Source organism: Pseudochaenichthys georgianus, chromosome 14, assembly GCF_902827115.2.
Source record: "Pseudochaenichthys georgianus chromosome 14, fPseGeo1.2, whole genome shotgun sequence".
NCBI lineage: Eukaryota > Metazoa > Chordata > Actinopteri > Perciformes > Channichthyidae > Pseudochaenichthys > Pseudochaenichthys georgianus.
The window spans coordinates 3,693,732-3,765,820 of NC_047516.1; positions in this window are offsets into that span (position 1 = coordinate 3,693,732).

A 72,089-nucleotide genomic window follows, 5' to 3' on the forward strand; every position below is an offset into this window, starting at 1 on the left:
AAAAACGATACAAAAAAACTGTGTTCTTTTGTTGGGTCTGGTTGAGCCATTATGGGCAGCTGGTATTATTGGCAATAACTTTTTCCTCTTGAATAAATACATAAAAATAAGAACCTAATTGTACTTTCATTGCCTTAAAATAGATGATTCATGCTCAACAAGTCTTCCCTGGTTTAATCTTAGTCTATCAATATTGCAAATATCGCACATTTCTGTATGTTTTAGTCATGTGTAACATGTAATGTGTTCCATATTGATCCCTTCAGTGTTTATGAGTGTCAGTAAGTTAGCCTGGTTGTCTCTCCATGATTTCTCACAGTATGCTATTAAAGCATTTAACAATACCATTAACTTAACGGGCATAAAAAGAGTTGAAGCTTGCAGTTTGCTGCAGTCTTTGTGGTGTAGTTTGAACCAAAGACTTAAGCAAGCGTTCTTCCATGTCTTCTCTGTGTTTCAGGGTCCAAACTATTTCTTATCATTTATGAACAATAATTGTTGACCTGCACAATAGTTTCTGCTTGGATGAAAGGTTACCTCTCTGACAGAACACATTGAATATTTTTCAATGTGGTGTTCCACAGGGTAGCTGCTGGGGTCCACTTTGATTTTCAATTTCTATGAAACATGTGCCCAGTCTATTCAAGTTTCAAATGACTTACTTTTGTTTAGTGCTTTGCCAACATTCATGCATCTGTGAGAGAACCTACTTGTTGAGTTGAATATCATTTCTTAATTTATTGTTAGGGTTCATTTGTGAATTAAAAAAATGTGTTGGACATTGCAAATCTGATTAAAACAGCACATTTATCACATTGGCACTTCCCATCTACTGTACCCAGAGTGTGTCGGTTGCCCTTCACTCTATTAGGAATAGCCACTATTGGAAAGCTCAGTCCAGGCAGGACACTTTTACAACCTAGTACAAACACAGTTGGAGCATTTCAATGTTGTGTTCTGACTTGTAAAACTAACCCTACACTGTTTAAGGCAGGGTTCTCAAACTCAAGGCCCGGGGGCCAAATCCGGCCCGCGACTTCATTTTATGTGGCCCCGCAAAAGAATATAATAAGTTTATTATACCGTTACAAGCCGATGTACAGAAGCAGGTTGCCCATAAACTACATGTCCCACAATGCATCTCGTTTTGTGACATGTGCACTGAATAGACTTGCAATTATTCGCCCTAGACGTAATTAATTACTAAGTTATTATCCTATCCGATAATAATCCAATTCAGAGGCAATAATGTAATATATTACATTATTTAATATATATTATATATTTATATAGTTACAACCGGCCCTTTGAGTGAGTTTGACACCCCTAGTTTAAGGAAATGCTGCATGCATTTGAGAGCAGTTGCCGATATGGAGATGATCACATCATATGTCTTCCACTATATCATCATGCAACAGATGTTTCCAGGGTAACCCAGTATAATGATGTGCCGTGTGTCGAGCTGCAGCTCCTCAGCCTCTGGGCCCTGGTTCCCGGAGAGGCCTACCTGCCAGCACAGGGCACATCGGGAGGGCCAGCACTCTCATTACAGCTACAATGAAATAATTATGAATGCCGCGCCGAGACCTCATCACAGGAATATCTATTGTATTATTTATTCAGCCAGTCCCCTGGTTCAGGGGGAGAGAACACATATAAACTTCCAGCCTCGCTCCTCTCCTCCTCACTCAAGCTCCTGCTTGCTGCTCAAAGCAGAGGTGCTCGTTTCTCACTCTCTTTCTTTCATTCTCTCTTTTTTATTCTTTTTCCTTGTTGTTTTTTCTTCCGAGATGAGGGAGCATCTATCGGGCCCTGAAGCCTCCTCACAGTCCGGCCTGCCAGCTGTGGACGCTCTGCACTTGCCCTCATCTATATTTTTGTATTTGCTCTCTTGTTTGTTTTTTCACACAACTGGAGCACCTCCATTTTACCAAAGGACTACAAACAACAACTTACTGGAATAGGTGGAATAAACCCTCAGTTTTTTTTAGACATACTTTTGCCAAGGCAAGAAGTTTACAGCATATAATATATATTTATTTTATAGTTATAAGAAAAGGCTACGTTTGGGCAATGTTGCAGGATGGCCTTGTGAAGAGAAACGTTGTTCTGCAAGCAGGGTCATGGAGGACGATGCTGCAGCAACAGCATGCTGCACAATAGGCCTCATTCAGAGGCAGCGCTGGATGTGGAGGTGGTGCAAGAGCTGATGGACAACAAAGAGAGAGAGAAAGAGAGAGAGAGAGGGAGAGAGGGAGGCTGGGATGACAGCTGCATCATGGGGATCAGGAGGAGGCGTCGCCTGGGGCACAACAGGTGAGTGATGCTGCTGCCCGGCTGACGTCCGGCTGCTGGACTGGAAGCACTGAGCGATGGCTAATTATTACTGATTGTCTCTCTTGGCTGCTTGAACAAAGCCTAGTCTGACAAATAAGTAGGTGACACAACAATACAACCGGTGACCTATCAAATTCACCAACAGGAAATTGCGTGCCATGACATTTTGTGTCATTGTTTTTTATATTGCTTTGAAATATGGCAGTGAAAGTGTTAGCTTGAGGCTAAAGCAAACTAGAAGTATTTCTTAAGTGTGTTGCTGGTTTACCGTCAGACTGGAAGACTCATGTTTCTGCATGGCCTCCAAGTGTTGTGCTTAAACAGATCTGGTTACACCAAAACACAAATGCTAGACGACTAATTTCCATAGCAGCATTTAATAAGTTATTCTAATCATAAGGACATAATGTTTCTGACAGCATGTGTGAATCACCTAAATATTGATTTATCTAGTTTGTGCTGGTAAATTCTTATAAGATTCAAATGATGCACCTTTTGTCTTTCAAAAGACATTGTCTGGAGCTTAATTCAAATATAGAAATAATGGCAAGTCTCCAAACATTAGTAATCTATAATTATGGGAGCCGTAGAGTCTTCAACTTTAGAAAACAAGTCTATCTTTGAATTGATCAGGATGCAGCGTCATCTCTTCACAAGAAGGAAAGAGACCGGACATTGCTCTCCTTTACAGTCTCCACTCTGGCTGCCAGTTTGCTTAAGAAGTTATTTGAAGTCTTACTCATTATTATTAAAGCATAGAGGACCTGGTCTCGGATTATGTGATGCTAGTCGCTCTCCCCTTATTACTCTGAATCTTCCTTTAGACACACTTTAATTAAAAAGGCTTTTATATAATTGAATTTGAACTTAATCATTTGTGCATTTGTTGCAATTACACTTTAAGCCTGCATGTGTATGTTTATGCAGGAGCATTTTTTGTGTTGTGGGTTTTTAAATATTTTATTTTTTAATACTGATTGGAATTATATAAATATTTATCTTGTGTTCTGTTTTTAAGATAGTTTTAATTGTACAATTGATTTATATTACTATTTTGGTATTTTTGGTCTGTCTTTTGAAAATCCACTTTATACACCAGTTTTAATAAAAAAATATATATTAGTATTACCTTAAACAAACTGACCTTAGGCGCTTTCACACCGCAGTACTTTTCCCACTTTAGTTCCGATAGTTCCGAAATGTTGCGTTCACACCAAAAACATCCGGAGCTAGAACTTAGTTCATGAGAACCTTTTCACCCCCTTTTCCGTCCCTGCTAGAGAGCAGGGACTTTCGTGGGAGAAAAAGGTTCCCATTTCTGATTGGCTGGGCGGATTGCAAACCACGGCCCGTAAAACTCCAAAAAGGTTTTGTGAAGCCGCCATTTTATTATCCTCGCATTATTAGCATTAGCATTATTAGCATTAGCCCAGCGCAGAAACGCAGAGAGACTAATTTATGGCAACACAAAATAAAACATGGGAGCGGTGGAGATGAGGAGGTGTCGGCGTTCTGGAGATTTACTCGGAAGGCTTCAGTAGAAGCTGCTGGGAGTCCTAGCAGCTTCTACTGAAGCCTTCCCCAACTCCGGGGACTTCCGGCAGGGGACTTCGGGTGGCAGTACATGCCGTGAAGTTGTTTGCGGCCTGCCAGTAAACCCAAAGCAGAAGAAGAAGAAGTGACGTCAGCGGCTTCATTTGCCTAATCCACCCTCAGGGACTTTTTCCGGAGTGAACGCGATCTAAAGAGGGAAAAGCACTGCGGTGTGAACGTGCCTCTTAACATGACTACGATTTTATTTGACTTATTTGCAATTATTTTACTTGTTACTTATAATGCTGAGCAGAGACGTGCACAGGTATGGGCTAATGTTGCCCGGGCAACAGCCCTTTTGCCTTTTTTGGCTGACCTGCCCCTCTGGAGAGAGTGAGATTTTTTTTTCTGTTGTGGCCGAATCAACATGATAAACCCACAATTAGTATTGTAGCATCTCGCTGCGATAAAATACACCTTGTCAGCGCTGTCATCTGCCCCCAGTCACGTGACTTTGTTTACAATCTGACAGCTGAAAGCAAAGGAAAGCCCTCTAGCCTCATATGACTATGGTGATCATACCAAATGCCTGCCACGCTTTGGTGGCCAATCCCCAGCTCAATCTGTCCCCGGAAATGTCCCTGTTTTTAAATATGCTTATATTGATTTTGAGTTTTCTCATGGCAGTTAGAGTATAGGAGACAAACCAGGGGACTTTACTTCCTCTTGACACCGTCGGTTATTCACAAAAAAAAACACCCAAATATACTTGTTATTGTGCTTCTGTCGATCTGTGTCTTTTCATCTGTAAACTCCCTCAACGGGGCCGCTCGCTCTCTTTCCTTGATCGCCCTCTCACATACGGGTGAACAGTTCAATGTCCCGCTTCATTGTATGATTTCTGCCATGTCTCTACCACTTTAGTTTGACCATCTCTGTTATTAAAGGTGGGGTAGGTAAGTTTGAGAAACCGGCTCGAGATCGCTAGAATTTGAAAATACACAACCGGAGAAAATCTGCCACTTCCTCACAGAGCCCCTCCTCCAACACACACGAACGCGCACATGACCAATGAGGGCACGAGATAAGTTTGTGCCCCGATGGAAGGCTGACAGGCAGGTAGGCCATGGTTGTACTTTTTACAGTATTACGGCTTCTACAGATGAATTTTTTGTATGGATTTTTTGTCAAAGCACTTCAGATATTCTTTGCTATCGGGATGTTAAGAGCATTCCATGGAATATAACAAAAAGTGTATCTCGAGCCGGTTTCTGAAACTTACCTACCCCACCTTTAAGTTATGGAATACTAAATAAATAAGTAATTAGATACCTTACCGTGACTGCGCTCATAAAGAATGATAATAATAAGAATAATGCGTATTGAACTGGTTTAATTAATTAGTGAGTTTATTTAAGGTAATTAGTTAGAGGCCCTATTTTATCAGTAGTCTATGTCTGCACAGCAGTTACAATGGTCAAACTACATTAAAACAGAATTGTAGATATTTTAATGAGATATGGACCGCAAAACAAAAAATGTGCCAGAATAACGAATTTAGCAGTTGGACATAAAAGTAAACTGAGACTCACTTGCAATGACAGTGTTGTGTTTTTATTTTATGAACCTTTTACATTCAAAACAAGTTAGGATTTTCAAAAGGTCTTGTGTTTTTTTCGGGGGGGGGGGGGGGGCTTTTTCCAGTTTAGAGCAATAGCCCCTCGAAATGTCTGTGCACGTCCCTGATGCTGAGTCATTCAGTAATTCAGGCGAACATTCAGAATGAGTTCCTATCCCTTAAGAAATAGTAAACTTCTGTTCCCTGTCTCCTGAACACTTCAGTTCCCTGTCTCCTGAACACTTCTGTTCCCTGTCTCCTGAACACTTCTGTTCCCTGTCTCCTGAACACTTCTGTTCCCTGTCTCCTGAACACTTCAGTTCCCTGTCTCCTGAACACATCAGTTCCCTGTCTCCTGAACACTTCAGTTCCCTGTCTCCTGAACACTTCTGTTCCCTGTCTCCTGAACACTTCAGTTCCCTGTCTCCTGAACACTTCAGTTCCCTGTCTCCTGAACACATCAGTTCCCTGTCTCCTGAACACTTCTGTTCCCTGTCTCCTGAACACTTCAGTTCCCTGTCTCCTGAACACTTCTGTTCCCTGTCTCCTGAACACTTCAGTTCCCTGTCTCCTGAACACTTCTGTTCCCTGTCTCCTGAACATTTCTGTTCCCTGTCTCCTGAACACTTCTGTTCCCTGTCTCCTGAACACTTCAGTTCCCTGTCTCCTGAACACATCAGTTCCCTGTCTCCTGAACACTTCTGTTCCCTGTCTCCTGAACACTTCAGTTCCCTGTCTCCTGAACACTTCTGTTCCCTGTCTCCTGAACACTTCAGTTCCCTGTCTCCTGAACACTTCTGTTCCCTGTCTCCTGAACATTTCTGTTCCCTGTCTCCTGAACACTTCTGTTCCCTGTCTCCTGAACACTTCAGTTCCCTGTCTCCTGAACACATCAGTTCCCTGTCTCCTGAACACATCTGTTCCCTGTCTCCTGAACACTTCTGTTCCCTGTCTCCTGAACACTTCAGTTCCCTGTCTCCTGAACACTTCAGTTCCCTGTCTCCTGAACACATCTGTTCCCTGTCTCCTGAACACTTCTGTTCCCTGTCTCCTGAACACTTCAGTTCCCTGTCTCCTGAACACTTCTGTTCCCTGTCTCCTGAACACTTCAGTTCCCTGTCTCCTGAACACTTCTGTTCCCTGTCTCCTGAACACTTCAGTTCCCTGTCTCCTGAACACATCAGTTCCCTGTCTCCTGAACACTTCTGTTCCCTGTCTCCTGAACACTTCAGTTCCCTGTCTCCTGAACACATCAGTTCCCTGTCTCCTGAACACTTCTGTTCCCTGTCTCCTGAACACTTCTGTTCCCTGTCTCCTGAACACTTCTGTTCCCTGTCTCCTGAACACTTCTGTTCCCTGTCTCCTGAACACTTCTGTTCCCTGTCTCCTGAACACTTCTGTTCCCTGTCTCCTGAACACTTCTGGATCTGACGTGTTGGACATCTGATCCTCACAGCTCTGCAGAAACCTCTCTGTTAATATTTGTCTCTTCTTTATTTCACTCTTGCTGGCTGATGCGTCTCTGTTGTGCTCTGCTGGGACAGTTTGGGTGCTGCTTGGGACGCACTGAGCGCGCTCCATCAATAATGCAGAATGTTTCCGTGGTAACTGCCTGGCAACCACGCAGCGGCTGCATCCTGCATGGGAGACAGAGAGGGGATGAATGAGAGAGAAAGATGGAGAGAACAGGCACTATCATAGCGTCTTGTTTTTAACGTGTGTGTGTGTGTGTGTGTGTGTGTGTGTGTGTGTGTGTGTGTGTGTGTGTGTGTGTGTGTGTGTGTTACCTATTGGCCACAAGTATTTAAACAACACACCGACAGCAACAAATGAGACTCAAATACATTGACATGGTGTTTGTTTTGTGATTGATCAACATCACCAAAGCACATGGTGTTGTTGTAAGATAGTGACCATGTGTTTGTTTTAGAGCGGTGTGTGTGTGTGTGTGTGTGTGTGTGTGTGTGTGTGTGTGTGTGTGTGTGTATATATCTGACAGTCGTGTGTGTGTGTGTGTGTGTGTGTGTGTGTGTGTGTGTGTGTGTGTGTGTGTGTGTGTGTGTGTGTGTGTATCTGACAGTTGTGTGTGTGTGTATCTGACAGTTGTGTGTGTGTGTGTGTGTGTGTGTGTGTGTGTGTGTGTGTGTGTGTGTGTATCTGACAGTTGTCTGTGTGTGTGTGTGTGTGTGTGTGTGTGTGTGTGTGGTGTGTGTGTGTGTGTGTGTGTGTGTGTGTATCTGACATTTGTGTGTGTGTGTGTGTTGTGTGTGTTTGTGTGTGTGTGTGTGTGTGTGTGTGTGTTGTGTGTGTGTGTGTGTGTGTGTGTGTGTGTGTGTGTCTGTATGTATGTGTGTATCTGACAGTCAGTGTGTGTGTGTGTGTGTGTGTGTGTGTGTGTGTGTGTGTGTGTGTGTGTGTGTGTGTGTGTGTGTGTGTGTGTGTGTGTGTGTGTGTGTGTGTGTGTGTGTGTGTGTGTGTGTGTGTGTGTGTGTGTGTGTGTGTGTGTGTGTGTGTGTGTGGGTGTGTCCAGCAGGTCAGCGGTCAGTTAGAGAGTCTGTGTTTAAAACATTCATCACTCACCACCTGCCCTTATTTGTTCCAGTGAATTATTAAATCCTCACCTATTTTTCAATTATTCAACTGGTATATACTGTATGTCTCTCTCTTTTTGGGTAAATCTCAGATTTTATGGCAGATCTACTATGTGTTTTATCAACATACATTTTAAGGGGATCTTATCCTCTAACTCGTTTAAATATTCTCAGTGGACGATATGAAAGTACATTTACTCAAGGACTGTATTTAAGTTAATTATTTGGTACTTTTTAATATATATATACATTAACACTACTTTATACTTCTACTCCATCACATTTTGGAAGGCAATATTGTTCCACATTTTCCAACTGTGATAAACACATTAATGCCTCAATCATTTCATGTATATGATTCTGAAATAGGCCATTAAGCATAATTTGCTTAGTATATTTTGATGCCAATACTTTAGTACTTTTTGAATGCAGGACTTTTACTCGTAACAGAGTATTCTTACAATTTGTATGACCACTTTTACTTTAAGTACTTCTTCCACCACTGGTGACAGGAGACCGGCTTTCCCATTTAGCCACAGCATTCTCTAAATTCCCCAAACACCGCCGGTGTGTATCTCTGATGGATTTGGACTCGTCTGTCTCTGGAGTGACGGAGCTCCTTCCTCCCCTTCCTCCCTCTCTAAAACACGATTAATACTTGATGCTGCGATCATAGCTATCACTTGCTTGGTGGAAGCTTGAGACTATGGGGAGATGTCACTCTTTTGTGTGTGTGTGTGTGTGTGTGTGTGTGTGTGTGTGTGTGTGTGTGTGTGTGTGTGTGTGTGTGTGTGTGTGTGTGTGTGTGTGTGTGTGTGTGTGTGTGTGTGTGTGTGTGTGTGTGTGTGTGTGTGTGTGTGTGTGTGTGTGTGTGTGTGGAGGGGTTTTTATACAACTTTGTCAGGGTGATTAAGGCCACATGTTATTGATTGGCAGACCACTTGAAGTGCAACATCATCATAAATAATTCTCCTGCCTTCCAGAATAAACTATCACCTTTGTTGGCCGCCTCAACAGCGAATGCATTTTTTATGTTTTTACTTGACCTTAATTTAAGTTGTACAAGAGCGATTTCTTATTTACGAGCTCTCGCGGAAATCAACAGATGTGCAAACCATTTAAAGCACCCAGTATATATATATATATATGTATATATGTCTGTGTTTATTCACGAGGGAATATCTCATCTATGTATGTGTGTTGTTAGCAGCCTAATAAACGACGTTTTTGCAATCCTACAATACCACTAGGACACTCAATGGAGCGCCTAAACCAGGGATGGGCAACTTGGATGGTGGTGGGGGGGCCACATCATTTAAGTACTGGCCACCAGGGGGCCGCAGATTCACTTGGAACACACACATAAACACATTCCATGTGTAATTATTAACAAATATACTACAATATAATAATATTGACATTTTACAATCTTTCAGGGAACACCCTCTAATAGGGGGGGGGGGGGGGGGCCCATTGGGATTCGTCCCGAACGGCCCGATGGCCAGTCCGCCCCTGGTGTTTCGAAACATTCACAATACACACAAACGCGTCACAGATTATTTTGCAGTATTTGGCTGCCGAACGAAATCATGTACGCAGCTCGCGACGTAACGAGGCCCCCGGGCCGCCATTCGCCCATCCCTGGGATAAATCAAATAACATTTACTTATAAGACAAGTTTATTTTGATCACTTTTGCACTTCTTCTTCAGCTTTAGGTATTTATTTTCAGGAAGGACTACATCAGGGAGGAATGCAGCAGGGCAGTATAATATGAAAAAACACTGAAACAGAAGTAATCTCACTAACGCTAAAATGTTTTGAAAAAACTGCTGCAATGCGGTTTTTTATTTTAATTTGCTGCATAAACCAATATTGACATGTTTCTTTGGATTCTATACACTGCAGAATATTTATTTTCTGACTGCATGAAGTCATGATAGACGTGTCTTTATTAAGTCATGATTCCCCAACGCTGCAGCCAAATGACAACGACTTCCCATGAGAGAGTATAAATATTTAAAGTTAATGTTGTTTTCATTCTCCTTTTACCATCTGCACAGTCAGATGTTCTGGAATGATGGGTATGTTAGGGGAGACATTTTTCTGCACCATCCTCAAAAAAAAAGTGTTATGCAAGTTGCAAATTGGATGGGATGCTTTTTAATTTGTTTTATACTTTTTTTATTGGATTGGTTAATAGTAAAATATTTCTAATATAATTAAAAGTAAATAGCTGCAGCAGTATATTCCTACAATGTAATTCAAAGGATACAAATGTTTTTTTTACATTTTATTATATGGAAAAATGTGTGTGTACATTGACTTTTTAAATATATTAATTGCTTATACTTCACACTTATTCATTAAAAAAAAATATATTCCTTTCAAAACATTTGTATTTATCTTGAACCCTTAGATGCACGAGTGACTGGACCCTACACTCTTCCATAAGTGGGTCAAAAAGTGCCGTATTAGAATAATATGTGTTTTTATGCCATTTCTGTCATTTAAATGTTTCACTATTTATAATGTTAGACATTTCTTTTATATTTTGAAAAAAAAACGAATAGAAAATGCATGCGGGTCATTTTTGACCCACTTATGGAAGCTTGGGGTAGTAATACAAAAACTACAATTTCTTAAAATGTATACATTTACAATTTGAATGGCATGATATCCAAAACAGGTTTTTTGAGGAATAGCTGGAATATGAAATGATAAAAAAATATAATTACAAAGATAATCTAAGAAAACCACCTCACCGGGTCAAAAGAGACCCACTTATGTCTAAGGGGTAGTAAACTTGTTTTAACTGTTCATGTATTATGTTAATCACAGTATATGTGTGCGATGTTCTATCCAATGCCGCTTTAATGTTTTGTACCAATAGCTCTGGGCCTCCGATATGGCTGCTGGGGCTGCATCACGTCACTTAAAAGCCCTCTGAAGCCAAACACAGACACGCACTCACATGTTCAAACAGAAGCAACCACATACTAACCGCACACAGAGGACCAGATAGAAAGAAAGAGATGGGTCGTGGAGGAGGGGGGGTTTGAGTGAGTGATAAAAGCGACCGTCTAAAAGTGTCTCTAAGCGTTTTCCTGCATGTGAAGTCGGTCCCTCGGCCTTCTGGGATCCTCTGCTGCCTGTTTGATGCCTTTGAGACGGCCTCATCCATATTGCATCGCCGTTACCATGAGAGCTCTGATCGCTCCTCATAGAGACATAAAGCAGCACTGAGAGAAGAGGGGGGGGGGGGCAAGGCTGGGAACAGGAGGGAGGAGAAGGGACACAGAGGAAGAGGGGAAATGAGGAAGAAATGAGACGATGGAAGGGAAATTAGGGAGAACAGAAGGAAAGGAGGCGAAGGGAGGAGAGTAGGATGAAGGGAGACATGTTGGATTGGGATTTTCTTTCTGGTTTATGAAGTACTAATTCTAGTTTTGCACTTCGTATTCTCTGGAACAAATATTTGACATGTAATGGCCACACAAGCGTTTAAGAGGCCGTCTCAACTTCCCAGTTTTGAGGCGTTGACTTCCCTTTCCTGTTACGTCCCGCTTCCCGTCTGCTCCCAAACTAAATCCCAAACCATTTTGAAATGTATCTCATATGTGAAATCATTCGCACACAGCTTCAGAATTTGCTTCAGAGCTAATTTGAGCTCTGAAGCAAATTGTGAAGCAGTGTGCAAAAGGAGGCACCAGCGTGTGTATTGTCTTAGGAAATCTGTCCTATTTTAACATTGACAAAACCATGATGGTCATGTTTTACCGTGCTTTATTGAGTCAATGATGTCCTTTTTCTTTAACGTCATGGTTTGGTACCCTGCCTTTGAAAGAGCAGAAACTCTCAAGTGGTCCAGCAGACTGATTGGTCAGCCACGGCTACACCTGAAGACCCTGGAGCTCAGACAGTCACAGCGGGTCTCCAGCTCTATGTTGGAGGACGACTCCCACCCTCTGCATACTGAATACATTACATTACATTACATTGCATTTAGCTGACGCTTTTATCCAAAGCGACTTACAATAAGTGCATTCGACCAGGAAGACACAACCTTGAAGAAAACAGAATCATATAAGAACATCAGGTTTCAAAGAGCCAATCGTTTCAAGTGCTGCTCAACTGGCTTTAGATAAGCCAGTCCTTTATTAGTATATAAGTGCTCTGTTAGCAGATCTTTGTTAGTCATTCTATCGCTCGAAGTGGAGTCGAAAGAGATGAGTTTTCAGTCTGCGCCGGAAGGTGTGTAAGCTTTCTGCGGTCCTGATTTCAATGGGGAGCTCATTCCACCATTTTGGAGCCAGGATAGCAAATCCACGTGTTTTTGCTGATGGGAACTTGGGTCCCCCTCGCAGCGAGGGTGCAGCGAGTCGTTTGGCTGATGCAGAGCGAAGTGCACGTGCTGGGGTGTACGGTTTAACCATGTCCTGGATGTAGGAAGGGCCAGATCCATTCGCAGCATGGTACGCAAGTACCAGTGTCTTGAAGTGGATTCTAGCAGTTACCGGAAGCCAGTGGAGGGAGCGGAGGAGCGGCGTGGTGTGGGAACATTTAGGAAGGTTGAAGACCAGACGAGCCGCTGCATTCTGGATGAGCTGCAGAGGTCGGATGGCACATGCAGGTAGACCAGCCAGGAGGGAGTTGCAGTAGTCTAGGCGTGAGGTGACGAGAGCCTGGACCAGAACCTGCGTGGCTTTCTGGGTCAGCTGGGGACGCATCCTCCTGATGTTGTAAAGCGTGTATCTGCAGCAGCGGGTTGTAGCAGCGATGTTTGCAGTGAAGGACAGGTTGTTATCTAGGGTCACCTCCAGAGTCCTTGCAGTCTGAGTCGGAGAAACAACAGAGGTGCCGATGTTGATAGTCAGGTCAAGAGAGGGACAATCTTTTCCCGGAAGGAAAAGCACTTCAGTTTTGTCAAGGTTGAGCTTGAGGTGATGAGCAGACATCCACTGAGAGATGTCAGCTAAACAAGCAGAGATGCGTGCGACGACCTGGGTCTCTGAGCGGGGAAAGGACAGAATTAGTTGGGTGTCGTCAGCGTAGCAGTGGTATGAAAAACCATGCGGGCTAATGACTGATCCGAGCGAGTTTGTGTACAGGGAGAAGAGGAGGGGACCAAGAACAGAGCCCTGAGGGACCCCTGTAGTTAATTGACAAGGGTCGGACTCGGACCCTCTCCAAGTAACCCTGTAGGTGCGGTCTTTGAGGTATGAGGTGAGGAGGGAAAGTGCAGAGCCTGAGACTCCAAGTTCTTGGAGAGTGCGAAGGAGGATCTGATGGTTCACCGTGTCGAATGCAGCAGACAGGTCCAACAGGATGAGGACAGAGGAGAGGGAGGCTGCTTTAGCAGTGTGCAGTTCCTCAGTGACAGCAAGGAGGGCAGTTTCTGTGGAGTGACCTGCCTTGAAACCAGACTGGTGCGGATCCAGAAGGTTGTTCTGATGGAGATAACAGGAGAGTTGTTTAAAGACAGCGCGTTCACGTGTTTTAGACAGGAACGGGAGGAGAGAGACAGGCCTGTAGTTTATAACGTCAGACGGGTCGAGAGTGGGTTTCTTTAGGAGAGGGTTTACTCTTGCCTCCTTGAGAGTGTGTGGAAAGTGACCAGAAGTTAGAGAAGTGTTGATGAAATGGGTGAGAAACGGTAGAATATCAGGAGCGATAGTCTGAAGGAGGTTTGAAGGGATAGGGTCCAGAGGACAGGTGGTAGGGCGGGCAGAGGTAATGAGGGTAAGAACCTCACTTGGAGAGAGAGGGGAAAAGGAGGTTAGTGTGCCGGTTGAAGGTGGCTCAGGTGATCCGGCGGTGAGTAGGGGTGAGTCAGAAAAAGAAGAGCGAATATCGTCAACCTTTTTTTCAAAGTGGTTAACAAAGTCGCTTGACAGAAGGGAGGAGGGGGAAGGGGCCTTGGGAGGATCCAAGAGGGTGGAGAAGATGGAAAATAGTTTTTTAGGATTGGAATAGGAAGATTGGATCTTATCTTGAAAGAAAGTGCTTTTTGTCTGAGAGATCGAAGCAGAGAAAGAGGAGAGGAGAGCCTGATAGGTTAGGAGGTCGTCACGGTGTTTGGATTTCCACCATTTCTGCTCTGCTGCCCGAAGGACGGTTCTATTAGCACGCAGTGCGTCATTTAGCCAGGGAGCAGGAGGGGACTGACGAGCCTGCCGAGATGTGAGAGGACAGAGAGAGTCCAGAGAGGATGAGAGAGTAGAGAGGAGAGTTTCTGCAGCAGAGTTTGGAGGCAGGAGTTGGAACGAGTCAGAGGAAGGGAGGGCTGAGAGCACCGATGAGGCAAAGGTAGAGGGGGAGAGGGAACGGAGGTTACGGCGGACAGGTGCAGGATGAGAAGAGATTAGTTTGTTATGTTTGGAAAGGGGTGAATAGAAGCTTCTTCCTTCAGGCCGGAGGTTAGCTGTCCCAAAGTGTACCAACAGCTTTGTTTCAGCAGCCATCGTACACATTAGAAAGCTGTAGCAGTGTCAAGATGCTACGGAAGCAATGCCTATTTATTTATTTATCAACTCTGTGGATTGCTCATGTTTGTACAAGTGGTGTTAAAGGCCCTGACACACCAAGCAGTCACCAGAGGACTAGCCGACGCTGAAGTCGGCTGTTGCCTGGCCGTGTTCTCCTGCGTTTTGGCCATGTGTCGCACGGGAACACACCGCACCGACTTCAGTGCGTGAGTGGCAATAACTCTCCTTACCAGCAGGCGGCGGTAGTGTGTATTCGTCATTCAAAAGAGGCAACAACCGGAAGACAGAGAAGAAGAAGAGTATCTTTTCTCCGTAATATCATACAGAGCTGGCCTCTCCTGGATCAAGGTGATGAGCAGGTCTTCGTTTGCATCATTCCAGATCGCCATGATGAGATGAAAATGAATAGCAGTCTGTGTGTGCCTTCTTAAATCGTTTGTTTACGTCCCTCACTTCCGCTTCGCTTCTCATGCACTGATTTGCTAGCTGAACAGCCAATCAGAGTGATTATTTGGTCCGACTGCCAGCCCCGATGCATGGCCGATTCAACATGTTGAATCGGCCATGCATCGGGTCTGGCAGTCCAAATAAGGCGTGTCACGGTCGACGGTGCGGGACACACCAACCTGACTACGGCGCCGCGAATGCCCGACAGCCTCTGACGGCCTCTGACTCCCAAAATCGGGTTGGTGTGTCAGGGCCTTTAGATGTGATGGAGCAGGAGGTACTTTTTTTGTTTTAGTATGTGTATCATAATGGATCCCTTGACTTTTATCTGCAAACCAAATCTACCTACGGGTGTAAATAAATAACCTGGACCTGATTTGGAGAGGAAGAAAGTTAGGATGGATAAAATAGGTAAGACTGAATAAAAGAAAACACTGGAAAAGATACAAAAATGAAAATGCTTTTATGACACACCCGACCCTTGAGTCATCCTTCTATAACACACACACACACACACACACACACACACACACACACACACACACACACACACACACACACACACACACACACACACACACACACACACACACACACACACGAGCAAATACACATGGATTTAGACACACATGAAATGAATATGCATATAAAATGTTGTTGCTTGTGGGTTTCATTTCTTTGAGGCAGAGCTGTTGTGGATACAGAAGCAGTCTTATTGCTTATTACACACACACACACACACACACACACACACACACACACACACACACACACACACACACACACACACACACACACACCCTCCTGTCCCTCTGTCCTGTCCCTCTGCATTAGACGCTGCCTGGGGGCATGCAAGGCAGAGATACACTGAGAGAGGGGGGGGGGCAGAGTGGTGTGGGGGGGGGTCGACCTGTTAGTAGCTGTCGTTTAAATAAATGTTAGTCGAGGGAGCGAATGGGAGCAGCCTGGGTGGAGTGTGTGTGTGTGTGTGTGTGTGTGTGTGTGTGTGTGTGTGTGTGTGTGTGGTGTGTGTGTGTGTGTGTGTGTGTGTGTGTGTGTGTGTGTGTGTGTGTGTGTGTGTGTGTGTGTGTGTGTGTGTGTGTATCCATCACATGACGTACTGTAGTGTGCACTTTGAAAGAGTTCTTTGTCACTAATCATACTGGCCACGAAGAGACCCCTTCCTCACAGACTGGGACCCTCGTGCTTTGAAGTGCAGGTGAAGTTAGCATTCATTGCTGGTGTTCAACTCTGCAAGCAGCCAAGGATGTACTGTATGTTTTACACAATTGACCAATTAACTGTGAACTCCATCTTACAACTTATTATAAACGAACAAAGTTGTATCGAGTCCGCCTGTTCTACTAAAGACGATGATCGCATGCATCGTATGGATGACGAAGAGGGATGACTACAGTAACATTTACTGAGCTGCAGGACTGAGTCCTAGCTCCCTTTTTGAAGTCAATTAGTGTTTGGTTAGATGCCTGAAATAGAGTCCGTAGCCAATTGAAGCTTAAGATGTTATAGTTTAGTATAACGACATGAAATGCATCAGTAAAGACCCACTGGTGAAGCTTTTACTTTCCTAGAGTTACCAGCTAGATAACTCGACTATGCCAAAGTCATGCAGCCTTGGTATGGTTTGTTTATATCCCAGTGTTCATTTCATTTCATTTCAAACCTTTATTTATACAGACAAATCCCATTGAGATCATTGATCTCTTTCTCAAGGGAGACCTGCTCAAGTAGTTCCACATGAAACATAAAAACATAAACAGAACAACAAAAGGACATCATCCAGCATCATTTACATAATTATCCACATAAACAGGTACCAACAGCTTCCGATTGAGTAGCATCCAACCGAGCTTTAAAAACATTTAGTGGCACCAGATTGCTCAGTTTCCATTTAATTTGCAGACTGTTCCAAGACAGAGGAGCTGCATCTAAAAGCTGTCTTCCCTAAGATAGTCCTAGCAGTTGGCACATTTAATAAAACCACAGCATGCGATCTCAGGCAGTAGCCACTTACAATTCTCCGTGAGATCAGGGAGCCGATGTAAGATGGAAGTTTCCCGAGCATGGCTTTGTGTTAGCTTTTGACCTCTGTTGACTGCATTTCCACTTTATCCATAAAGTTTACACTATTTCCACAAAGTTCTGTTCCTTCATCGACAAAAACCTGCTATCATCACAGGCATTTTTGTTGTGTTTATAAAGAGTGTATCTGATGTTTATTTTTAATCCAATTAAATATAAAATTCCCAGTGGCATGTTGCCAAAGGAGCTACTGCTCTGCGAACATCCTGGTTGGCCCACAGAAGCACGTAATCCCTGCAGAACTCTTAAAACAGCGCAGTGTGTTCAGATAGACTTGAACAATGTGAACCCAACCTGCAAAACAAACGTATTGTTTCTCGTTCTCTTTCTTAGTCACTATCCCTGTAAGTAGAGTATCCTGAAGTGGGAGAGAGAGAGAGAAGAGAGTCATAGAGAGACGGAGGTGGGGGGTGTAGGGAGGGAGGGGGGGGGGGGGGATGATGGGTTCTTTAGTGGTTGTGTGATCTCAGCCACCAGTCCCACAGCTGGTGCACCAGCAGGCAGCCCAGCCTGGCCATATGCTGCCGGGGCTGCTCCCATTGCTCCCATTATCCTCGGTGGAGCAGCCCCACCCCCAAACCACCATCACTACTATGCTCTCATACCCCCCTCACCACCACCTCCACCAGAGACACTTTTAGCTCTCACGACACTGTGCTGCAAGCAGAGATGGCAACAGTGCACACATCCTTTACTCAAGTAGAAGTACAGATACTTGTGTTTAAAAATACTCTGGTAAAAGTAGAAGTACTGACTAAACTTCTTTACTCAAGTAAAAGTAAAGAGCTTTGAAATGTACTTCAGTAAAAAGTACCCATAACTAGCAGCTGCTTTAAAGAGTAGCTTGCCTCCCTTTATATTAATAGAACAATAATGTCATTGTTGGCTAATGAATGTTTCCATGCTGAACAACGGCAACATGACAACGTTTCCATTGGTCCCTCTTCTTTAGAGAAGACCAGGAAGTGATGGATACACGGATCGTGTTCCAACCAATAGGCACGCAGTGACTCTGAAGAATAATGATCACGCACCAAACACACATTCAGACTAAAGGAACCAGCTGTTTGGGAAATGAGAGAAGTAGAAAGTACAGGTATTTGAGTTCAACATGTAAGAAGTAGAAAGTACAGGTATTTGAGTTCAACATGTGAGAAGTAGAAAGTACAGGTATTTGAGTTCAACATGTGAGAAGTAGAAAGTACAGGTATTTTGAGTTCAACATGTAAGAAGTAGAAAGTACAGGTATTTGAGTTCAACATGTAAGAAGTAGAAAGTACAGGTATTTGTGTTCAACATGTAAGAAGTAGAAAGTACAGGTATTTGTGTTCAACATGTAAGAAGTAGAAAGTACAGGTATTTGAGTTCAACATGTAAGAAGTAGAAAGTACAGGTATTTGTGTTCAACATGTAAGAAGTAGAAAGTACAGGTATTTGTGTTCAACATGTAAGAAGTAGAAAGTACAGGTATTTGTGTTCAACATGTAAGAAGTAGAAAGTACAGGTATTTGTGTTCAACATGTAAGAAGTAGAAAGTACAGGTATTTGGGTTCAACATGTAAGAAGTAGAAAGTACAGGTATTTGAGTTCAACATGTGAGAAGTAGAAAGTACAGGTATTTGTATTCAACATGTAAGAAGTAGAAAGTAAGGCAAGGCAAGGCAAGGCAAGTTTATTTATATAGCACTTTTCAACACAAGGCAATTCAAAGTGCTTTACAAAAAATGAAATACATTAAGAAAATGGCATTTAAAATCAGTCATTAAAAAGAAGAGATAATAAAATAAACATTAAAAGAAAAAATACATGGATAAAAGTTACAGTGCAGTTTAAGATATGAATAGTTCAATTAAAAGCAGCGACAAAAAGAAAAGTCTTCAGCCTGGATTTAAAAGTAGTCAGAGTTGCAGCGGACCTGCAGGTTTCTGGGAGTTTGTTCCAGATGTTTGGAGCATAATAACTGAACGCTGCTTCTCCATGTTTAGTTCTGACTCTGGGGACAGGAAGCTGACCAGTCCCTGAAGACCTGAGAGATCTGGATGGTTCATCATTTAGCAGGAGGTCAGAAATGTATTTTGGGCCTAAACCATTCAGTGCTTTATAAACCAGCAGCAGTATTTAGAAATGTATTCTTTGACACACAGGAAGCCAGTGTAAAGACTTCAGAGCAGGAGTGATGTGATCCACTTTCTTAGTGCTAGTGAGGACTCGAGCAGCGGCGTTCTGAATCAGCTGCAGCTTCCTAATAGATGTTTTAGTGAGACCTGTGAAGACACCATTGCAGTAGTCCAGTCTACTGAAGATAAAAGCATGGACAAGTGTTTCCAGATCCTGCTGTGACATTAGTCTTTTAATCCTAGATATGTTCTTTAGGTGATAGTAGGCTGATTTAGTAACTGTTTTAATGTGACTGTTGAAACTCAGGTCAGAGTCCATGACGACACCTAGATCTCTGGCTTTATCTGTTGTTTTGAACATTGCAGGCTGAAGCTCAGCGCTAACTTTTAAACGTTCCACCTTGGCTCCAAAAACCATTACCTCAGTTTTATCTTTGTTTAATTGGAGAAAGTTCTGACACATCCAGTCATTGATTTGTTCAATGCACTTACTCAGTGTTTGAATTGGAGCATAGTCTCCTGGTGAAATTGTTACGTAAATGTGTGTGTCATCTGCATAGCTATGGCAACTTATTTTGTTGTTTTTCATTATCTGAGCCAGTGGTAGCATGTAGATGTTAAAGAGAAGAGGCCCCAAGATGGAGCCTTGAGGAACCCCACATGTCATATTTGTCAACTCAGATGTGTATTTACCTATAGAAACAAAGTTGTTTCTGTCCTTTAGGTAGGATTCAAACCAATTTAGAACTGTTTTCGAAAGTCCCACCCAGTTTTCCAGTCGGTCTAGTAATATGCTGTGGTCAACAGTGTCAAACGCAGCACTGAGATCTAATAAAAAAAATAGAAGTAGAGGTATTTGTGTTCAAAATGTAAGAAGTAGAAAGTACAGGTATTTGGGTTCAAAATGTAAGAAGTAGAAAGTACAGGTATTTGTGTTCAAAATGTAAGAAGTAGAAAGTACAGGTATTTGGGTTCAAAATGTAAGAAGTAGAAAGTACAGGTATTTGAGTTCAACATGTAAGAAGTAGAAAGTACAGGTATTTGGGTTCAACATGTAAGAAGTAGAAAGTACAGATATTTGTGTTCAACATGTAAGAAGTAAAAGTAAAAAGTCGTCAGAATAATAAGTAGTGGAGTAAAGTACTGATACCAGAAAAATGTAAGTACAGTAACAAAGTATTTGTACTCCAGTACTTCCCAGCACCAGCAGAGACACTTTTAGCTCTTACTTCAACTCCTGGGCTGCAAGTGTACTTAGAGTTCCATGTAGCCTTTTTGTTCAGGCCCGTGTTGTATCTAAACACCTGCAGGGTTACAGAAGAATTAATGGCCCGGCTTTTATGGGTCAAGGAAGAATGAATAACATCTTGGAGCGGATCTGAATCACGGTGTGGAAGCAGGCAGAGTTTTACTTTCTTTAACAATGTATCAAAGTGTATGCATTGCTGCATTCACGTGGTATCAGAGAAATGTTTTCCTGACTTGGAGAATTCCCGAAATCAACAACGTGATTTTTGGACCAGATCGAAGCTGGTACCGGCAGTATCAGGCAGAGCCCCTGTTTTAAAACATATTTTTTATTTAGAAATTGGGAGGTTATTTTGGATAAAGTTACAAACACCAGATTATATTTCTTCGGTGATGGACTTTAATTATTATTTGTTAGGACTGAAACCAACTCTCATTATTTAATGTTTTGTAAATCAATTTATGATCATATTCAAATATCATGTTAAGTGCTCATCTAGTGATCTTTGTGTAATGACATCAAACCCATAACGCTGATCCAATCCTGAAATAGCCCTCAATCGAGAGATGGGAGGATATTCTGTCACACGCCATTTTCTCACCTCGAGCCTTTTCCAGCCACCCTCCAGTGTCTCCCTCCCACCCAGCGTTCACCCTCAGGCTTTTCTCAAGCCTCACAGCCCTCTCACCCTCTCTACTAGCCCTCCCCCATGCTATATTACACCCCCCCCCCCCAGCATCTCCTCCCTTCATTTCTCTCCCTCTCTCGCCCTGTGTGGGCCCCTGTCAGCAGCTTGGGGTCAGCTACACTTTCACAATTCCTGCTCTCACTGCTGTCACCTATCTACTTAGCTTTAACCCCCCGACACACACACACACACACACACACACACACACACACACACACACACACACACACACACACACACACACACACACACACACACACACACACACACACACACACACACACACACACACACACACACACACACACACACACACACACACACACACACACACACACCATGTATACATCACTTCAGGGGACGTTACATTGACTTACATGCATTTCCTGGAGACTTATCCTAACCTTAACCATAACCAACACATGCCTAACCCTAACCAAGTCTTCACCCTAAAATTAATGATCCCCCTCATGGGGACCTCCATTTTGTCCCCATAAGGGAGGCGAGTCCCCACACGTGACTGTGTAAACAGATTTAGGTCCCCACAAGTATAGTAATGCTAGGACGGACACACACACACACACACACACACACACACACACACACACACACACACACACACACACACACACACACACACACACACACACACACACACACACACACACACACACACACACACACACACACACACACACACCCATACCGATGTCGCTGCCTTTTCATTCTCCTCCCTCTGCCGTCATGATTGGCTCTCATGGTCTATGTTTCGTTGTCTATTGTTTATTCTCATGACACATTTTAATCCAATATTCCCAACAATTCGAAACATGTTTCGTCTTAAAGTGGAGTAAAAGTGGAAAGATCGTAGTTTGGGATTGCTCAGAAGAGTTGAGAGGTCAGAGTTGAACTCTATTGTCAGTGAGCGTTCGACATGTTAGCATTGTTAGAGTCTCTGTTAAGTCTTGACTTGAGTGACAGCACTAATTCACTCTGACCTCCAATTTGTGTTCAAAGTAGTGAAGTGAAATTCAAACCACTGCTATGCGACCCCAAAACACATTTCAAAGTGAAGGATGTGATAAGTGTTGTCGTCTTCATTTCATTGCAAGGAAATTGGTTAGCTTTTAGTTGAGGCATTTGCACATTTGCTAATGTTCATGTCAGAATAAGCAGAATATAGAGTACAGCCAAAATATGTGACAAATATTTTTTTTTTTTCTTCATAAATAAATACTGCAACATATGCAGTGTTTTTTTATTTCACTTCCTGTCTAATATCCCATCGGTTATCACTTGAATTCCTACCGAAACACAATATCTAAACACAAAAACATCGTATTTAGTTAAAGTATCATGCTACCAAATAAAATGTTAATATCCAGGTAGTGGTTTGTCCATATGTCGTCCGTCTCGCTGTGAGCCGCCGTTCGTGTTTTCAGGAACAACAATGGTGAGGACGATAAGTCGTCACGCTTCATATGTTGACTGTACCTCAGCGAAACAGGATTAACGGACTGGCAGTTAGTCCTCATTACATATTGATACGGCGGAACATACTGTAAAGTGTGTATTAAGTATTAAGCACTTTACATTTCTCCCACTCTCCAAATTTGTGAGTCTTTAATGTTTTATTTACTCGGAGCTGGTGAGCTGCGGTATGATAATTTCTGATCTGCTCTGCTGTGGGGAGGCTCTTCTGTCACACTGTTCTGGGTGACACACACACACACACACACACACACACACACACACACACACACACACACACACACACACACACACACACACACACACACACACACACACACACACACACACACACACACACACACACACACACACACACAGAGAGAGAAGAAACGCACATTGACTACACAAATACACATGGATTTAGACACACATGAAATTAATATGCATATAAAATGTTGTTGCCTGTGGGTTTCTCTTCTTTGAGGCAGAGCTGTTGTGGATACAGAAGCAGTCTTATTGCAGGAGTTAACATTCAGATTTTAAAAATGTTAAAATACATTTGTTTACCTGATAACCCTGATAGTTGGAGTTGGAATAAATAAAGAAATACTCTAAACCTGAGTAGATCAGCTTGAACTTCCAACATGAAGAGCACACACACACTTTGATACGTACACACAATTACAATGTGTGTGTTTGTTGCTGCAGGTTGTGGTGTGTGTGTTTGCGTCTCCTCTGCACACGGGACGCAGCGGTGGTCAGTTTGTTTGTTTAAAAACAGCACGACTACAAGGTCGAATTTCAGAGAGGCGAGAAGAAGAGATCGAGTAGAAGGCAAATATGACACCTCTTCTCAGCATTCCTTAGAAACATGAATACAACACACACACACACACACACACACACACACACACACACACACACACACACACACACACACACACACCTTTGTTTACCAAACAATCTGCCTTTGAAATATTTATTAGCGATGGGAGGCTCAGTGTGTGAGGTGGGAGGTTGCCCAAGAGACAGCCATCTATCAGGGGAACGGAGTGTGTGTGTGTGTGTGTGTGTGTGTGTGTGTGTGTGTGTGTGTGTGTGTGTGTGTGTGTGTGTGTGTGTGTGTGTGTGTGTGTGTGTGTGTGTGTGTGTGTGTGTGTGTGTGTGTGTGTGTGTGTGTCACACAGTTTAAATGAGAATCAGTTCATATGGTTACTCACAGATTCTTCACTAGTGTTTCGTTCCACTTTAAACTTCTTCAGGGTTCAATATTTGTGCACGTTTCTAACTAAGTGTAATTCCCAGTCAAAGTGAATATTGGCATTACAACATAATACATCATATTTAACACATGTTTACACCAAAAAGTCAATAAAAGAAAAAAAATCGTTGTTATACATTAAACCCCCCCGAGTATATATACAGTATGTTTTATATAATTTAAGATTAGCTCAGTACCATTGAAATATTAACCAGCCAATGATAATCATTCAGCAATATTAAAATATAACACCGACAGTGGCCATTCTGCAATGTTACTTTTGATACTTTCAGTACAGTTTGCTGATAATACTTAAGTACTTACTTGAGTACACTTTTAAAAGCAAGACGGACTTATAATTAAGAGTTTTTATACATAACTATTTAAGTCACTGGATAGGAAATGAATAGGAAACAGTAAATAAATAAGGAAGCTGTTCAGATTGAGGAGAGCCCAAGGTCACAGTGAGGTCAAAGGTCATGGAGCAAAACATGGGATGTAACTGGAGAAGGGACATCGGAGAGGTCAGAGGTCAAACATCAGCAGAAAGTGACGACACGTTAAACCTCATTGGATTGTCTGGGTTCCTGTCTTTTGAAGATTGGCTATCATGATGTCACACACACACACACACACACACACACACACACACACACACACACACACACACACACACACACACACACACACACACACACACACACACACACACACACGCAGTCACTCTCTGTATCTCCCTCTCTAATAACATTTTGTTTCATTGTTTTAATCTGCCAGCCTTTCCATTTCCCTCCTCTCCTCATTGGACAATGCAATCTGGAGTAAAGTGGGACTGATCCTCATAAATCATTAAGCAAGGTTTGTTTTTCCTTGCGAATGTAATTAATACATAATTAATATTTAAAGATCGACTCGTTTATCAAAATTAATTTCTCCACCGCAACAGATGCAGAGGAACGAGGAAAACAAACACATGGAGGAGGTGTTTCTGTGTGTTTTGGGGGGATCTGAGATGGAGAGAAAAGGACGAGAATGGAAAATAAACAGGGAAGGGAATTAGCACTAATGAGGCAGAAAGGAGGCGCCGTCTTAATTAGCTGACAGGTAGCCGCTTCGTCCCAGAGGCGGAGGAAGTGAGCATATTTTCTAATTTGCAAATGAGCGTTTTTATCTTCATTTTCCCCTGTGTATATGAAATGTGCTTTCAAATAACTTTACCTTGTCACCTTAAAGGGGCCCTAATATGCTAATCTTCAGGTTCATATCAGTGTGTAGTGTCTCTACTTTAAAGAGTCCTCTCCTGCTGATGTTCAGGTGTATATCAGTATGTAGTGTCTCTACTTTAAAGAGTCCTCTCCTGCTGATGTTCAGGTGTATATCAGTATGTAGTGTCTCTACTTTAAAGAGTCCTCTCCTGCTGATGTTCAGGTGTATATCAGTATGTAGTGTCTCTACTTTAAAGAGTCCTCTCCTGCTGATGTTCAGGTGTATATCAGTATGTAGTGTCTCTACTTTAAAGAGTCCTCTCCTGCTGATGTTCAGGTGTATATCAGTGTGTAGCGTCTCTACTTTAAAGAGTCCTCTCCTGCTGATGTTCAGGTGTATATCAGTATGTAGTGTCTCTACTTTAAAGAGTCCTCTCCTGCTGATGTTCAGGTGTATATCAGTATGTAGTGTCTCTACTTTAAAGAGTCCTCTCCTGCTGATGTTCAGGTGTATATCAGTATGTAGTGTCTCTACTTTAAAGAGTCCTCTCCTGCTGATGTTCAGGTGTATATCAGTATGTAGTGTCTCTACTTTAAAGAGTCCTCTCCTGCTGATGTTCAGGTGTATATCAGTATGTAGTGTCTCTACTTTAAAGAGTCCTCTCCTGCTGATGTTCAGGTGTATATCAGTGTGTAGCGTCTCTACTTTAAAGAGTCCTCTCCTGCTGATGTTCAGGTGTATATCAGTATGTAGTGTCTCTACTTTAAAGAGTCCTCTCCTGCTGATGTTCAGGTGTATATCAGTATGTAGTGTCTCTACTTTAAAGAGTCCTCTCCTGCTGATGTTCAGGTGTATATCAGTGTGTAGCGTCTCTACTTTAAAGAGTCCTCTCCTGCTGATGTTCAGGTGTATATCAGTATGTAGTGTCTCTACTTTAAAGAGTCCTCTCCTGCTGATGTTCAGGTGTATATCAGTATGTAGTGTCTCTACTTTAAAGAGTCCTCTCCTGCTGATGTTCAGGTGTATATCAGTATGTAGTGTCTCTACTTTAAAGAGTCCTCTCCTGCTGATGTTCAGGTGTATATCAGTATGTAGTGTCTCTACTTTAAAGAGTCCTCTCCTGCTGATGCTCAGGTGTATATCAGTATGTAGTGTCTCTACTTTAAAGAGTCCTGTCCTGCTGATGTTCAGGTGTATATCAGTATGTAGTGTCTCTACTTTAAAGAGTCCTCTCCTGCTGATGCTCAGGTGTATATCAGTATGTAGTGTCTCTACTTTAAAGAGTCCTGTCCTGCTGATGTTCAGGTGTATATCAGTATGTAGTGTCTCTACTTTAAAGAGTCCTCTCCTGCTGATGCTCAGGTGTATATCAGTATGTAGTGTCTCTACTTTAAAGAGTCCTGTCCTGCTGATGTTCAGGTGTATATCAGTATGTAATGTCTCTACTTTAAAGAGTCCTGTCCTGCTGATGTTCAGGTGTATATCAGTATGTAGTGTCTCTCCTGTGACATATCTCCATGCTCTAATGTTCAAAAAGCTCTTTATTTTTCTCATACTGCCTGTACCTCTTTTCACCCTCTGTCTGAAACCAGAGCCCAGTCTGCTCTGATTGGTTAACTGGCCGGCTCTGTTGTGATTGCTCAACAGCTTCGAGATTTCCCACCCTTTAGCCTATCACAAGCAATATGTTGGAGCATCGGCCAACGGGAGCACAAGTGTTCCGTAGTGATGTCACTATGTTCTGGAAATAAACAAAGGGGTCCAATGGAGGGGTTTCGAGAGTGGAGAGAAACTCCCTCTGGAGGCAACACAGGGATTTCAGCCTTTGCAGACCATTAACATGCACTCAAACCTATAGTACACACTAAAGGAAAGGGGACACCATAAGAAACATAATAGGGCCCCTTTAATTTTAATAGAGATTTTAATCCAGTTCATGTATAATGTTTGTTTCAATAGAGACAGATGCTCAAATTCAAAAGCACCAGAACATTGTTCTTGTAATAACCATAACGTTGGGAGGAAAGACGACCCTTAAAAATCTGTTTTGATTTATCCTTTCCTTCTCTCCTTCCCTCTTTCCTCGTCCTCACTTGCCCTCGCTCGGCCTCTGGAGACTGTCATGAGAGAGTTAAGTAGCACCACTTTACCCTGTCAATACATTCAATACATGCTATTGACCTGAGAGGGGCTGCGTGGGGAGGACAAGATGGAAGGACAGGACACACACACACACACACACACACACACACACACACACACACACACACACACACACACACACACACACACACACACACACACACACACACACACACACACACACACACACACACACACACACACACACACACATAAGAAAAGATTGGGATAGACAGCTGAAATGAAGATATAGAGTGTAAAATACTTTATCAGCCGATGTATTATATTGTTATCATCTGTTCCATTTGACATCTCATAGGATATAATAGAGGTGATAGACTCATAGAGGTTACTGTGCCAATGTTAAGGGGAAGTTTCACAGAAATGTAACTGCACAGCAGATACAGAGCCACCAACTATTTAAAGTGCAAACAGAAAACATTTACCTTAAAATAAAACTAGTTATTTAAACTGAAAATGCTTAAAAGTGACATTAAAACGCTGAAGACATGCACCTTCAGACGTGAGATGAGACGGTAGAAATTAACGGGTGAGAAAGGAATGACTGAATTAACTAATCAATGAAAGGAAAAACCCAAAGCAATATAAAAACATACAAAAACGTACACTGAAGAAAGACAATTACAAAATGCACGCACCTGCTTTCAGAGTCTGAATGATAATCTGTTAAACATGCTCTATGTGTGTGTGCATGTGTATATAGCTGGGTGAGTGAATGTCAGAACACACACACACACACACACACACACACACACACACACACACACACACACACACATACACACACTTCCTGGGCTTGCTGCCCTGATGAAAGCGGTTCCTGGCTAATGGGTTAATTTCATTCGGCTGCTCTCTGCCATGTTGAGGACAATTAGCCCCGAATGGAGCTGTGAATATTTAATGACTTCACTGCAAGGGAGAGAGAGAGAGAGAGAGAGAGAGAGAGAGAGAGAGAGAGGTATGGAAGAAAAGGGAATATGGACGAATCAAGGCAGAACTAAAAAAACAAAATGAGAAATAATATGTATAATCAACCGTTATATTTAAAATCCGTTACTTAATTTAACCATTTATTTAATTATGTTTATTATATGTCATTGTGTTAATGCATATCATTAATACATTTCCCCTTTAATTAAAATACATGTGTACCTTCTTTATTTGTTAGTTATCCTTCAACATGACACATCTTATCAAAACAGTCTGTTTCATATTTCATTCATAACTTAATTCTAAAAACAAATATTTCTTCCAGCAACATTTCATTGCTATTGATTTGTAAATGACCTTTTTCATACTTTAAATCAAATATGTCTTCATATTGTGGAAAACTTTACAGTACGTTAACTCTGAAGTAGAAGTTTGAGCAGAGAAAGCCGAGTACTGCCCCACCTGGGTATTTCTACTTTGAAGTATTTGTTGACTTTTACCACCAGACAAGATCAACTCAAACGTCTTTTCTTCGACTTGAACTTGAAGTTTGAATTGAAAGAAATGAGAGAATGCAGAAACAGACAGTTGTTTACCTCGATGTTCTGGTAACTTCTGTCACCTGTGGACTGGACATGGGGCCGACTCACAATTACAGTGAATGTGAGATGGCGGACGGACCTCTGATCTGACGGAGAGGCAGTTCGTTCCCCGAGGTGACAGGCGGGATGGAAACACTGTGGCCTGTCAATCAAACTCAGCTTCACGGAGAAAGAGAGAAAAACAGAGAGAAAACCCAAACTCAGCGCAAATCCTTTAATTGGTTAATTGATCCTCGGCTGCCAATCAAACGTGTGAATTATTAATTGAATAGATGGCAGCGCTGAGGAGGGGATCGCATTGATTGGGTGACGATGAGCTGATGGGTTGTTATGGTGATGAGGGTTGTTATGGCGCTAATGGGAGTTATTGATTGTTTATTTGACAGCTTTTAGTGTCAACGGATTATATTACGCTATCATTTTATTATCCTAAAATGTGTTTTATGATTTATTTGTATTGGTTGTCTCTCTCTGTCGTTTTTGAAAGGTTTTTTATACAACTAATTCGATATTAATATATACGTTCAAAGTAAAATGAAATTAAGCAAGTTAAAGGTGGGAGGCAGGTAGGTTATTGAAATAATTCCAATTACATCATTTTCATGTCAAAGGCCTCAAACCTTATGGCGGAAACTACAAACTTTATGAAAGATAGTTTCAAAATGCATACAGAATAATTGTTGAGTGAGAGACGACAAAACAAAATGTTGTGAAACTGAATGAAATGTTTTAAAGAAGTTAAAGCAACAAAACTGCGTGGTTAAGTTTAGGAAAAGATTGTTAAAATAAGTGGTCAGAGTTTGTGATAAATTCATCAAATCCACTCCTGACCCACATCTTATATTCAATTTTATTTGATTTACTTGCACTATAATCTGTTTTATTGTGTTGCACTGTTGGAGGAGCCTGTGACCTCATCGTTTCATTGTCATACCTACACTGTAGCTACTGTATGCACAAATGATAATAAAAGCCTTGAACTTCTAAACTGATAACCCTAATATTAACCCCGCTAACCCTAACCCCAATAACCACTGATTACGCCCATTTTCAACACTTCATTCAATTAGAAACCAATCAAGAAAATATTGGGCAAAGAGAATTCCAAGGTGGAAGGAGTATTTGCTACAGATTTCCAGAATTTCAAAATGCCTCGAAGACTTAAGCCGCGTTCACACTGCGGTACTTTTCCCACAAAGGTTCATGCGAACTTAGTTCATGATCGCGTTCACACCAAAAAGAGCCGGTACTAAAAGTAGTTCATGAGAACCTTTTTACCCGCTCGAAAGTCCCTGCTAGAGAGCAGGGACTTTCGAGCGGCTCTTTTGTGAGAAAAGAGCTATATTCCTGATTGGCTGGGCGGATTGCAAACCACGCCCCGTAAAACTCCCAAAAAGTTTTGTGAAGCCGCCATTTTATTATCCTCGCATTAGCATTATTAGCATTAGCATTATTAGCATTAGCCCAGCGCACAAACAGAGAGACTAACTTATGGCAACACAAAAGAAAACATGGGAGCGGTGGAGATGAGGAGGTGTCGGCGTTCTGGCGATTTACTCGGAAGGCTTCAGTAGAAGCTGCTGGGAGTCCCAGCAGCTTCTACTGAAGCCTTCCCCAACTCCGGGGACTTCCGGCCGGGGACTTTGGGCGGCAGTATACGCCGTGAAGTGGTTTGCGGCCTGCCAGTAAACCCAAAGCAGAAGAAGAAGAAGTGACGTCAGCGGCTTCATTTGCCTAATCCTCCCCCAGGGACTTTTTCTGGTGTGAACGCGATCTGTACTTAGTTCATGCGAACTAAAGAGTTCGCATGAACCTTTGTGGGAAAAGTACCGCAGTGTGAACGCGGCTACAAACAGTTATGCCAATGTAACGGTTGTTTGTATACCTGCCAAACCAGGGAAACATGCTCAGCGTCTTTGGAAATAAGAGCCGGGGTCTCTAGTTCATCTTTACCTGGAGCAGTGGGAGCATATGGCACATGGGCCGAAGGATCAGCTCTGCACAGCGACTGCTCTCCTGTTTCTCCGTGGTGACACACAGATAGTTGTGTTCACTGACAGCTGCTGCTCAGGAAGGACACTAGTGTGCCAGGTTTGATGTTGAAGCCAAAGCGGCATGGATATCTAAGATTCTTCTTAAAGGTGATTAAGATGGTGGAAGCAGTGTACGGTTCAATACTCCTTAATTGTACAGAAAAGAATAAAGTAGTTTCTTTGGTTTCGGCTCCTTGACATATCATTTACAATCAGAAAAATCGTAAAGGTCCCGCGTCATGGCCATTTCTACTGATCTTAATTCCATCGTTGAGGTCGACTAGAATAGATTTACATTGTTCAATGTTCCAAACTCGCATTGGTTTCTCACACAGCATCTCTGTGTAGTATATGTGTATACCTGTTCAAATCTGCTTACTCACTGTAGTGTAGCTTTTATTTTATTTTATTTTTTTTTATTTTTATTTTTTTTAAAGTACGGTGTCCTTGGGTGTCATGAAAGGCGCCTAAAAATAAAATGTATTATTATTATTTTATTATTATTCACTCTCTGTCCTACACGCCTTGTTGGAGCTCCTGCCCCCCCTCCCTGTGAGCCCACTGTGCTCTGATTGGTCAGCTCACCCACTCGGGGCTGCAGCACCCCCATCTGCGAGGCTCCTCTAGCACCCGCCGCACCCCCTCGCACCCCCAAGCGCGGCGCACCTACAGTGTAAGCGCGCCACAGTTTCGCCACGAGGCTCCACTAGCACCCGCACCCCCCCGCACCCCCAAGCGCGGCGCACCTACAGTGTAAGCGCGCCACAGTTTCGCCACGAGGCTCCACTAGCACCCGCACCCCCCCGCACCCCCAAGCGCGGCGCACCTACAGTATAAGCGCGCCACAGTTTCGCCACTTGCACCTTTAATAAAAGTTCAAAGTTAATCTGCTGGTTTTTAAGTTGTTTTGGACTTTGATGCAAATATCTTGATGTGCCTGTTACTGAACGTATTACACTTTTGTAAAACTTGTATTATCTATCAACTTAAAAATATGGTTTAGGTTAGGAAGCAGTTTGAGCAACGATGTTATGTTTTGTTGTATCGGGAAAGTCCTTTAGTCGGTCAAGTCTTTACATTTCCCTGAGAATAATTGACCTTCCTCTTCATTCAAATGTATATATGTTTCCCCTGAGAACTCCCTGCTTAAGCGAAACCTATTTCATTTCAGTAAAAAACACAAGAATTCAAATGTATTACTCTCACAAACCGTACCGTACACTTTTCCTTCGTGCTTTCTCAGCAGTTCTCTTCTGTCATTCCCTCGTGAATCCGTAGGAAATGAAGTGCAGGAGGATAATGCACCATATTGATATCTGACCTGTCAAGTTACCGTCCCATCTGAAAGGCTTGCACATACTCTGACCCGACCTGAAGTACATAACATCTGCACTCCATCCTCTTCAGCTCCCGTCAGTCACCGCTCCACAAAGGCCTTTAGTAGAACCTGAGCAGTGACCAGTTTCAACACGCTCGTTTTCAAACGGAGACACTGAGAGAAAAGTTGCTCTTACTGTACGTACATAGAACTATCAATGTTGTTGTAAACGCAGCCATCAAGTTGATTTTAATGTATGTAGAACTATCAATAATAACCTGTCTAGAACTTCGTAGTATTTACAGATATGAGATCTATCTCGACAACAGAGCCAAAGCAATTACCCAAAATGTCTGGCTGATAGAAAATGTGTCATATAAATAATTCTTGTAGCATTGTGGAAGGCACTGAGTAACAAGTCACATTAGAAAAGCTCAGAATGATCCTTTCCAAAACATTGAACCTATTGTGTCACCTGCTGTGTATTTTAAATCTTTTTATGCTATTTCGATAAAAAAAATGCAAGGAATCTGATTTTGTTCGTATGATTCTGTCTTACAGGCACATCATGAAGATAGGGAAGTCCTGCAGTTCAACACAAGTTCAATATTCTGCAGCTCCTGGACCAGTTAGAAGGACTTGTTCCTCCTTCACTGGAATCAGTTTTGACTTGTGGTAAAATGACTTGTTCTGAAGCTCTGTATTTTGATCAATTGTGGAGAACTGTGTTGTGTTTTAGCTGCATATCGTCTCTCTTTTTGCTTGTCCTTCAGATGTAGAGTTTACATTTTCATCACCTCAGTCATAACATTACCTTCAAGGTGGGGTAGGTACATTTGAGAAACCGGCTCGAGATCGCTAGAATTTGAAAATACACAACCGGAGAAAATCTGCAGCTTCCTTATAGAGCCCCTCCTCCAACGCGCACATGACCAATGAGGGCACGAGATCAGTTTGTGCCCCGATGGCAGGCTGACAGGCAGGTAGGCCATCCAGTTGGTTGTACTTTTTACAGTATCACGGCTTCTACAGATGACATTTTATTTATGGATTTGTTGTCAAAGCACTTCAGATATTCATTGCTATCGGGATGTTAAGAGCATTCCATGGAATATAACAACAAGTGTATCTCGAGCCGGTTTCTGAAACTTACCTACCCCACCTTTAACCTTGAAATGAAAGAAGAGTCTTTGATCTAACTGACAGTTTTCTCCGATGTCTCCCTCCCTGCTCAAATGTCATGTTTGCTAACTCATATTCCCCGGTGTATGTGGCTGAATGAAGTGCACGAGCATAATGCACCGTATTGATATCTGGACATGTCAAAACACAACAAATTACCAGCCTGCTGTCTTTGAGAGAGACTCCCTAAGATTTGATCCATAGATCATCTGCACTCTGCACTCATCAAGCCGTCTCACTCACAGGGGCATTAATGCGTTTTGTTGATTTCAGCATTTTAGAGGCCATTAAGACGAGAGAGGAAAACGGTATGAACGGAGAGCAGAGAAAGTTACAGACCTGCTGGATCCACCCAGAAGGCCAGCTGTTGGTGTATTGCATTAAGGCCCTGACACACCAAGCAGTCACCAGAGGACTAGCTGACGCTGAAGTCGGCTGTTGCCTGGCCGTGTTCTCCTGCGTTTTGGCCATGTGTCGCACGGGAACACACCGCACCGACTTCAGTGCGTGAGTGGCAATAACTCTCCTTACCAGCAGGCGGCGGTAGTGTGTATTCGTCATTCAAAAGAGGCAACAACCGGAAGACACAGAAGAAGAAGAAGAGTATCTTTTCTCCGTAATATCATACAGAGCTGGCCTCTCCTGGATCAAGGTGATGAGCACGTCTTCGTTTGCATCATTCCAGATCGCCATGATGAGATGAAAATGAATAGCAGTCTGTGTGTGCCTTCTTAAATCGTTTGTTTACGTCCCTCACTTCCGCTTCGCTTCTCATGCACTGATTTGCTAGCTGAACAGCCAATCAGAGTGATTATTTGGTCCGACTGCCAGACCCGATGCATGGCCGATTCAACATGTTGAATCGGCCATGCATCGGGGCTGGCAGTCCAAATAAGGCGTGTCACGGTCGACGGTGCGGGACACACCAACCTGACTACGGCGCCGCGAATGCCCGACAGCCTCTGACGGCCTCTGACTCCCAAAATCGGGTTGGTGTGTCAGGGCCTTTAGAGCAGCGGTGTCAGACTCAAACACACAGTGGGCCAAAATAAAAAATGGGTAGTAGTCGAGGGCCGGACTGGTTCAATGTTTATTGCAAAACGTATGGAACCAACAAAGCTTAAATTATTGCCTATAAAAACAACATTAAATAATCAGGTGCATTCATTTCTCATGGCTCTATCTGCAGCTTCTCCAGAGTCATTTCTTATGAGTACTTTTCTCCACAGGCCAACAACAGCTTCAACAAAACTATTCCCCTCAAAGAGAAACCAAACATGCCCTGCTGTCGTGAGAGAGGAAGTGCAGAAGGAAGCATCCATTGAACTCAGTGTGCTGCTCTGGGATGCTAGCTCAGATACTTGGCATCTCATCTCGGGAGCAAGGTCATCAATGTTTGGGCTCAGGCTCTGAGCGGAGGAGACCCTCAGGATGGAGTGAAGGTGTGCGTGCAATATACCGGAGGGCCAGATCTAATAGGAATTAGAAATTATCCTGCGGGCCGAAATTAAATCCACCAAGGGCCTGATTTGGCCCCCGGGCCTCGGGTTTGACACGTGCATTAGAGGATGGAGTCAATTCTGTCTTTCTAAATCATAAGTCTGCCAGGAAGAAATCATCCTCTCAAATTCATATGTTAGATTTACATGCAGGAAATAAAGGTTTTGATGTATGGTATTAAAATGGTTGCATTAAAATGTAAAAACAAAACGATTCTAATTGGCGAGTCGTGACTTAAATTAAAGTTGTTTGTCACTGTTCTTATTGATAGACCCAGAATAACAGAAAATACAAGCACTGTATACACAAGATGGACAAACACACACAGGTGACTCTGCGATGATGCAACACATCCACACACACGGACACACACGTGAAAATACAGTCAGAAAGAAGAGCATAAAGTATCAAAGCAAACACACAGAAACACATATCAACACACACACTGTGGCGTGTTTACAGACAGACGGACAGAGCAGACGGATGAATAAATGATGTGTGTGATATATAATGAATGCCTCTTGTTCATTACACATTCTCACATTCAACAGGCCATTCCACCGGCCACAGCTCTGTCTGATCTGTATGTGGCGGATCAGGGTTAGACAAATGTGGCTGGGAGGCCCAAAAGGATCCCATTGGTTAATTAAAACCTCAGGGGGCGGAGCCAGACGACCACAGGAATTTAATTTGACTGAAGGGGCGTCACGTGACTTTAAACAGAGACATTGGAGGATGTGATTTGATGTCTTAAATAACAAAATAAAGACGTGAATTATATTTGATATTTGTGGCTAACTATAGCTAACACACCATTAATTTATCGATTCTGTAACTTAAATCAAATCAAATCAAGTTTATTTATAAAGCACATTTTAAAACAACTTTCGGTCGCGCCAAAGTGCTGTACATGAATAAAAAATATACGGAACATATTGCAATTTGTAGCATTTAAGTTAAAAACAACAAATATAAAGGCAGACACAGTTAAAATACAAAATGAAAAATGTCATGCTCTGCTCACTTTTAAAAGGCCAGAGAGAAAAAGTGTGTTTTTAGAGAGGATTTAAAAGCCCCTAGTGTCTGGGCCGACCTCACAGGTAAGGGCAGAGTGTTCCAGAGCCTGGGACCAGCTGCTGCGAAGGCTCGGTGCCCTCTAGTTTTTAGCCTGGTTTTCGGCACTACCAGCAGCATTTGGTCGGCAGACCTTAGAGCTCTGGCTGGGGTGTATCGCTGGATTAAGTCAGCTATATAAGCCGGAGCCAGCCCGTTTAGGGCCTTAAAAACAAATAAAAGGAGTTTAAAATCTATTCGGAACCGAACTGGAAGCCAGTGAAGTGAGGCCAACTTAGTATGTTGCTGTGTCTCTGTGCTGGTAAACGAACCTAACCAGCATTCGCTACGCATTAAGTTAAGTTGCTAAGTGATTACCACTTCCATATCAGACATGAATGTGAGTGCCAGTAGCTCACAACACATGAGCTTAAAAAAAACACTATTATAAATTGGGGTTTCCCTCCATGTCATGGCTTGGTGCAGAGCGCTTTCCACCATGTGCACAACAATGCGGAGAGCATCGACATGAAGCGATCATTACAGTAAGAGAACTGGACACAGCTTTGGAGGTGTGGCTTTGTCATTACTATTTGCTCAGTGGGAAATAAAAAACAAAAATGGTCTGTACAAAAATACCCAGAACATCATCAATTGAGCCCATAGCTTACACACTGGCATTTTAACCTTAGATGCATAAGTGGGTCTTTTTGACCCGGTGAGGTGGTTTTCTTGAAGTATCTTTGTAATTACTTTTTATTATAATTTCATATTCCAGCTATTTCTCAAAAAACATGTTTTGAATATCATGCCATTCAAATTTTTAATTTAAAATTCATTTTAAGAAATTGTAGTTTTTGTATCACTACCCCAAGCTTCCATAAGTGGGTCAAAAATGACCCGCATGCATTTGCTATGGGATCCTCTGGGAAAACGTTTTTTTTCAAAATGTAAAAAAAAATTCAAAATAGTGAAAAATTGAATATAAAATATTTCTAGTGTGAACCAAACTATAATACTAAATATTATACAAGTGATTTTTCTTAACCAAAATGACAAAAATGTCATAAAAACACATTATTCTAATACGGGTCCTTTTTGACCCACTTATGGAAGAGAGTAGGGTCCAGTCACTCGGGCATCTAAGGGTTAAGCTTTACACATTTTAGGACCTAATTATTTGAATATGGGCTATTTAGGTCTTCTCAGTGGGAAGTTTGATTTGCCTTGTCTCTTTCCCAGTGTTTAGTCCCATTAAAGCAAATCATCTACCGGTCATTCTGTCAGGATGTGTGGTCAGAACTGGCCTGTAAGCTTCTTTGGAGTTACCAACAATACAAATGGTATAGCCAGTACATTCCAGTGCATTGATTGGCTGATGGTCCTAATGGCCTCCCCAGGACACACAGGCTTAATGAAAAGCCGAGGATTAAACAGTAGCAAGATGAAGCTCAAAGATCAGAAGGGGGATAAAAGGGAAGACGGAGGGTGGAAGGGGGAGTTACAGCATGCCCTGAGGGGTGAGAGAGGAGGGAGAGGGATGGAGAGTAAAGGGGTGATGATGACTCTGTGCCGTCATATAACTCCTCTCCTTCCTCTCCTCTTCCCAACCCCTCAGCTCTTCCTCCAGGCACAACTGTGTGTGTGTGTGTGTGTGTGTGTGTGTGTGTGTGTGTGTGTGTGTGTGTGTGTGTGTGTGTGTGTGTGTGTGTGTGTGTGTGTGTGTGTGTGTGTGTGTGTGTGTGTGTGTGTGTGTGTGTGTGTGTGTGTGTGTGTGTGTGTGTGTGTGTGTGTGTGTGTGTGTGTGTGTGTGTGTGTGTGTGTGTGTGTGTGTGTGTATGTGTGGCTTTTACAGTGTTGAATAATAATCCTGTTACTTCCATTAAAACATTTTATTCATCTAGATAATTTTACCTAACATTTTTGAAAAATCAGAATCTCTTTTTTGTATTTAACTGACATCTCTTTGCAACTACTGCATGGATTGGTATTAACTGTACAGCTATGCATGGTGCCCAGAGGATGAACCTCTCAATATGAGACTCCATAGGTTGTTCGATTCTTCCCTGTAATACGCCCTACAGGAGGGTTTCCAAAACGTAACAATCTCAATTTTGAGTGGTTAACATTGTGAGAGTTTAGCAAGATTAGGGCAACATAATTACTTGATTATTAGTAGGCAATATTATTGTTTGTATTAACACCACTATATTTGTTACGTTACTTAAGATACGTTCATTAGTCAACCTACCTAAAGCACTTTGAATTGCCTTGTGTTGAAAGGTGCTATATAAATAAACTTGCTTTGCCTTGCCTTGCCTTGCCTTGCCTTGCCTTGCCTTGCCTTGCCTTGCCTTGCCTTGCCTTGCCTTGCCTTGCCTTGCCTTGCCTTGCCTTGCCTTGCCTTGCCTTGCCTTGCCTTGCCTTGCCTTGCCTTGGTTAAGTTGAGTTATGTATAGCCATCTTTTTGTCGATCTTTATACTAAATCATCTAAGAACTTGCTCTAATTATTACACCACTTCATGCACATCCATCCATCCATCCATCCATCCATCCATCCAGAAAGCCCCAAACGTTCCTTTCCCCACATCAACCAGCTCTGACTGGGGGATCCCAAGGCGCTCCCAGGCCAGCCAAGAGATATCATCCCTCCACCTGGTCCTAGGTCTACCCCTTGGTCTCCTCCCAGCTGGACGTGCCTGGAACACCTCCCTAGGGAGGCGCCCAGGTGGCATCCTAACTAGGTGCCCGAACCACCTCAACTGGCTCCTTTCGACGCGAAGGAGGAGCGGCTCAACTCCGAGTCCCTCCCTGATGACTGAACTTCTCACCTTATCCCTAAGGGAGACGCCAGCCACCCTGCGGAGAAAACCCGTCTCGACCGCTTGTATCCGCGATCTGGTTCTTTCGGTCAGGACCCATCCTTCCTGACCATAGGTGAGGGTAGGAACGGCCCGGTAGACAGAGAGCTTTGCCTTCTGGCTCAGCTCCCTTTTCGTCACAACGGTGCGGTAAAGCGACTGCAGTACCGCTCCCGCTGCTCCGATTCTCCGGCCCATCTCACGCTCCATTGTTCCCTCACTCGAGAACAAGACCCCGAGATACTTGAACTCCTTCACTTGGGGTAAAGACTCATTCCCTACTTGAAGTGGACAGTCCATCGGTTTCCGGCATGCATTACAATAGACCTTAATTTGGGTCGTAATAAACTTGTACAAATGACAAGGAAAACACGTTCAAATTAATAAGCACAAGTAACATAATCTATACCTTTTTAATAACACAATATTTGAATAATTATTACAAAAATACTGTCACTTTCAAAATTCTATATTTCTTCGAGTGGACCATCTGCCGATAAATCCACAAAAATAGAATTTGCATAACATTCTTTTTGTCATGTTAAGTTTTCTTTAAATACGATTCAAGTTATTGTCATGCATTTTCTCACTGTAAAAAAACACATGTCTGTCCTGCAAAGCCCGTCAGGTCAGCTGCGAGAGGCAATAAGAACGAGGGGGGGGGGGGTATTTATTTGCCAGTCATTTGGAAAACAAGGTCGTCTTTTGTGAAAGCAGACCGAGTTGACCTTTGACCCTCGCAACCCGGACCCGCTGGGGCTGAAGGGAGCCGAACAAAGGGACCTGCAGGCCAGCGCGCCGCTCTACAAGTGTTCCAGCGCGGGGGGGCGGCCATGTTGCCATACGCTCCTGTCGGGACCTTCTAGAACTCGCTTCTCTGCACTAACACACGATACACAAGTTGCCCTCAGAAGCTCTTAATTAGTTCTCTTATAATTGGAGGAATAATTGGATTTTCTTTGCGTTATTGATTCGGCTTTCACTTATCATCTGTTCAAATGATCCCAAGCACGAAGATTCAAAAGCTTTCGGATGACAATGGACATGACGTTTAACTTCTATTGTTATTTCGGAGGAGACAATTCTGTACAAATGTGTAAGTTTCCTGTTATTTGTTTAATAAAAAAAAGCATACTAACTATTTAAAAGTTTATTTCAGGCACTTTGTTGTGTGAGTCTTACAGGCTGGCTATTTGTTCGTAGTGAATTAGTTAATGTGTTGAAGTCATACTAATGGTTTTATTCATGTTTAATGTTCCTGGTAACCCTATCTGGTAACTCCTAACCCTAACTCCTAACCCTAACTCTTGCTGCTAACTCCTAACGCGACAGTTTTTTCCGTTAACTCCTGTCGGTCAAATCACTGCATCCTTTTGAATTCAAACAACAGATTTACCTTTTCTTTGCGGCGTGGGTGGATTGTTTAACAAAATCTTTTCTTCCTCTTGTCCTTCATTGTTTTCAAAAGGAGAGGGATCATTGGAGTTGAAACCGACACACTCCTCTGGTATCTCCTCGGCTTTGTGTGGCGCGTGGCGTTACTCTTAGTCTCTGGGCGTGTGTGTGACCTCAGGTGTGTGTATCAGATGACCTGGCTGTGAGAGCAGGGAGATTCAAAAGTGGAAAGCTTTACTCAGTGCAGTTAAACAAAGACAGCGAGGGCAGTCCGTGGACATGATGTGATGCATATGCAGTGCATGTCAGGACAATGTTAGATAATGTTACTGCATTGAGTCCTCTGTGTGACTGATTTTAGCATTTCTCAAAATAAAAACGTTTCACGTAGACCACATGTGTCAAACTCAAGGCCCGGGGGCCAAATCCGGCCCTTGGTGGTTTTAATTTCGGCCCGCAGGATAATTTCTAATTCCTATTAGATCTGGCCCGCCGGTATATTGCACGCACACCTTCCCTCCATCCTGAGGGTCTCCTCCGCTCAGAGCCTGAGCCCAAACATTGATGACCTTGCTCCCAAGATGAGATGCCAAGTGTCTGAGCTAGCATCACAGCAGCACACTGAGTTCAATGGATGCTTCCTTCTGCACTTTCTCTCACGACAGCAGGGCATGCTTGGTTTTCTCTTTGAGGGGAATAGTTTTGTTGAAGCTGTTGTTGGCCTGTGGAGAAATGTACTCATAAGAAGTGACTCTGGAGAAGCTGCAGATAGAGCCATGAGAAATGAATGCAACTGATTATTTAATGTTGTTTTTATAGGCAATAATTTAAGCTTTGTTAGTTCCAGGTTTAATATGTGCAATAAGTTCATTTCAATACGTTCTGCAATAAACATTGAACCAGTCCGGCCCTCGACTAGTACCCATTTTTTTATTTTGGCCCACTGTGTATTTGAGTTTGACACCCACTTGGCCGATTTCATCTGAATTGTGTTATATGTTTTTTACTGACCCTATAATAAAATCTATAGAACAGATTTCAATTTCATTTGAATTGATTTGTTATTCACGCTCATATTTTCTATACCATATTCTTAGTAATGACTTACTGTAATGTCTGTAAGCAATGTTTTACTTGTGAATAAAATCAATGATTGCGTGCAAAAAACTAAATTGTGTGTGTGTGTGTGTGTGTGTGTGTGTGTGTGTGTGTGCGCGCCTTTGTGTGTGTGTTCCTATTGTGTCCTGAGTGGTTGTCGTTGAGCCCGAGGCCTGCAGATAATGCAGCGTGGATCTATGGCAGCAGACACATCTGTCTCCTGCCGTTCAGACGGTCCTCCTCTCTGCTATTATCACCGCTGTCATGACGCATGGTGTCTGTCGCCGTCTGTCAAACAGCTGATCAACGAAGCCTCGCAGCCGTTCATCCCGTGGTAAAGATTTAAAGCAGTGCGTGACTAAAGAGCAGTCACTCAGTAAGACTGAAAACAGGGCATCTTTTTAGAGCCACAGTTTGACAGCAAAATAACATCTGATTGTAGACAAAAAATACATGGTTTTAGATGTTGCATAAATTAATCTTGAAATACTTCCCTTCTCGAAAGGAAATGTACTTTATTTAAAAAACGAATTCATTGTGCAGAGGGAAAGTCAAGATCTACAGAATGCTGTTCTGGAAAGGATTTTTTATAATGATCTGTCTTACACATGCTGTACATCTGTCCTACTGACAATATATCTCAATAGTTTAAAGCTTGTGTTAGAGCTGCAACAACTTATTGATAAATTGATTCTTTTGTTTATATTTAAATGTATGATTGTATGTCATATTATAAGACACATTTGAAGATACATCTAAATAGCAACTTCGACTTTACAGAGGAAAATAACTTAAATGTTACTTGTTAGACGCTTTTATCCAAAGAGACTACTCAACACTGTGGGCAATCCCCACAGGAGCAATTTGGGGTGAGGTGTGTTGCCGAGGGACACAACGACATGCTGACTGCAGTGGGGTTTGAACCTGTGCTCCCCTGATCCGAACACCAACGCTCTATCCACTGCGACACACGCCTCCGTGACCAGTCATGACTTGTAAGGCTCCAGTTTCAAAATACAGTTTCAAGAAGACCTGGCTCTTAATGGCCTCTGTAAAAATGTCAGCCATTTCAAATGTTTGCTTTTTAAATATAATTTGGGCAAGGAGCTTCATCGAGACTGCAATGTGAACATATCCTGGAAACAACCTAAAAATACATGTACTAACTATCCTGTCATGCTATATTTGAAATGTCTCCTGTTATAGAAATATGGGAGCAAGCAAGCTGTGCAGCATATTTAAAAAAATAGTTTACGCAGTTAGTATTGAAAAGGTTTTTATTTCTTTGTTGCCATCCAGGCTGAAGACTTTTCTTTTTGTCGCTGCTTTTAATTGAACTATTCAGATCTTAAACTGCACTGTAACTTTTATCCATGTATTTTTCCTTAATGTTTATTTTATTAGCTTTTCTTTTTTAATGCTTAATGTCTTTCATTTTTTTTTTGTAAAGCACTTTGAATTGCCTTGCGTTGAAAAGTGCTATATAAATAAACTTGCCTTGCCTTGCCATCCATGTTTGTGTGATTTCCTTTCTGTCCCCCCTTGTCTTAGTGTCCTCAGCCACGGTGTCAGAAACCACGCTGAGACACATGATGATAAATCACTGGCTTCATGTGCGAGGCGTCGCCATGATGGATCATTTGAATCAGTGCAGTGTTACTAATTATCAGCGTAATGGCCGACCTCTCTGAATGTCAACACCCATAATCCCATGCTGCTTTGAGGGGAATGCCAATAAGGAAGCCTTTGCTAAAATGCTGGGTGCAGATTGCATGCGACCGCTATTGACTGACCGACAGGGAAATGTCTGCAGTGATTGTGAACTACTGCTTGTGAAATGTCTTCCAGATCGAATGAATAATGGCTTTGTAGTTTGAATCCAAGCTGCAACAAAAAGAGAACAAAGCACTGCAGTGGCAATTTAATAAATGGAATATTGTCTGGTGATCAGGAAGTCCTTTAATCATGCATTCCTGTTTAGACAAATAATACCACACGCACTTTGGCCTTCCATTGAGTTATTATCAGTCTCAAGTGGATAACAATATTGGGCTTCAATTTACAAAAAGAGAAGTATTGTAAGCCGTGAAAACGAAACAGCTGAAAGGCAAAGTGGGCTGCAAACTTCAAGTCTAGAATGTAAAGCAAATGAAGAAGTGAGTGAAGTTTGTATTGAAGTCTTTTGTAGTGATTTACGACCTCATTAAACATTTTCCTGAAGAGCTTATTGGGGTTTTTAGTTTATGGCTAGTTTCAGGTATTCCACAATATAGCATGATATTAACTAAGACAGTTAATCAGCAACAAAGGGTACGCTTTGGGCCGTGGCTACCTGGTGATTGAATGTTTTCCAAATTGGGTGTTGTTTTCGTATTCGTCTTCGGGTTAGGGTGAAACCGTACGCTTTGTGTTTTCACTTCCTGAGAGTTAATTGTAACATTTTGGTCCTATGCATTTTTTTTTTCTTCTGATTTATCACTGCTGGATTAAAAACCTAACCCTATCTCATTATATTTAAGTTTAAAGGTCACCTATTATGCAAAATCCACGTGTTCATGTCTCTTCTACATCAACATGTGTCCCCTCTTCTTCATGTCTCTTCTACATCAACATGTGTCCCCTCTTCTTCATGTCTCTTCTACATCAACATGTGTCCCCTCTTCTTCATGTCTCTTCTACATCAACATGTGTCCCCTCTTCTTCATGTCTCTTCTACATCAACATGTGTCCCCTCTTCTTCATGTCTCTTCTACATCAACATGTGTCCCCTCTTCTTCATGTCTCTTCTACATCAACATGTGTCCCCTCTTCTTCATGTCTCTTCTACATCAACATGTGTCCCCTCTTCTCCATGTCTCTTCTACATCAACATGTGTCCCCTCTTCTTCATGTCTCTTCTACATCAACATGTGTCCCCTCTTCTTCATGTCTCTTCTACATCAACATGTGTCCCCTCTTCTTCATGTCTCTTCTACATCAACATGTGTCCCCTCTTCTTCATGTCTCTTCTACATCAACATGTGTCCCCTCTGTGGAAAGAGACTCTGAAAGTTTCAGGAACAAAGATTCTCTCTCTTTTTGATCCATTTCTATAAAAACCTGTCTGAAAATGAGCTGATCAGATTTTGGCCACTTGATGATGTCATACCGATGTGTTGTCTTGTGTAACCATTAGCCAATCAGCAACCAGGGTAACCCCCCCCCTTTATCACCTGAATCTCCTCTAGAGCTCCATTGAGTTCTTTGTAACCAAATGTCTCTCAGAGGGGCGTGGGGAGGGGCTCCTTATTTTCATCTCAAGTAACAGACAGAGAATCAGCACTTTGGAAACAGGGCTGAAACAGAGGGGATTATGGGTAATGCTGCAACGATCTGTTTGGTGTCTCAGCCAATCAGAGACAGGCTCTGTATATATCTGAGACCTGTGAGATATTGATGAGAAATAGTATAATAGGGACCTTTAAAGCAAAACACAGACATTATTTAATGATTGCATTTCCATTTAAAAACAAAATGTCTCCGTGAGTAGCCACCGCACCGCACCACAAGGCTGTTGTGATTTTTCCTCGGGGATCAGCGTTTTTCTCTCCCTCCCTCCATCTCGACTTGCTAAGGGACTCTCTTCCCCCTTGTCCCTTGTCGGCTCTTGTCACCACGTTGTCACAACCGGCCTGCAAACACAACACACGCCGTCGTCCCATGGATCAATAACTGAAGACGGGATGAAGGAGGTCAGCGTGCGACAGAGAGAAGATGGATGACGAGTGGTCGCCTCTCGTTTGTGCTGCTGTTCACTCTCTGCTCTGCATTACCTGGATCACAGAGCACACACTCCCCGTGGGGCACACTCTGAAACACACACACATAACGATAGAGAGGGAAACACACTCACACACATGCACACACACACACATTTACATACACAGTGGTACTGCAGGGCAAACAATCAATTTACACCACTTAGTTCATCATTTGGTTTTTATCTTTGCTCTGTATCGATTCGCCCGGAGACAGAGAGTGATCGCATGGACTCAGCGGGGCGGTATTCTGATTATTTGTTTTACGACACTTGAACACCTAAAAGATTATATATAAAACACACTGGATATCTATATAAGGGCAAGTCTGCAAAACGTTCTGAATCTTAGTTTATTTCATGCTTTGTTTTGATTTTCCAATGAAAGCTTTGCCCGAGACCCCCGCGTGTGGAGTCCGATCACACTGACTGCAGACTGTGGCTCAAACTGTATGTATTAGGCGCTTTCACACCGCAGTGCTTTTCCCACAAAGGTTCACGAGAACTCTTTAGTTCTCGTGAACTAAGTACACATCGCGTTCACACCGGGAAAAGTCCCTGGGGGTGGATTAGGCAAATGAAGCCGCTGACGTCACTTCTTCTTCTTCTTCTGCTTTGGGTTTACTGGCAGGCCGCAAACCACTTCACGGCGTATACTGCCGCCCGAAGTCCCCGGCCGGAAGTCCCCGGAGTCGGTAAATCGCCAGAACGCCGACACCTCCTCTTCTCCACCGCTCCCATGTTTTCTTTTGTGTTGCCATAAGTTAGTCTCTCTGCGTTTCTGCGCTGGGCGAATGCTAATGCTAATAATGCTAATGCGAGGATAATAAAATGGCGGCTTCACAAAACTTTTTGGGAGTTTTACGGGGCGTGGTTTGCAATCCGCCCAGCCAATCAGACATAGGAACCTTTTCTCCCACGAAAGTCCCTGCTCTCTAGCAGGGACGGAAAAGGGGGTGAAAAGGTTCTCATTAACTCATTTTAGTTCCGGTTCTTTTGGTGTGAACGTGACATTTCGGAACTATATCGGAACTAAAGTGGGCAAAGTACTGTGGTGTGAACGCGCCTAACAATGCATGGACATTTTGGGAAAACTTGAGTTTACAATATCATGAAACTAATTATGGTAAACATAATTCAATGAGAAATGGTAGGGTCAGGGTTAGCATTAGGTTTAGGGCAGTGGCGGTTCTAGAACATTTTACATGGGGTGGCAAAGGGGGGGCAAGAGGTCATGCCAGGGTGGCATGGGAGGGCGGACAGTACGTGGTATTTTATACTGTATATAACCTATTTACTGTTAAGTCATGCCCTAACACAAGTGTCCTTAATGCACAAGAGAAACAAGGTGTTCAGACAAACAATCGGGTGCCCTTTGAGTCCCCCAAGCTTACTTCAATAATTTTAAATGAAAGTAAACTACAAAATGTATTTTAAAGCAATTAATTAATGGAACAGGTTGTTTTGCATTACAAAAAATGTGTTGTCTTAGTATTAGACAGACATATTTGCATGTCCTCACTAAGCATTATTACATATTAATTTAATATTAAACAAATCAAAATGGCCAACTATTCCAAAATGTTGCTGCTAATATAATCATATGCTTGTCAACTTTAACTGATCAAAAATCAATTCTGAAAAAATACTTGAATTATCTACGAAATTGCAATATTGTCCCTCAGTTTGTTTCAACCCCGTCACGCCATACCATTTACCCTCCTATTAAAATAATGGATCGGTCCATGTGTGATCTGCATTGAGGGTCAGTCCATGTGTGATCTGCATTGAGGGTCAGTCCATGTGTGATCTGCATTGAGGGTCAGTCCATGTGTGATCTGCATCGAGGGAATTACATCACAAAAGTGTCAGTTTCTTCTCTTACCTATATTTCAGTTTTTGTATTTTCATATTAAGATTGACAAGCTCATCATTTCAACTCTGTTATATGAATTAATAATAGTAAATAATGTTTATTACAAAATAAACAATAGTTTTGCAAAATATTACAATGTTGTAATGTCCTTGACTTCCATGTGGTGCCATATCTTAGCTAAACAAGGTCTCAGGCCTACTTTTTGTCAAAAACTTCAACCCTGTTAAATGTTTTCAAGTAAATTCCTTGTAATTATTTATATTTTGTGCCTGAGGTGGGAACATGTACCACTCCCAGATGTTATGACCAAACATTTTGGTTTCAATTTTCAAAGATATAAAGACCCAAAAGGCACCCGATTCAGAGAATACTCTAATTCTGCATACTGTAAGTACTTAGTTATAATTAAGTACACAAATGACATCACCCATCTCTTCAGAGAGCTAACGGTGACCTGTGCAGCAACACATTTCAATCAATAATTGTCAATACTAAGAGCTGCTAGATTGTGCTGCTGTGATGGAATATGGAAGGATAATAAGAACATCCCATGTGGTCCAGCTGGACTTTCATCTGCCTCCTGATCCCTGCCTCTGGCCCTCTCTCTGACACTTCATCTTTATTCCTCACATATATTTCTTCTTCTTCACTAATGTCTTCATCTCCTCCTCTTCCTCCTGCTCTGACCCTCCTGGTCTCTTCATCTCCTCCTCTTCCTCCGGCTCTTTCCCTCCTGGTCTCTTCATCTCCTCCTCTTCCTCCTGCTCTGACCCTCCTGGTCTCTTCATCTCCTCCTCTTCCTCCTGCTCTGACCCTCCTGGTCTCTTCATCTCCTCCTCTTCCTCCTGCTCTGACCCTCATGGTCTCTTCAGTGAACTCTCTTTTCCTTTTCCTCTCTCTGTTCGTCCTTATCTCTTCTCAGATATGTCTTGTTGTTGTTGTTGTTGTTGTTGAATCACTCCTATACTCTGGCCTGCAAGAGTCTACTTGTGAAAAGCACTGGTACAAATGCTTGTATAATTTTACACGTTAGGGCCATGTAGCTAATAAGTAGCATATCATCAGAAAGTATTGATCAAGCGCACACAGGCAGCTGTGTTTAGATCCAGTTTTTACGGTAAAGGATGTATCCTGGTGTCATTGATCTAGCCTCATGGCTGTGATGTGTAGTTTACGTGGATTTAATAGTAGCCTACCGCATAGTTTAGCAAAGTGATCGATCTCCCAGCTAACGCTGTCTGCGTAGTATTTTGTAACGTAACGCCCCAAACAGCGCCCGTCTGTTAAACGTTATCGATTCAAACGGCAGCGTTTTATTAATATTTAGTTTCAAGCTCTCGTCCTTAGTAAAAACAAAACTAGTGGAAGGGGAAAAGCTCCCAGGGGAAGCTGATCCATAGGTGCTGGGACAGCTCGCTCCCTCTCTGCAGCTGTGTGAGCCGCGGTCTGTGTGAACGCCGCTCCGCAGTTTAATGCAGGGCCGTAGCTGCGTTTTTAACGGGCCTCAAATGATATTTAAAATGATTCACTTTTAACTAATGTAGTGCTTGTTTCGTTGCTTGAGAAGCTTGTGGAAATAGTGTAGGTTTGTTTTAGTACAGTTTTAGTGAAACAAAAGTTAGGGGGGCAAGGCTCTACAGTGGGGGGGGGGGGGCAGATGCCCCCCCTTGCCCCCCGTAGATCCACCCCTGGTTTAGGGTTATGCTATTAGGAGTTGTATTTTTCCCACTCTCTTGTACAGGAGCTGTCGTGACCACCTCCCAAATCTCATCAACAATGCTCCATGTGGACCATTAGAGAGTTTTAAAGATTTGAAGGAATTTCCATGCAAAGTGACCCTGGTGCATGATAATAGAAAACTGTCCTCAATGCAAAACCTATTTAAAAGATGGAAAGGTTTAATTTCAGTTTTGGAGTATTAAGAAAATGAATACATACACCTCTTGCCTACTGCACATGGGATCTGGACTCTCTCAAGGCCCAATATAACAGAATCATTGATGATAAGCATTGATATTTAAAAATAGTTAACAAATGGAATATTTACAGTTAACAATAATTTTTGAAATATGTGTTTTTGTGCCTAAATTAATACATTTGAAGGACATCAGAGAAAGTAATAAAAACATGTCCTGGTTACAATGATTCAGCTTTTAACGTAAAGCAAATTATACATTAATAATTTCACATCATATCAAATGTTAATGTTCCTTTACATTAAAGCTTCATTTTGTTTGTATCTTAAATGAAAACTATGCTAACGAAGTCAAATCCTATACATGTAGATATATCTACAATCCCTGTATGAAGTGGTACTTGGGGGTTACAAAGTGGATTTAAAGTCTACGCTTTGTGGTTTTAGGGTCTTTTTCAGATCAAATGAGCGCCCAAAGACAGTTAACACATTAAAGGACTTCTCTTTTATGCTATGATACGGGGTCTGGGGGGGGGGGGAAGTGGGTGGTGCTGGTGCTGCAACTGTTACCTGATGAACAAGCTGTTACTGTATGTGTAAAGCCTTCTCCTGCAGCCGTGCCATTCACACCAGCAGCAGGTGAATGGTGAGTCAATGCCCCGGGGCCATGAGTACAGAGGGCTGTTGGGTAATTAGGGTTAGGGTTAGCCCATGGGGTGAGCTTTCATGACCATTTGAAGTGCTTCAGGGTGTATGTTGGAGTGTATCTATGGTGGACTGGTAATGTTGTTGTAAAAACATCCTAACCCCAAAAGGGCTGAGATTAAAAGTCGTGGCATGCTTCAGTGATTAAGATCCAAATGGGTAACAGCACAGTTACAACTCTTTAAAGTATAATTATGTTTATTTTGCTCGTGTAGATGCACAGTATCTACTACATTTTCAGTTCTTCAGTATCTGAACACAATTTAACACTGCAGAGCTGATTGCACCGTAGGTCCAAATCTATTTATACATCTTTGCACAACTGTACTGACAAATAGAGAAAGGACATTTGGTAGAAAAAGCTCCGACATACTGTCTTCGGGCCGCCTAGTAAAGCTCATGCTGTACCAGTGGCAAGTTATTCTGGCATCTGTGTACACCTGCAGGTGATCCCAGTGTGTGGATCTCTTCAAGGCTTTTCATTTCATCTTTTATTCACCTCAATCCTTCCTCGAACAGAAACGTTTCTGTTTTGGGATCCGCTCCAGAAACATCCATTTGGCAATGGGAGGGTGGGGAAACACAAGTTCCTCCCTCCAGTGTTAAGACAGACTTTGTTTGAGCAGCTGTACGTGTAGCTCCAGTTTGGGAAATAGTTGGTTTGAAAAGTTTTGTCTTTGAGCTCACCAGGTAGCTGAATCTCACTGGTGCTGATGCTTATGTTGTGTAACATGGTATAACATTGAGTTTCTGCTACTAAGCTTTTGAAATGTTTGATTCCGATCCCTGCAATATTTGTATCTGTATCTGCCAGCAAACAGTATTTATTTTCAAGTAAGTACATATCACCTTGAGCTTACCTCTCCCAATCAGCCAGGGATAGAAAGCTTACAGATCCCAAACGTCCTCCAGACTCAAAGTGAGGATTTCTCTGCCTCTGCTGCTTCAATGTTGGCTATTAGTTTCCCCAACTTTATGGAAATGCAACATTAAATCACTGGATCCATTGAACCTGTCATCCCTATGCAGACGTAGCAGTTTATATTTCAGTAAGTTGACTTACAACATCTCATCGCTGTCATCAATGCTCATTCTTGATCTATGTCTCCCACTGGAAAATAACATCCACAGGTTCAGTTTCTGCTACGCTCTGATTGGCTCGGTTGTTTCCCAACGGTAAAAACAGACTCTCTGCATAATCAGTTACTCAGTGAATTGAATTATGTGCAAGTCAAGAGTTAATAACCTTCTAGTTGAATCAGGATTGGACTCTTGTTTTAAACATCTAGTCTCGTTCTTTTTACAGACACACATTGGTTGAGCTATCTGTCAATCAGCTGTTCTAATGTCTCCGCCTCCCTCTCTCTGCAGACGGACTATACTAGAAAAGCCAACATAGCACTCCAGTGTGTGTGTGTGTGTGTGTGTGTGTGTGTGTGTGTGTGTGTGTGTGTGTGTGTGTGTGTGTGTGTGTGTGTGTGTGTGTGTGTACAATACATCATTCATGCCATCATCAGTCTTTCATGCCGGAGGGGAGTGTGTGTGGCTCTCCTGCTCATATGTTTGTTCACACATGGACATTGAGTAGGTTCAGGGCAGGCGCTGGTTGGAGTCATCTCATCGTCCTGACAACCTGACACTGAGGATCCCAGCAGACCCCCGGCCGCTCAAGTGACCTCCCTTAATGTCCCGTGATGGACACCTCTTGTGATTACAACATCTCTGACGGCTGAAACTCCGACAGCCCTTCGGTTGTCTGAAACTGGGGATGGAGATGATGGGGAGTCCCTGGGCTCCTCCTCCTCGTCTCCTCTGACCTTTAACGGCCTTCCTTGGATCAGTTTCTACCGACTTTTTTTATGTGTAAACAGTATCACAGCTCTCAGATGTATTCGTCTTTTTAATCAGTCAAAGGAAGAGAACTTCTGTTGCCTGCTTGCACTTCTACCTGTTCTACTGCTATGCATCTCACACTCATTGCTGTGGGGCACTGTATTCAATTTGAAGTACACCAACATAGGGCTGCACGATTTTGGGAAAAAATCTAATTGCGATTCGAATTGCGATATTTGTTCCTAAGCGACCCAACGGAAGTTTATTGTAAAATGCGGCTATAACTCCGGCTAGGAAAGTCGTATCAACGCGCTCCCGTCTCTAGCACCCCGCAGCCCGAGCTACGAGTGAAAGAACTAAACTTACATGAAACTTCCGTTGGGTTGCTTTAAAGTCGAGCTTCAGTTTAAGATTCACCCTGTCATAGAAACACGTGATGGAGCGTTACTAACCTGACTCAGATGGTTCACCAAACCATCTAAAGCTCCATTGAAAGCCATTTGGAAAGGGCAGGCACTTTCAAAAGCACTTGGCAGGTGATTGGATCAATCTGTCTATCACCTTCTATCATGGGCCACTTCTGATTGATTAACAATGGCTGGTACATGTGGAGCACAGCACTTCTGATTGGTGTGGATGACTGACACACAAGAACAAAAAAAAAAAAAAATTGTAAAAAAAAAAAGTTAAAAGAAATCGCAAGCTTTGCGATTTGATAATCGCATCATTGAAAATCGCGATTTCGATTTAAAATCGATTAATCGTTCAGCCCTAACACACACATATACACACACAGGCTGATGCTGATTGACGACATTGTGGGAAGCTTGATGAGGATCTGCCTCCTCAGACTATTAAATAATGACGCCGCGATCCCCCAACTTCCCCACGTCACAACTCCCCCCTCGACATACGCCTGAAGACCCTCATTCATTCGTTTTCATGACAAAAAGAATCCTTATTTGTTGTGTTTCTTTCAACTACTGCTTTTCTGCACAGCCTAAACCTATGATACTTTTGTGGTATACAACTATTCATTTCCAAGCAAAGTGTCTCGTTAAAACTGTGTGTAAACAGATCTTTAGACATCAGCCATGTGGGACATATGACTTTGATATTGTTCAACATGCAAAAAAGCTGACCAAAGTTTCTGACCTGCGAGTTATCCTTCCAGTCGTCTTATTGGCCAATAAAGAATCAGATGCCGTGACGCAGCTTACACAAAAATCTATCAAATTTTACCAACTTCCAACATTTAAATCCGTATCTATTCGTACAGCCTCTGCCCATCTCTACACCGTTATTAATTGACACCTGCCAGCCAGTCAGAAGCACGTTTTTATTATTTACTAACTGTAGCAAGTTGCTCTCATTAAAGCCAATCAAACAGCATGGGTGTGACATTGTTCTCTATGGGACACACACCGAACACCCTGTGCACGTTGCAGTGATGAACTGTGCACTGAAACTTGATATGAAAATGTCTCAATGATTTCAAACGATGAGCGAACACATGACTCTGAAGAAGGTGCAGGCTTATTTCAGTCATTTCTGGAGGTTGTGAATCTATTAAGGGCTCTTTGTGGGGAAGAACTTTCCTACTTGGCGCCATGGCCTCATTGTGGAGAACAATCCCGCTGGTAAGTAAAAGGGAAGGTTTGAACACACTCCTGAAGGGAGAGCGAGATAAATCCTTTCCCCATTTTCCATTTCTCCGCTCCGATAAAAGCATGTTGTCGGAGAGACCGGCTCTTACCCAGAGGCTTGTGAGGAACATGGCATTAGCATGATACTCTTGGGTAAGAGGATCACAGGATGCTCGTGTGTGTGTGTGTGTGTGTGTGTGTGTGTGTGTGTGTGTGTGTGTGTGTGTGTGTGTGTGTGTGTGTGTGTGTGTGTGTGTGTGTGTGTGTGTGTGTGTGTGTGTGTGTGTGTGTGTGTGTGTGTGTGTGTGTGTGTGTGTGTGTGTGTGTGTGTGTGTGTGTGTGGGAAAGTGTGCAACCAACAGATCGAGGCTCTAATATAGAAATCAAAATAAGCGCATGGTGGTGGTGAATTAAATAGAAAACACGGTGAACAGGAAGAGAATGTGTGTGTGTGCGTGTGCGTGTGCGTGTGCGTGTGTGTGTGTGTGTGTGTGTGTGTGTGTGTGTGTGTGTGTGTGTGTGTGTGTGTGTGTGTGTGTGTGTGTGTGTGTGTGTGTGTGTGTGTGTGTCTCAGAGGTGTAGTAAAGAGAGGGAGTGGTGGTCTGGGAGAAGGAAAGGCAGACTAATGGATATTATACTAATGGGTGGCAGCAGTACGACTATTCGGGCAATTAGAACAGGAAAGAGAAGCGGCGAGGATTGGTGATGATGGACCTGGAGTGACTGCTACCACTCAGACCCCTGGACTAATGAACACGGCACATACAGACCATCAAGAACACTCCACGTGCAGTGATTTTTCACTTTAAAAGATAACAGATTTGAGGAGAACGGGAGATTCCACCTGGAGAGAGGATCAAACCAGGAAGAGACAGAAAAGGTGGTCTGTGTAGTGAGTGATGTTGCGTTTGATGTTAAAAAGAAAAGAGACTTTTACACGCCAACATTTAGTCCGTTTTGATCAGACTCTGGTGCGGCTTGTTTGAGCGGGTGTGAACTCTTTAATCGTTCTCCGATACAGACCAAAACAACAACTTGGAAGAAGTTGGAGACCACCTCTATGGAGTGGTTTCGAATCATTTCCAAGCAAACCCTATTGTACGTCATCTTAATGATGATATCTTAATCTGATGTCCGGTGGTCTCCAGTCACTTTCTTTGCCTTTTCACTGCCATGCAGTCCACTATTGCATTATTAGGTTTTAATTGCAGGAGTTAGCTTGTTAACGTTGATATAGATATGTATATATAGATATATTAAAATACATGTATGTTCAAACTTAGAATTTAAACATATTCAGACTATCCAACTCATGTTAGGAATCATAGGTAGCAGTTACATATATCTCCTTGTCTCATAACATAGACGTGATGGACTCTCGGCTAATAGCTGATCAGAGTTAAGATTGACCGAGATTTTGTCTGACATACAAGGCCACGAGGTATAAAGTCGTAGACAGTATTTACGCAGTTGTCTTGCTAAGAATGTGTTGAGGAATTAGGCCATGAACATGATTTAACTTTAGAGCAGTGTTTCTCAAACTATTTCATACCAAGGACTTAACCAATAAAAAAACACTCGAGGACCACCTAACTCCACAAATATCCAAACACACATCGTTTTTTATAAATCGCCTGAAAATGGGACAAACAAGTGGCAACATTTGTGATGAAGGTGTTGCGCTGGGCTATTTCATGCAATCGGAAGTGAAACTTAAGCTCGCTCCATTGCGGAGATATTCCCGCGAGAGTGCGAAAAACTTAAATGTATTTATTTCAAATGTGAAATGTTACCAAATGTCACGGACCACTAGGGGGCGCTCACGGACCACCAGTGTTCCGCGGACCACACTTTGAGAAGCACTGCTTTAGATAAGGGGGTTTACTGCCTGTCCTGTTTAAGATTATTATTGAGAGCTGCGAGCGACCTGTGTGTTAATGTCTGATCTCCTTCATCAAGCTACAACAAACCTTTAAATCAGCCCGGTCTCCCACCCCCTCTGTTTTCTCAGTGCTTTTCTGCTACAGATTGCAGTGAAAAAACAATAGCATGCAGAAGAGAAACAATATGCAGTATTATTGGCTGCCTCTGCAAGCATTCGTTGAAATAAACGCAGGCAAACGACAGGATACCATTAGCAGAGGACCAACTTGGACTTTTTAATTCTAATCGTTTTGCTTCGTGTCACCACGTGGCTGTATTCGGGTCCACACGACAGCGTCGACAGCGTCGAAAGCTCCAATCTGCCCATTCACTTTCAATGGGGTGACGTCACGTAGCCTCGCTTTTTCGCCGAACTGAATTGTGGGTAGCAGAGCGGTCCGTCTCAGGCGTCTCCGGCGACAGAAGTTGAACAATGTTCAACTTCTGACGCCGGAGACGCCGGAGTAGCCAGCGCCAGCCAATCAAATCCCGTTTCCCAAAATCTGACAGCTCAAGCCGTAGCCAATCAAACCGCGTCTAAGCTGGGAGAGATATCCCGCCGTTCATTTCTATATTTCAAAAAAAGATGGAGGAGAAACTAACTATCGCCGTAGCAAATCACCCGGTTTTGTATGACCAGACCCTCTTCACCTCCCGGGATACAAACCGGAGGAACCAGGCATGGAGGGAGGTGGCAGAGACAGTGGGGGAACTGGTAGGTTTTCGCCTGTTTGGGGAGTTTATATATATATATATATATATTGCTCCCATACAATCCCCGGGGTTTTTTGCTTTGTATTTCGGGGGCGGGAGATTCATGTGATTGGTTGTTGGCCGTGTTGCTTGAATAAAATCCCCAAGCTCCAGACACGCCCAGCTCCAAGCTATTTTTGAAGCTGTAGTGTGGACGCTCCGTGTGGCGCGCGTCCAGGACTCAGACCACATGGTGTCTCCAGCAGTGAGGGCTGAGGAGGAGTTTGGTTAACAGAAGAGGTTTTGACACTCGCACTGACTTTCATTACAGGCACTGAAATGCTGGATGCAATTTTAATGAAGCCTTTTCATAAACCTTTACTAATGAACCACAGAGTCAGTTAGGGCAGCTTATTCTCACTGCAGGGCAGACACACTGAGGGAAACCCTATATCCTGCTGCCGTCCGGCACATCAGGGTTATTCTGGTGTATGTGCAGCAGCGGTGGGTTTTCTGACACTTCCGTGGTCGAATATCGGATCAGTTACAATGTCCCCTTTAATACTTGGGCTGAATATGAGATTGTTTTATTCAGACAAGACTCATTGTGTGTCAATATCAAATGTTTGTGGGACATATTTTAACATTGTTTTGCGGAGAATGGCTTTTATTTAATTTTGAGATTTGATATATCTAAGAGACAGTTACCATGTGATTCCCCACCTATATCCAAAATCCTTAACATTATCTATATAAACAATTTAAGCAAATGTATTATGATTACGATGTGATTAGACTGGAACTCTGATCTCACTTTGCATTATGTGAACACCTATGTATCTTCTAATAAATATCACAATGGCTTTTTTTCTTTTTTGAAAATGTACTAAAATGTGGGGTTTGCTTGTATTGATGCAAACACGTGGTCCCCATAAGGTGCTTCCAACAAGTTCACTAAACTAACTAAACAAGATACCAAATGTTCTCCCTGTTTAGAATTAAAATCAGCGAGATATCCTCACAAAATATCAAATCAAGGATTAGAAATAATGGAATTGATAATCAAGTAAATAGATGGCAAGTAAAACAAATTATGAATTTCTTGACATATTCCCGGCCATATTACAACACAGCTTCACTTCCCTAATATTACTGTATCTCAGTCCTATTAAACATAAACCACATTGACAGTATAGCCCTATAATTATTTGTCTTAGAAGAGCAATTAGCTGCCTGAAAGTTGGTCTTTTGTAAACAGTACTAGAGGTACCAATAAGTCACTCAATTAAACCACACAAAAAAAATCTCAAGGCATTTCCAAACGCCTGATTATCCAGTTAATTAGTTGATGATGTTTTGATTAGAACAGGTTGTTGAGCTCATTAGTGATGTGTTTGTGTTGTTCGTGTGTGGGTTTATTGAGCATGTTTCTGTGTAAATGCTTGCATCTTAATTACTGCATGGGAGGCGGTTTCATTTCTCCGTCATGTCAGGAGATTTTCCTCTGCCGCTCTCTCAGGGCCCTTCTGTCTGTCTCTGTCTTCATTAAGTGAACATCAGGTGCCAATTAGCTCAGAATAACTTGTCCCTAATATAAATATGGCTCTCTGCCAAGTGGAAACTGTGTTGAGTGGCAACAAGGAGCCGATCGGTGACTTCTACTGACTTCTACTGCCACCTGCTGGTCAGTTGGGTGTTTTACACATTGACGCCAGCTCGTCTCCACATGGCGGCCCACCTCTGCTCCCTGCTGGCAGCTGATGAACATTGAATCTGACCGTAGCCTAAGGTGGTGTTATGGCTGATCATGTCAGTGCTGCCAGACGATGAGAAGCTCCCCAGCAGCCTAACAGAGGAGCGTGTGAATGTCAGAGAGCCTCGGTTGGAAAGAGATTTGGTTTTTTGTTCGTGTTTCTTTGAATACTTTAGCAGAGCTGTCCAGGCACATGAGGAGAGACAGGGAACATGCACCTGTTGTCAGAATCACCTTCCCACATGGAGTGGGAGACTATATCCCAACACTGAGGTCTTAAAATCACTTATCTGGATTCACCCTGTTTTTCAGAAGCTGCTTCTACTTTCTTTTGACATTATCAGAACATAATCTGTCTTCATAAAGTTTAATACGTGTTTCAGAGATAATTGATGAATCTAGTATTTAAGGATTTCTTCTGCATTTTGAATGAGAATAAGAATTGAGAAATAAAATATTACGGAGACGTGTGCGGGGCCTTTTGCACATCTGTGCCGATTGTCACCAAATAATGATTTTAGTTTTTTTAGCTATTATTTTTAATTGATTAATCGTTAAGGTAATTTATGAATTCAAAAGTTTGAAACTATTTTAGTTTGAAGCTTTTTTTAAATGCAACAATGTGTTACTTTTATCTGTCATTAATCTGAGGTGAGTGTTGGTGGGACCAAACTGGACTGTGGATGGAAATGTATTACGATATTCTAACCACATTGTTTTGGTATTTAGAATACTCTCAGTCCCTGACCCAAAGCACGGCTTACATGGTCAGATGTATGGCTCAGGACCTTGAGATCAAATTACTGCTTATATACTATATACTATTATACACAATATACTATTACTGCTTATCAGTGTGCGAACTATACCACGGTCTCCGGGGGAGCCGGGATTTTTTTGTTGTAGACATAGGCCTATTATAAAGAGTGCCACAGGTCTACATGTACATGAAACGTCCCGATGGATCATGTAAATGTCAACAGATTTCCCGAGCAATATTCAATCAACTTGATAATAAATAATCCACGGACCACCAATGTAACGTTTGACTGTTTAATTAATTAATTAAAAAACTTAAAATGACTCAAATGTGATCCACTCACTCCACTGTTGGCTGGTCTAGCCAGCCGGCGGCCACGGGACCACCGCAGCAACTTCGCCCCCCATCTCGAGCAGCAGGCAAGGAGGAAGAGGAAGAACAGGTGGGGTGGTCATCAGCAGCATCATCATCTTCTTCCACATCTCCTTCGATCTCTACTACTGTATGGTAGTTGTAGTCATCAAGTTAGCTTCTCTTGGCTCGTCTTCTTGTGTCTCTTCAGCCCCCAAGTTAACGTTAGCTGTCAAGTTAGCACTAGCACTGACGTTAGCTCCCTCCTCTCTCGGTTCTGTTGTAGCAGCAGTCACAACGTACGATGTGCTACCACCAGCTACATTCGGTTGGTCTTCTTGATCAGGTTGTTTGGCCGTCTTTTTAAAGAAACGGCACAAAGTAAGTTGTTTTTGTCAGCAGCAGCAACAATGCCTGGTAAACATGCAGTGCCAACTAAACGAGCTTGTGAGTGAGTGGGTAGTGGGTGGAGCTGCGGGCAGCGTGCAAGCAGGCGACACTTTTTTCATGAATCATAAACTCTAAATATAATTTTATTTCACTTATTTTACACCTTTGAAAAAAAAACACATGCCCAAAATGGAATTTATTTGGTCATCATATCAGTATTTTAGAGAGCTCCCCCCAAATTTCACAAACCATGTTCCCAGGGGAGCTCATGTCACCACTAGGGGAGCTATAGCTCCCCCTGCTCCCCTCCAGTTCGCACCCTGCTGCTTATATACTCACATGTTTTCTTGTTCATGTTTCTTTCAGTTTTTAAATAAAACCTTTTGTAATCTACAACATATGGGCTCCTTTGTAGTCAACAGGGTCATACTGCTTCTAAAATTCAAATCCACTCTTTTGTCAGGATATGAGCCTAGGCGGTGAGGCAAGGGGGGGGGGGGTAAACACACACACACACACACACACGCATGTTTAGTATCAGGAGATTATCATGCACTGGTAGCAGTTGTCTCTATGAAAAGGGCCGTTCTCGCTGAATAAGACATTAATGTGCAGTTCAATAATTCAGAATATAGTTACAAATGCCACAAAACACACACACACACACACACACACACACACACACACACACACACACACACACACACACACACACACACACACACACACACCTCTTCAGCTTAGCCTTTTCCTGCCTCAAAGAGCAGCCCTGAGGGTCGCTCATGTACATGATATCAAACACTTGAAACAACATCTTTATTCTTTCACCACCAGCTGTTGATTGAGTTGCAGCATCGTGAAAACAATAGTTTGAAATTGGCTATGTATTGTCTGAAATGCCTTCTTGTTCCTCAGCTGAGAGCTATCAGTAGTTCCTTCAACGCACCAGATTAATACCATTAAGAAATCATTTTCAGTATCCATTTTGATAGATCCCCTTTTTCAATCCCCTGGTGAGCCAAACATAGACCTTGAGTATCCAGAGACACCCCCCCCTCCTCTGCACCCCGTGACCAGATCCAGCATACCCCACTCGCCCAGCCCTCACCAGACAAGAGGCGCATGGAAGTGTGAGCGTGTGTGTGTGTGTGTGTGTGTGTGTGTGTGTGTGTGTGTGTGTGTGTGTGTGTGTGTGTGTGTGTGTGTGTGTGTGTGTGTGTGTGTGTGTGTGTGTGTGTGTGTGTGTGTGTGTGTGTGTGTGTGTGTGTGTGTGTGTGTGTCAGAGGTGCAGGGGATTAGCTGAGGTCTCTCTGGAGGGGTCATTAGACAGCTCTGATTATCTCTGATCCTTCTGACATAAACACACACACACACACACACACACACACACACACACACACACACACAGGCATTGATCTATCTTGGTCAACTCTCATCTGTTTACCATAGGACCTTGTTGCAAGAGGAAATCTGACACTTCATCATTTCAACCTGTGAAGAGTGTGTGTTGTGTGTGCTGTGTGTGTGTGTGTGTGTGTGTGTGTGTGTGTGTGTGTGTGTGTGTGTGTGTGCGTGCGTGCGTGCGTGCGTGCGTGCGTTGAGATAATCAATATGCACTAAAGTGGCTTAACAACGATGACAGAATAGAATAAACAGACCAACCCAAGCTGAGCGGTAATGCAACGTCAGTAATGAGGATGTGTGTGTGTGTGTGTGTGTGTGTGTGTGTGTGTGTGTGTGTGTGTGTGTGTGTGTGTGTGTGTGTGTGTGTGTGTGTGTGTGTGTGTGTGTTAAATGGTAAGTGTGCATTGTGGCAGCCACACACATTTCAAGCAGTACCACATCACACACACACACACACACACACACACACACACACACACACACACACACACACACACTGCTCTGACTATATCCTCTTTAGACTATAACCTCTTACACCATGTCGTAGCACTAAGTGTCCAACAGATCTAACCATTATATGATTTTCTTGCCGGCTTACCTTCTTGTCTTCAAGGACCAACATTAAGCCGCTTCAGGTATTTCACACTTCCTATTTCCTTCCCTGTGGATTGTCGTCCAGGGCTCGCCTGTTCGCTGCTTTATCTCCCTGGTTACTAATCCTCCACCTGACACGCAGTGCGAGTGCTTTCTCTAAATCTCATCCAACATGTTTCTGATGCAGCTCAGGTGAAGGTCAGGTGAAGGTCAGGTGAAGGTCAGGTGAAGATCAGCGGCAGCAGGAAGGATGAGTGGAAGAGTTTCACCCAAACGTCTCAAGTTAGAAATTGCTGATCCTTTTGGTCCGATTTCCAGCTTTTGAGATATTCATATTTGTAGCATTCTGCTCCCGTTAATTGGCGTGAATAACATTTTCATTTCGTGCCCAAAGCATTAAAATACTTAAAAAAAGAAGGTTATGAATAACTCAAGGTCAAGTTATAAGTATGTAATAGTTGTGGCTAATGTCAGCTGAGAGGGCCATGTGCTCACAAAGGACACATGGTTTGACAGAGAGGTGGCACAGATGGGAATGTCACCGGACTCTAAGTGTGTGTGGACAGTCGGTTCGCTCTCGATCCATCACACTCTCTTACAGTAACTGTCAGCACCGCATCTGAGCTGTTGTTGCTATAATGCCAAAGACAACAACGTAAACTGAGCAATGAGAAAGCAAACAGTCCAAGCACCCTCCATCTATCGATGTCAGTCTCTCGTTCACTGAGCTACATCAGTCCTGACGCTCACATTCCCACCATTGTCATTTAGGAATTTAGAAAGTGTACCGTGTGTTTCCGATGTATCTCACATTTTCCAATGAACGAAAACAGAACTGTTAACCAGGAAGCTGCCGAGTGTGTCCTGTGTAGGGTGTCTATTTGCACCCGGGTGAAAATAGACACTCAGCTATTCAGGATGATGAAAAGGTCAAATGAATCTAAATAAGCATGCTTCTATAAATATAAGAATTAAGTAAATATTAACGGAAAATGGAAATATAATTATTTTATATAATTGTGTGTGTGTTTATCGTCAGGGCCCAAACAATAACATTTGATTTTGATCAAATTCGTTTGATGGGTGAGACGTCTTCTAAGACGGACACAGATTACGCGTCTTGCATCTCTGTCTCCCCCCCTGTCATTTCCTCCACGTGCGTAACCAATCCAAATCGTTCTCGTGCGCATTGTGTGCAGGCCGGTGTGAGCACGTTGCTGAGTCTGAGTCAGCGTGTTTCAAAGGCCGGCACACGTCAGTGATGAAGTCATGAAGACGCCCACTAAAGGAAAAATGTTGCCTGACTAAGAGCAAGGGTGAGTGGAAAACTCCTCTCTGACATCCTGCAGGCGAGTTCTGGTCGCTCGGCAACACGCAAAACACAGAATGCTATTCTCACTGTCTGATGTCGGATATGTGTGGGGTGGCGAAGTCGATAGGGACTCGGCTTGGCAACTGGAAGGTCACCAGTTCAAGTCCCGGCAAGACCAAGTGCCACCGAGGTGTCCCTGAGCAAGGCACCGTTCCCCACACTGCTCCCCGCGCGCCGTTCAAAATGGCAGCCCACTGCTCCTAACACTAGGATGTTTCTCAAATGCAGAGAAACAATTTCCCCACGAGGGATTAATAAAAGTCTATCTTAATCTTAATCTGAGAACAGACTAGAATAATCCAAAATAACTGAAAATCTAAAAAAACAGTTTTTCCCGACGTTGTTGTGTCTCACAGACCATCTCCAAAGACATGATGATTATTGCATATGCTTAAAAAGACATGTTTCTAATCTAACGAGAAAGATCCTAGATTATTTTGTAGACACCATGTTTATGACCACATCACTTTGATGATGGATTGATTGATTGATTTGACACAAGCTCATATTTTTAACATCTTCCTGACTGTGGGGGAAACTATGCTCTGAAGCAATAGGAGTCAGGACTCAGAGACACGAGGAGAGCTGGAGCTCTGATGGAGTCAGGACTCAGAGACACGAGGAGAGCTGGAGCTCTGATGGAGTCAGGACTCAGAGACACGAGGAGAGCTGGAGCTCTGATGGAGTCAGGACTCAGAGACACGAGGAGAGCTGGAGCTCTGATGGAGTCAGGACTCAGAGACACGAGGAGAGCTGGAGCTCTGATGGAGTCAGGACTCAGAGAGACACGAGGAGAGCTGGAGCTCTGATGGAGTCAGGACTCAGAGACACGAGGAGAGCTGGAGCTCTGATGGAGTCAGGACTCAGAGAGACACGAGGAGAGCTGGAGCTTTGATGGAGTCAGGACTCAGAGACACGAGGAGAGATGGAGCTCTGATGGAGTCAGGACTCAGAGACACGAGGAGAGCTGGAGCTTTGATGGAGTCAGGACTCAGAGACACGAGGAGAGATGGAGCTCTGATGGAGTCAGGACTCAGAGAGACGAGGAGAGCTGGAGCTCTGATGGAGTCAGGACTCAGAGACACGAGGAGAGCTGGAGCTCTGATGGAGTCAGGACTCAGAGACACGAGGAGAGCTGGAGCTCTGATGGAGTCAGGACTCAGAGACACGAGGAGAGCTGGAGCTCTGATGGAGTCAGGACTCAGAGACACGAGGAGAGCTGGAGCTCTGATGGAGTCAGGACTCGGAGACACGAGGAGAGCTGGAGCTCTGATGGAGTCAGGACTCAGAGACACGAGGAGAGCTGGAGCTCTGATGGAGTCAGGACTCAGAGACACGAGGAGAGCTGGAGCTCTGATGGAGTCAGGACTCAGAGACACGAGGAGAGCTGGAGCTCTGATGGAGTCAGGACTCAGAGACACGAGGAGAGCTGGAGCTCTGATGGAGTCAGGACTCAGAGACACGAGGAGAGCTGGAGCTCTGATGGAGTCAGGACTCAGAGACACGAGGAGAGCTGGAGCTCTGATGGAGTCAGGACTCAAAGAGACGAGGAGAGCTGGAGCTCTGATGGAGTCAGGACTCAGAGACACGAGGAGAGATGGAGCTCTGATGGAGTCAGGACTCAGAGACACGAGGAGAGCTGGAGCTCTGATGGAGTCAGGACTCAAAGAGACGAGGAGAGCTGGAGCTCTGATGGAGTCAGGACTCAGAGACACGAGGAGAGATGGAGCTCTGATGGAGTCAGGACTCAGAGACACGAGGAGAGCTGGAGCTCTGATGGAGTCAGGACTCAGAGACACGAGGAGAGCTGGAGCTCTGATGGAGTCAGGACTCAGAGACACGAGGAGAGCTGGAGCTCTGATGGAGTCAGGACTCAGAGACACGAGGAGAGCTGGAGCTCTGATGGAGTCAGGACTCAGAGACACGAGGAGAGCTGGAGCTCTGATGGAGTCAGGACTCAGAGACACGAGGAGAGCTGGAGCTCTGATGGAGTCAGGACTCAGAGACACGAGGAGAGCTGGAGCTCTGATGGAGTCAGGACTCAGAGAGACACGAGGAGAGCTGGAGCTCTGATGGAGTCAGGACTCAGAGACACGAGGAGAGCTGGAGCTCTGATGGAGTCAGGACTCAGAGAGACACGAGGAGAGCTGGAGCTTTGATGGAGTCAGGACTCAGAGACACGAGGAGAGATGGAGCTCTGATGGAGTCAGGACTCAGAGACACGAGGAGAGCTGGAGCTTTGATGGAGTCAGGACTCAGAGACACGAGGAGAGATGGAGCTCTGATGGAGTCAGGACTCAGAGAGACGAGGAGAGCTGGAGCTCTGATGGAGTCAGGACTCAGAGACACGAGGAGAGCTGGAGCTCTGATGGAGTCAGGACTCAGAGACACGAGGAGAGCTGGAGCTCTGATGGAGTCAGGACTCAGAGACACGAGGAGAGCTGGAGCTCTGATGGAGTCAGGACTCAGGGAGACACGAGGAGAGCTGGAGCTCTGATGGAGTCAGGACTCAAAGAGACACGAGGAGAGCTGGAGCTCTGATGGAGTCAGGACTCAGAGAGACACGAGGAGAGCTGGAGCTCTGATGGAGTCAGGACTCAAAGAGACACGAGGAGAGCTGGAGCTCTGATGGAGTCAGGACTCAGAGAGACACGAGGAGAGCTGGAGCTCTGATGGAGTCAGGACTCAGAGAGACACGAGGAGAGCTGGAGCTCTGATGGAGTCAGGACTCAGAGACACGAGGAGAGCTGGAGCTCTGATGGAGTCAGGACTCAGGGAGACACGAGGAGAGCTGGAGCTCTGATGGAGTCAGGACTCAGAGACACGAGGAGAGCTGGAGCTCTGATGGAGTCAGGACTCAAAGAGACGAGGAGAGCTGGAGCTCTGATGGAGTCAGGACTCAGAGACACGAGGAGAGATGGAGCTCTGATGGAGTCAGGACTCAGAGACACGAGGAGAGCTGGAGCTCTGATGGAGTCAGGACTCAGAGACACGAGGAGAGCTGGAGCTCTGATGGAGTCAGGACTCGGAGACACGAGGAGAGCTGGAGCTCTGATGGAGTCAGGACTCAGAGACACGAGGAGAGCTGGAGCTCTGATGGAGTCAGGACTCAAAGAGACGAGGAGAGCTGGAGCTCTGATGGAGTCAGGACTCAGAGACACGAGGAGAGCTGGAGCTCTGATGGAGTCAGGACTCAAAGAGACGAGGAGAGCTGGAGCTCTGATGGAGTCAGGACTCAGAGACACGAGGAGAGCTGGAGCTCTGATGGAGTCAGGACTCAGAGACACGAGGAGAGCTGGAGCTCTGATGGAGTCAGGACTCAGAGACACGAGGAGAGCTGGAGCTCTGATGGAGTCAGGACTCAGAGACACGAGGAGAGCTGGAGCTCTGATGGAGTCAGGACTCAAAGAGACGAGGAGAGCTGGAGCTCTGATGGAGTCAGGACTCAGAGACACGAGGAGAGATGGAGCTCTGATGGAGTCAGGACTCAGAGACACGAGGAGAGCTGGAGCTCTGATGGAGTCAGGACTCAGAGAGACACGAGGAGAGCTGGAGCTCTGATGGAGTCAGGACTCAAAGAGACGAGGAGAGCTGGAGCTCTGATGGAGTCAGGACTCAAAGAGACGAGGAGAGCTGGAGCTCTGATGGAGTCAGGACTCAAAGAGACGAGGAGAGCTGGAGCTCTGATGGAGTCAGGACTCAGAGACACGAGGAGAGCTGGAGCTCTGATGGAGTCAGGACTCAAAGAGACGAGGAGAGATGGAGCTCTGATGGAGTCAGGACTCAGAGACACGAGGAGAGCTGGAGCTCTGATGGAGTCAGGACTCAGAGAGACACGAGGAGAGCTGGAGCTCTGATGGAGTCAGGACTCAAAGAGACGAGGAGAGCTGGAGCTCTGATGGAGTCAGGACTCAGAGACACGAGGAGAGCTGGAGCTCTGATGGAGTCAGGACTCAAAGAGACGAGGAGAGCTGGAGCTCTGATGGAGTCAGGACTCAGAGACACGAGGAGAGCTGGAGCTCTGATGGAGTCAGGACTCAGAGACACGAGGAGAGCTGGAGCTCTGATGGAGTCAGGACTCAGAGACACGAGGAGAGCTGGAGCTCTGATGGAGTCAGGACTCGGAGACACGAGGAGAGCTGGAGCTCTGATGGAGTCAGGACTCAGAGACACGAGGAGAGCTGGAGCTCTGATGGAGTCAGGACTCAAAGAGACGAGGAGAGCTGGAGCTCTGATGGAGTCAGGACTCAGAGACACGAGGAGAGCTGGAGCTCTGATGGAGTCAGGACTCAAAGAGACGAGGAGAGCTGGAGCTCTGATGGAGTCAGGACTCAGAGAGACGAGGAGAGCTGGAGCTCTGATGGAGTCAGGACTCAGAGACACGAGGAGAGCTGGAGCTCTGATGGAGTCAGGAGTCAGAGACACGAGGAGAGCTGGAGCTCTGATGGAGTCAGGACTCAGAGACACGAGGAGAGCTGGAGCTCTGATGGAGTCAGGACTCAGAGACACGAGGAGAGCTGGAGCTCTGATGGAGTCAGGACTCAAAGAGACGAGGAGAGCTGGAGCTCTGATGGAGTCAGGACTCAGAGACACGAGGAGAGATGGAGCTCTGATGGAGTCAGGACTCAGAGACACGAGGAGAGCTGGAGCTCTGATGGAGTCAGGACTCAGAGAGACACGAGGAGAGCTGGAGCTCTGATGGAGTCAGGACTCAAAGAGACGAGGAGAGCTGGAGCTCTGATGGAGTCAGGACTCAGAGACACGAGGAGAGCTGGAGCTCTGATGGAGTCAGGACTCAAAGAGACGAGGAGAGCTGGAGCTCTGATGGAGTCAGGACTCAGAGACACGAGGAGAGCTGGAGCTCTGATGGAGTCAGGACTCAAAGAGACGAGGAGAGATGGAGCTCTGATGGAGTCAGGACTCAAAGACACGAGGAGAGCTGGAGCTCTGATGGAGTCAGGACTCAGAGAGACACGAGGAGAGCTGGAGCTCTGATGGAGTCAGGACTCAAAGACACGAGGAGAGCTGGAGCTCTGATGGAGTCAGGACTCAGAGACACGAGGAGAGCTGGAGCTCTGATGGAGTCAGGACTCAAAGAGACGAGGAGAGCTGGAGCTCTGATGGAGTCAGGACTCAGAGACACGAGGAGAGCTGGAGCTCTGATGGAGTCAGGACTCAGAGACACGAGGAGAGCTGGAGCTCTGATGGCAAACACTGACGGTTTATTTGGAGCGACGGAGAATTGACAAGACAGGTGTGTGTCACGACGAGTTGACAGCGGCTGCAAAACCAATTCTGAAGAACTCTTTCTGCAGCTCGAGGTTTTAACTTGTTCGGAGTGTAATACAGTTTTTCTCGATTGCTAACACACGTTTTTTTTTAATTGCTCAAAACCACACACCCAAAGTCCAAAACACCTCGTTGCTCCTGCTCAGTGAAGAACTGCCCTCAAAACTACATACACACTTTCCAAATGCTAACTTTAGCACCACATACAACACACTTCATAACACTAGATGGTTTGACCACCCCGCTACACACTGCTGAGCATACTCTAAAGCACTTCCATCTGTTATGGGCAATCAGGTGTTTGGTCAGGAACGTGCTTCTTGCTCATTGGTCCAAGTGTGAGGCCTTTTGAATATCAGTGTTTTAAACCAGCTACACCCGGCTTCATGTCAGATTCCTGAGTCTTACGTGGAGAGACGTGTGCAAAAAGTTTGAGAGGTTTGCACAAAGTGCCGTGTTGATTTGAAAATTGTGTGAAAAGCTGAAAACGTGTTTAGAGTTTTGGAGATTTGAGCCGATGTTTTGCTCTCAGTTAAAATAATTGTGCTTTATGTAGAATGTTAGTGTGTTAGCGATCGAGGAAAAGTGTAAGAGAGATAGCAGAAATGCCCAAGGCCGTAGGCCTGTGCCGTGGGAAAGGAGACAGTGAGAGGAGAACATGATGAACTGTGTCGAAGGTTGAATACCTAAGCAAAGTATTCCCTCACACTGATGAGAACCTACAGATAGATACTCGTCTGTTCTTCCCTGCAACATATGTTTTTCATTCTCAAATCTAACTTATTTTAAGATAGCTTTACAGAAAGAAAAAAAGTAAAATAAATCCAGAAAAAGACAGACGTGATACAAATGAACGTAATCATGATATGCAGTCGATGAACACAAAGGACTTCCAACTACAGTGTATTCTTCTTTTGTGAAGTCATGGTCTAAAGAATGGTGTCTTTGGTTTTAAGACGGCGTCTAGGTGTAGTCACGAAGATGTTTTAAAATACACATGCCAGTCTGTAGGAGTTCTGGCTCACTTTTTCTAAATATCTTTGTGTTCTGCTTTAAGAAAAGGGAAATCAAGCCATAGTAGAGTGTTTTTGTGAAAAGAAGTCTCTGCACATTTAAGGTGACACATTACGGCCCGTCCACACGGCGGCGTGCGCTGAAGCTTCAACGCAGCTTCCCATTCACTTTTCATGGGGTGACGTCACGCTTTGCCGAGGTGCATCGTGGTTCCGTCGCGGCACTTTGCCTCCATTGGTCGCTTTTCAAGCTTCGACGGAAGCGTCAGCCAATCAAATCATATGTCAGTACAAGCCAATCAAACGGTGTGCTTGTGTGTCCGGGGCGGGAGATTCACGTGATTGGTTGTTGGTCGAGCTTCGACGCACGCCGCCGTGTGGACGCCAGTGATGGGAATTCCGGCTCTTCTTGGTGAGCCGGATCGTTCGGCTCCCAAGCGGCTCTTCAGTTGACCAGATATTATACCTTTTATAATTAAATCAAATGTAGCCCTGTTTCGACTAATGATTTATATGTGTACGCATATATCACTTAAATTATTCAATACATCCTTTGTACTGAAGTATTCAAAAGTAAAAATTACATGTTTAATATAAATGTTTTGCTGTGGCCAAATGTTTTCATTGACTGTACAGACCCTGACGCTCTGATACCCCCAAAGCACTGACTTGCTTGTAGAGTCAGTCCAGAGAGACACGAGGAGAGCTGGAGCTCTGATGGAGTCAGGACTCAAAGAGACGAGGAGAGCTGGAGCTCTGATGGAGTCAGGACTCAGAGACACGAGGAGAGCTGGAGCTCTGATGGAGTCAGGACTCAAAGAGACGAGGAGAGCTGGAGCTCTGATGGAGTCAGGACTCAGAGACACGAGGAGAGCTGGAGCTCTGATGGAGTCAGGACTCAGAGACACGAGGAGAGCTGGAGCTCTGATGGCAAACACTGACGGTTTATTTGGAGCGACGGAGAATTGACAAGACAGGTGTGTGTCACGACGAGTTGACAGCGGCTGCAAAACCAATTCTGAAGAACTCTTTCTGCAGCTCGAGGTTTTAACTTGTTCGGAGTGTAATACAGTTTTTCTCGATTGCTAACACACGTTTTTTTTTAATTGCTCAAAACCACACACCCAAAGTCCAAAACACCTCGTTGCTCCTGCTCAGTGAAGAACTGCCCTCAAAAACTACATACACACTTTCCAAATGCTAACTTTAGCACCACATACAACACACTTCATAACACTAGATGGTTTGACCACCCCGCTACACACTGCTGAGCATACTCTAAAGCACTTCCATCTGTTATGGGCAATCAGGTGTTTGGTCAGGAACGTGCTTCTTGCTCATTGGTCCAAGTGTGAGGCCTTTTGAATATCAGTGTTTTAAACCAGCTACACCCGGCTTCATGTCAGATTCCTGAGTCTTACGTGGAGAGACGTGTGCAAAAAGTTTGAGAGGTTTGCACAAAGTGCCGTGTTGATTTGAAAATTGTGTGAAAAGCTGAAAACGTGTTTAGAGTTTTGGAGATTTGAGCCGATGTTTTGCTCTCAGTTAAAATAATTGTGCTTTATGTAGAATGTTAGTGTGTTAGCGATCGAGGAAAAGTGTAAGAGAGATAGCAGAAATGCCCAAGGCCGTAGGCCTGTGCCGTGGGAAAGGAGACAGTGAGAGGAGAACATGATGAACTGTGTCGAAGGTTGAATACCTAAGCAAAGTATTCCCTCACACTGATGAGAACCTACAGATAGATACTCGTCTGTTCTTCCCTGCAACATATGTTTTTCATTCTCAAATCTAACTTATTTTAAGATAGCTTTACAGAAAGAAAAAAAGTAAAATAAATCCAGAAAAAGACAGACGTGATACAAATGAACGTAATCATGATATGCAGTCGATGAACACAAAGGACTTCCAACTACAGTGTATTCTTCTTTTGTGAAGTCATGGTCTAAAGAATGGTGTCTTTGGTTTTAAGACGGCGTCTAGGTGTAGTCACGAAGATGTTTTAAAATACACATGCCAGTCTGTAGGAGTTCTGGCTCACTTTTTCTAAATATCTTTGTGTTCTGCTTTAAGAAAAGGGAAATCAAGCCATAGTAGAGTGTTTTTGTGAAAAGAAGTCTCTGCACATTTAAGGTGACACATTACGGCCCGTCCACACGGCGGCGTGCGCTGAAGCTTCAACGCAGCTTCCCATTCACTTTTCATGGGGTGACGTCACGCTTTGCCGAGGTGCATCGTGGTTCCGTCGCGGCACTTTGCCTCCATTGGTCGCTTTTCAAGCTTCGACGGAAGCGTCAGCCAATCAAATCATATGTCAGTACAAGCCAATCAAACGGTGTGCTTGTGTGTCCGGGGCGGGAGATTCACGTGATTGGTTGTTGGTCGAGCTTCGACGCACGCCGCCGTGTGGACGCCAGTGATGGGAATTCCGGCTCTTCTTGGTGAGCCGGATCGTTCGGCTCCCAAGCGGCTCTTCAGTTGACCAGATATTATACCTTTTATAATTAAATCAAATGTAGCCCTGTTTCGACTAATGATTTATATGTGTACGCATATATCACTTAAATTATTCAATACATCCTTTGTACTGAAGTATTCAAAAGTAAAAATTACATGTTTAATATAAATGTTTTGCTGTGGCCAAATGTTTTCATTGACTGTACAGACCCTGACGCTCTGATACCCCCAAAGCACTGACTTGCTTGTAGACCCACGCTGCACAAAGCAGATAGCAACACCTATACAAACTTAAGCATAGACATTGAAAAAAAGGGGATACTGTATCGACATTTTAAAATTATATTTAAAGAAAAGGCCCTGACAAAACAGCAGGGCTCTATTTCAGTATTAACTGTAGAAAAAAAGACAGCTGACATCAAATCTTTGCTGAGCGTAAGGATAATCATAAATAATAACATAGTGAAAATAAATATATTGCAATGCTCAAAACAGCAGCATCCAACCGTCTCTAATCCCTAGATGTCCCTGCATGCATGCACGGAGCAGCTGGAGCGCGGAGATCATCATATCGTTCTGTCTTAAGTATTACTTAACAACAACAAAAAAAGGGCTCCCGTGGTTCACTTAAAAGGGCTCGTTGGCGACCGACACATCACTAGTGGACGGGACGCTGACCTATGAAGCTGACCTGTAATCAAATTCGTTTTCGAAAAAAAAAACCTCTGAATACTAACCCTGATGATGCCATTCTTTTTTATCTCCAAATCAATTCTCCATTCCAGTTAGCGAGCAGTCTGTCCCATAAACAAGCAACGGTTGCTTTCGTGCCATTTTGATTAAGGCGTCGTGATTCAACCGGTCCAGAAACCTCTCAACTGTTTCTCCTTGGAGCACTTTGGCACCAAAGATCAAATGTCGTCCGCCAGGGCCATACAAGAAAAGTATGAACAGGTAAACATGTAACCTCCAATCATCAACACGTCTATCATCCTGGGGCTACACCGGTATCGCCACCTGATGGAAAGGTTACATCACGGGAACATTGATATATCTGTGCACTTATGCAAACCTAT